General features: G+C 35.3%; 1 pseudogene; it reads left to right on the top strand.

Moving 5' to 3' along the window:
* Nucleotides 1-30,046: 30,046 nt before the first annotated feature.
* LOC144380385 (transcription factor BTF3 pseudogene) lies at nucleotides 30,047-30,346 on the top strand (annotated as a pseudogene).
* Nucleotides 30,347-72,089: the final 41,743 nt, after the last annotated feature.

Raw genomic sequence — 72,089 nt, 5'->3', positions numbered from 1 at the left:
TCTTTCTTTCTTTCTTTCTTTCTTTCTTTCTTCTTCCTTCTTTCTTTCTTCTTTCTTGCATTTAGTTGTATGAGTGCTTTATATATTTTGTGTATTAACCCCCTATCAGATAATATGATTTACAAATATTTTTTCCCATTTAGTAAGTTGCTTTTTTTATTTTGTTGATGGCTTCCTTTGCTGTGCAGAGCTTTCTGGTTAGATTCCTTTTTTTTTTTTTTTTTATTTCTGCTTTTTGTTGCTTTTATTTTTGGTGCAAGATTAAAAAAAATATCATAAAAAAACTATGTCAAGGAACTTAGTGCCTATGTTTCCTTCTACAGAAATTACTGCTTTTATTTCCTCTGTTTCAGGTCTTACATTCAAGTCTTTAATACATTTTGAATTGATTTTTGTGTATGGTGTAAGATAGTGGTCCAGTGTCTTTCTTTTGCATATATTGTCCAGTTTTCCCAGTGCTATTTAATTGAAGAAACTGTCCTTTCCTCATCGTATATTCTTGCTTCCTTTGTCATAAATTAATTGACCATATAATTGTGGGTTTATTTCTGGGCTCTGTATTCTGTTTCATTGATCTATGTGTCTGTTTTTATGCCAATATCATACTGTTTTAATTACTATAGCTTGGTAATAGAATTTGAAGTCAGGAAATGTTGATGCCTCCAACTTTGTTCTACTTTCTCAAGATTGCTTTGACTATTTGGGTTCTTTTCTGATTCCATTTCATACAAATTTTAGGATTGTTCTATTTCTGTGAAAAATGCAAGTAGATTGTTAATAGGGATTGTATTGAATCTGTAGATTGCTTTCAGTAATATAGATATTTTAATATTAATTCTTCCAATCCATGAGCACAGAGTATCTTTTCCTGTATTTGTGCTTTTAATTTATTTCCTTAATGTCTTATAGTTTTCATTATACAGGTCTTTCACTATTTTGATTAAATTTGTTCCTAGGTTTCTTTTTCTTTCTTTCTTTCTTTCTTTCTTTCTTTCTTTCTTTCTTTCTTTCTTTCTTTCTTTCTTTTCTTTCTTTCTTTCTTTCTTTTTGGTATTTTATTCTTTTTAATGCAATTGTAAGTGTGGTTGTTTTCTTAATTTCTCTTTCTCATTATTAGTGTATAAAAATGTGATAGATTTTGTGTATTGCTTTCATATCCTGCAACACTACTGAATTTGTTTATTAGTTAAAACAGTTTCTTTTTCTCTTTTTTGTGGAGTCTTTAGGGTTTTCTCTATATAATATTATGCCATCTGCAAATAGTGACAGTTTTACTTCTTCCTTTCTAGTTTGGATGCCTTTTATTTATTTTTCCTAATTACTCTGGCTAGGACTCACAATACTCTGTTGAATAAAAGTGTATTTCTTAATATACTAAACAATATGCATCTGAATGAAAATCTCAAAAGGGTTTTTGTTGTATTTAAAATTTTGATTTTAATATTTATCCTGAAGAAAAATGCACATTAATTGCTAAGATATTTAAAAAAGAATTGAGAGTGGAATTTGCACCAATAGATTTTAAACATGCCATAATGGTATAGTAATTAAAATAGTGTAGTATGACAATAGACCATAAGGATAGACAAATATATAATAAAAAGAAATAGTGAGTCCCAAAACAGACTTATTTATGAAGATTTAATACACCACAACTGTGGCATTTTGAGTCTCCACAGAAAAGATGGACTCTTCAACAAAAGATATTTGGGTGATTTTAGATAACTATGTGAGCAAAAATCAAAACAAAACAATTAGAGGCATCTCTCATACCACAAATAGAAATAATTTTAAGATGAAATAAGAAATTTAATATAAAAGAATATTTAAAAATATCTGAAGAAAATCATGGAGAGTAGTTTTTAAATGATATCTTGGAAATGGAAAGCATGTTCTTAAGCAAAATACAAAACTTGGAAGTTATATAACAAAAGTAAGGACAGATAATACTGCAAAAAAAAAATGTAAATGTGAACTCCAAAAGATATCATATTTAAAAGAAGCAATAGACTAGGTAAAAATGTTCATGTTCTATATCACAGACAAAGATTTGAAATCCGGAATAGAGAAAGTGCTATAAATATAAGGTGGGGAGGGGGAAATCAAACAATAAAATAGAAAATAATGACAGAAAATATCAAAAAATAGTTCACACAAAAGGACATGTAAATTGTCAATAAATATATGAAAAGACACTTCATGTCATGAAAATTTATAGAATTAAAATTAGAATTAAAAATTAGAATTAAAACAATGATTACCTTTTGCTGTTTCCATCAGAGATGCAAAAAAAAAAAAAAAGAGTAAGAAACAGAAAAAGCAAGGGAAGCAAAGTTCTAGCATTGGTAAGAGTGTGGGGAAACAAATACTATCATACACTATCATACCTACTATTTATACTAGGAGTTTAAGTTGGAACAGCCTTTTTCAAGAGAAATTTATGGTATCTATCAAAACTTTAAATGTGCATGCTCTTCCTTTTCTAGGACTGTATCCAAGATAAATATTTATTGACATATATTCACAAAAAGCCATTTACATTGAGGTTCACTCTAGCATTGTTTATAGAAGAGGAAATATGGAAACACTTAAAAGTCCATGATTATGGAAATGGTTAACTAGAGTAGTATACATTTTTATTACAAATACTTATGCAATAGTTAAGAACAAAGTGAAATAGATCTACAAGCACTGCATGAAATGGTCTTATATTTTATGGAACAAAGCTAGTTTGTAGAATAATACATCAAGCAAAATCATACAATCATGCATATTTGCATGCATATGCATACAAAAAGGGAAGTGATAGCAGTGCTTATTGTCAGGAGTGGAGGGGAGTGGTATGATAAGGAGGCTCAAGAAGGATACATCACAGTTTTTACTCAATGCTTTTCTATAATATTTGACACCTTTATTTGTTCCTTCATTTATTGTTGTGTCATCTAAAAAATTAACTTTTAATTTGCAGACTGTCTTGTAGTCAACATCTTTCCCTCATCTCTAAATTATTATAATTATAGGTAAAATTTCAATAAAATCATTGTTATTATTATAACTAACATTTTGAGCATTATACATTAAAGGAGATACTATGTTAAATGCCTCACTTGCGTTATGCATGTAAATCTTTCAAGGGCCACCTCAGTTTAGTACCATTATTGTATGCCAAGCACTTGCTAAGTTCTTTACTTATATTCTCTCATTTATCCTTCTAACAACTCTAGGATGTGGCTACTGTCATTACCCTCATTCTCAGGTCAGGATCGAAGGGCTTTGAGAGGTTAAATAACTTTCCCAAGGTGGTGCAATTCTTATGTGGTAGAGAAAGGATTTGAAACAACATCAACCCCATACATCACTAGCATTCTCTTTTGTCCTTTTACATTGTGCTAAACTTCTAGCTAAATACTATTTTATAAGATTAAAACACTTCTATTGATCATAGCTTATTTTCATCTACTATACCTTGTTTTACAATCAATTCTTACCAATACATCTTTCCTTATCACAAATTAAGTTTCTTTAATTTTTATTTATTTATTTATTTTTGCCTTAATAGATCAGTTTCTCACCATTTCATTCTATTTTCTAGGTAATGTTTTAATTCTAATACAGTGACATTTCTTGCTTCACTTGGTGAGTTTCCTCATCAATGTTGATCAATTCTCATGCAATAGGTTATTTTTGTATATGCCTTGCTTATACTGATTTGGCATCATAAGCTTTAAGCTTTGTGGTGTAGGTACATTTGTTGCCCTTTATTTCTCTTATGGGTCTTTTTTTTTCTTTCATTAACCTTATTGTCAGGTCTGATTTTCATATTTATCAATGTTTGTCATTTCAAAGGTAAATGTTTTTGTCCTTTCTACCACTGATGTTCACATTTGTCACAACATTGTCAGCCAAAATAATTTTTCTTAACAAATCATTAAATATTATGAACACAGATCAGATAAGCTCATAAATATTCACCAAACTAACACACATACCCAGGAAGACATGGCAGTGGAGATATCAGCAGTATGTTCAATCAGCAGCAAAATGAACTTGACTGAATAACACAAAAACAAAAGATTTTAGGCATAAAGACATATATGAGTACAGACTATCTTTCCACAAATGAAAATTTAGCGAATTATTAGCCACCCAATTAAACCGAGGGCCAACACTGAGAGATAAGTAAAAAATTCCTAAGAAATTATATCCATGAAATTGGGCTTGAAATCATTCATCTGAATTGTTACATAAGATATCAGCTATGCAAGATTGATGACACTGATTGTCTTTAACCTCAGTAAGGAGACACTATGATATATAAAGTCAGCTTCATTTTGACTCCAGATTGTATTTATGTGAATTGTATTTCCAGAGTAGATTTTTATGTAGTAGGAGTTAAGGGAAAGTCATGCATGTTCCACCAATCCTGCATAAAGCAAATATGAAATACATTTTTAAAACTATATGGCAATTTTGTGACTTGCCAAGATGGATGAGCTTCTGGCCAAAATGAGGTCTCCTACAATTAATGTATTATTATAAATATGACTCTTTATTTTGGTTAACAGTTGACTTATGTAGTTGGCTGCTCCCATGTTGGGGGCATAGATATTTACAATTGTTAGATCTTCTTGTTGGATAGACCCTTTAAAAATGATATAGTGTCCTTCTGTGTCTCTAACTACAGACTTTAGTTTAAAATCTAATTTGTCTCAGAATTGCTACCCCAGCTTTCTTTTGAGGTCCACTGGCATGGATGATGGATCTCCCTCCCTTCACTTTCAGTCTGGATGTATCTTTAGGTTCAAAATGAGTCTCTTGTAGACAGCATATTGACGGGTCCTATCTTTTTTATCCCATCTGCAACCCTGTGCCATTTTATGGGAGGATTTAGGCCGTTCATATTGAGAGTGATTATTGAAAGATATGAATTTATTTTCATCATGTTGCCTGTGAAGTCCTTGTTTCTATAGACTGTGTCTGTAAATTTCTGTTGTATATCACTCTTGGGGTCTTTCTCCTTTTATAGAACCCCACTTAATATTTCTTGCTGGGCCAGCTTGGTGGTCACATATTCTTTCAGTTTCTGCTGGTCTTGGGATCTCTGCATCTCTCCATCCATTCTAAATGACAGCCTTGCTGGATAAAGTATTCTTGGCTGCATGTTCTTCTCATTTAGTACCCTGGATATGTTTTGCCAGCCCTTTCTGGCTTGCCAGGTCTCTATGGATAGGTCTGGCATTATTCTGATGTTCCTCCCTCTGTATGTAAGGAATCTCTTCCCCCTAACTGCCCTTAAGATGGTTTCCTTGGTTCTAAGATTTGTGAATTCTACTATTACATGCTGGGGCATTGGTCTGTTTTCCCTGATCTTGGGAGGGGTCTTCTCTGCCTCTAGGACACGAATGTTTGTTTCATTCCCCAGATAGGGAAGTTCTCAGCTATGATTTGCTCAAATATATCTTCTAGTCCTCTCTCTCTCCCCACCCCCTCAGGGATCCCAATAATTCTGACACTGGAACGTTTCATGGTGTCACTTATTTCTCTAATTCTGTTTTCATAGATTTTAAGCTGTTTGTTTCAGGCCTTCTCTTGTTCCTTCTTTTCTATCAGTTTGTCTTCTGGATCACTAATTCCTTCTTCTGCTTCATTTACCTTAGCTGTTAGAGTATCTAGATTAGAGTGGATCTCATTGATAGCATTTTTAAGTTCTGCCAGTTCAGCTCTCATTTCTGCCCTTAGAGACTCTATGTTGCCATTAATCTATCTCTCCATTCTAGCTATCATCTTCATAACTGTTACCCTGAAGTCTATTTCTGACATCTTGCTTATATCTATATCCATTTGTAAATCTGTTGCAGAAGACACGGTCTCTGAGTCTTTCCTCTTTTGAGGGTTCCTCCTCTTAGTCATTCTGTTGAGGGGTGGTTGAAGGAATGTACAGAGTCCAAATTATTGGCCACAACCCAAACAAGATGCACCTGTTTTATAGGAACCTTAGGGTTGTTGGCCCCTTGTTCTCCCAGCCTGTCTTTTGGGAGAGGGGCCTTCCGTGCTGTTATTCTGGCAACCCTGTTTGGGCAGACTTGCCCTGCCCCCTGTGGGGGGGAGGGGATAGGCTCAGTAAAAACCGGCTTTGGGGGGCTTTTGTTCTCTAGTGGTTTTCCCTGGCAGCTTTCCACATCTCTTCCAAGAGTCAGAGCAGAAGGGACCATTTCCAACTCTCTGCCTCAGAACAGAGAGATTGCAGTCTGTTCCTCAGTGAGCTCTCCAAGCCACACTGTCTCCATTTCTCTCTGTGCTGCTAAAACCACAGCATCCTGGGTTGTGCATACCACAGCAGCACTCCAAGCCCTTGCGTCCAGGTCCAGATACATCTCTGCCCTTTGTGCTTCTAAAACCACCAGCCACCCTCAGTTCCCACGTGTGCCCCTGTAGCTCCAGGTTTCAGTCTGGGGGACTGCCCTAAAGTTCTTTCCCCACTGCTAATGGTCTGTGAGTTTCTGCCCAGTCCCCAACGTGGGAGGTTTTCATGCTCCAGCAGTGCAGGATCCCAGAGGCTCCCTCCCACTTCCATTTATCTTCTGATATCTGCCTGAGGAATCACAGCTCCCCGCTTCATACCTCAAAACCAACCACTGGAGATATTCTGTTTGTGGAGATCCAGATATATCTTCTTACACCTCAGGCTGATTTCATGGGTGTTCAGAGTGGTCTGGTAGATATCCAGCTCAATTCCAGGGTCCGGTTGAATAGGGTTCCCTACTCCTCTGCCATCTTTGCCCCTCCCATTTCTGGCCAAAATGTACACAACGTTATGAAAACTCTAGAGGCTATGTTCATGATTTGCTGCCACGAAAACTAAGGTTTGGGCCAAAAATGAAATAGTGAATTTTATAATATTGCTTTTCTCTACTAATTTAAAAACTTTAACTCAGGATGATTTGCTCCTCCCTTTGATTGGTCTAGCTGGTATCTCCTAAGCTTTAAAAAAGTCTCTCTAGGAAGTGGCATCCTTACAGGACTCAGGAATTTCAAGTTTTTAAATGTATAATAACATACCTGGCAATCAGCAATGCTTAGGAACTCAGGCTTTATTTATTCAAAATCTCAGAAAAGCAATTCAAAATGTCATATATAGGAGAACAAAAAAGTTTAGAAATATGTACACTTTACATTAGAATACTAAAGTTGATCAAATCACAATATTTTTTAATAATTATGAGACAGAAGCTCTTAAAATATTCATAAATTCATATATAGCAATCTAATGGCTTTAGAGAGGGTTTGCAGTTTTTTCATCCAGTTACAACATTCCAGCCATATGTGGTAGGCAGTCTCTAAGATGAATCTTGTTTCTAAACATTCTTGCTTTTGTGTCATCATTCTCCCCATGAGTGTGGGACAGAACTCATGATTCCCTTTTAAACAACAGAATACAGCAAAGTGATGAGATGTCGCTTATGAGAAAAGGTTATCAAGAGATTGCATTCTTGGGGTCCCTCTCTTGCTCTCTTGCTGTCTTCTTTTCCTACTCACTCTGAGGGAGGACATTTGCCTTGTTTTGAACCACCCTGTGGAGAGTTCCATATAGCAAGGGACTGATGTCTCCATCAAACATCCATTGAAGAACTGCAGCTTTTCAATAGTTATGTATGTTTGGAAATGGATTCTCCCCTGTCATCCCCTTGAGATGACTGCAGCTTCTTCCCGTAACTTAACTGAAGTCTTGTGAGAGACCTCGAGTCAGACACACCCAGATGAGGCACCCCTGGATTACTGACCCACAGAAAATGTGAAATAAGAAATGTTTGTTGTTTTAAGCCTCTGCATATTAGGGTTATTTGCTACGTTGCAACAGACAACTAATACAGCATAGTTGCATCATGTATGATTTTATGATTTTTTTGTTTATTATAACTAGGGATCTTCTTATTTATTAGTAATGTAGATGAATAAAACGTAATGTTTTAAGTTAAAAACTCTATTGTTGACTTAGGAAAATATTTTAGACACAAAAACTTTGAATATTCTAGCTCCCTTTTAAAAAGTTGCCTTTTACAGCCACTTCATAGCATTAATATGATCTGGGCATTCACGTAGGGCTTGTGTCACAGAGAGGTTCAAACTGCAGATATGATGATTACAATGATATGTAACAAGGTAAGTATGAAAGTAGAGAAGAAATGATACTACAGTCTTGCTTTACCAGGACATTAAGACAAAATGATCCTTCAGCTTCTCCATTGAAAAATATTTCTCAACATTAAGTATTACGGTATATATCTAACTGATCACAACAGAGCTTAACTCTATACCTTGACCTAAGTAAAAATTAGGGATACTGCCATGCTTTTGTGTTCTCACACAAAGTGAAATTGAAAGGAAAAGCATTAAGAAAAAGAATTCAGTTCAGAGATATGACAAAACAGGGAGGGGAAACATCTTTTTGCAAGTTCACTGTGAGAATGTTATTGTTTTTTCTTTTGTTTTGTTTTGTGAGATACACTACAAGACTGTTAGAAGGCACTTTCAGATATGCAACAGTACCTGAATTGATTTGCAGGAAAGTATCTTTTCTTTGGCAGTCAGTGTGAAAGCTGAGATAGTCTAATCTGCACAGCCTTAAATATTAATTGACATCAAAGAGTAGTGAGTTATCATTAACATCCACTGCTAGTCAATGTAGAATATTCTCAAGTGATAGACCAATGGAAAAGATGAAAATATTGCAAGCATAGACAAGGAGAATTAACTCAAATGAATTAATGAAATTGTTGAATTAAGGAGTTTTCTAAATATATTCATGTCCTAGGATTACTGTAACAAAGTATGACAAGTAGGGTGACTTAACAACAGGAATTTATTCTTTCATAGCTGAAGAGGCTAGAAGTCCAAAATCAAGATATTAGCAAGAGTGGTTCCTTTTTGAGTCTCTGAGAGAGAAACCATCCAATGCCTGTCTCCTAGCTTCTGGTGTTTGCTGATAAGTCTTGGCATTCCTTAACTTATAGATACATCATTCTAGTGTCTGCCTCTGTCTTCACATGATATTTCCCTTTGTGTCTCTGTGTCTTGTCTGCTTCTGATAAGGACACTAGTCATTGGATTTAGAGTCCACCCTAAATCCCAAATGATTCCATGTAGAGATCCTTAACTAATTACATCTGCAAAGACCCTATCCAAATAAGATCCAATGGTCCCCTAAGGATATTTAACAAGCATGTTAGGTATTCTGCAATAAAAATTACATGAACAATGCAAAGGCAGAAATCCTTAATCTTAATCTTTCTACATGCTGTACCATGTTGCTTTTCACTTTATTTCACATATTGACCTCGGTAATGTTTTTTTTATTGGAGTTTATATCACATGCCTATACCCTAATAAATTAATATTTAAAAGTTACTAAAACTATTTTGAAAGTATCATTCCAGCAATGAATGAAATGGATGCTCCCACTCATTGCTGGCAAGAATTTTACTCCATAGAGTCTTTCTAGTGACAAGTCTGGAAATATATGCCAGAAGTCTTAAGAATACCCATATTCTTGGGGCACCTGGGTAGCTCAGTTAAGTGTCTGCCTTTGGCTCAGGTCATGATCCTGGAGTCCTGGGATCAATCCCCGCATTGGAGTCCCTGCTCAGTGGGGAGTCAGCTTCTCCCTCTGCCCCTCACCCTACTCGTGCTTTCTCTCTCTCTTTCAAATAAATAAATAAAATCTTAAAAGAAGAATACTCACGTTCTGTATCTCAGAACATCCACTTATAGAAATTTAATTAAAAATAAACATATAAGTACACAAAAATGTGTGTATTAGAATAGTCATTGCAGTATTGATTATAACAGTGAAAAATTAGAAATACCCTAACTGTCCCAAATAAGAGTTTGGTTAGATATATTTGAAGACTTTAATAAAAGGAATACTATGCAATCATTAAAAGTGATTTAGTAGTAAAAAATATTTAATGACATGAATGATCTTTTTGACTTGTGAAGTGAAAAAAAAGTAAGATAAAGCAAAATGAAAAATGTGATCCCATTTGTGTAAAAAATAGAAAAAATAAACACCGAAAAGCAAAAATGAAAGAAACCATGAATATCTACAGATTAAAATGTTAATAGGTCATTTATTTTAAAGGATGTGATTATGAGTATTTATTAGCTTTTTCTTTTTGCTAATTTGTATTTTATAATGAAAAAAATAAACACATTTAAAAAAACATGTCAATAATGGTAACAAGAGTCTTAGTCTAAAATGTGAGTTTATTAGGGCATGTATTTTCTATTTTCTTCTTCTCCTACAGACATTATTTACCAATCCACATCCCAATTTTTAAAAAGTAAAGCAAAGGAAGATTTTTCAAAACTTTAGCTGAACTGAAATCAATTTGTTTTATTGAGAGTTTTCTTTATAGGTCTATTTTGTTTAGGTGATTATGTTTTCCTGAGAAAACTTAAAAACAAAGGTAACTATCAAAAATAATAAAGCTTTCCAAATGCTCTTACATTGTCATTTATCAAACAATCCTTGTGAAACAGCCAGTAAATCTTAAGTCAGACCACTGTGCATTATAAGATCCTTCTCTTCTTTACACCCCAACATTGGATCATTGACTTCTTTATTAGATTATTATTGCAATTAATATTACTATAAGATCCCTAGTACATATAATCATTTTCTATCTACTTCCCAGACCTTTTCTTCCAGCATAAAGAAGGCTATCCTGAATGTAAAGCATGGGACAACAATGCATCAATACTCTAGAAAGCTAACTTATATTTTGTATGATTTTATTTTTAAGACATTATTAGATGACAGGAAGAAATTTAAATGACTAAAAAAATAAGTCAGGCTACTGGAAAACAATTAGCTTACTTGAAAATAGTTACTAAGGAAAAAGAGTGGATTAGTCTCATATCCAACAAAATTCATATTTCAACAGAGATTTTACTGTAACAATTTTATGCATTAATTGAACCTTTTCCTAAATGCTGGAGCCATTCTTTTTGGAAAAATTGGAAACACATCTACATTAGAGATTAAGTGCCATACTTTCATTTTTCTCACCGGGAAGGTGTGTAATCAAGCAGTAAAAACATTCATGCAGAACAACAGCTCTAATACTTGAATCATAATTAATTTCACTGTTGTAACTTTTCCAAATACAATATTCATTTTTGAGACATTCCCCAAAAATAATTAAAATATTTAGATTAACACTTGACTAAATTGATGGTTCCATTCTAGGACCTAGTAGGTATGAGTTCAAATTCCTAACAACTTTCCAATACAATAAGAAGTAACTTAGTCCCTCATAGAAGAATGAATGACACTTTCTTGTGTTTAAAACAAAGAACCTGAACATCATCTTTTGTTTCAAATTTCTCAACCACCAAGTGGAAGGGTGTAAAGGCCTGTAATGGACAACCCAGGAAATATTCTCAAACAATAATGGGAAAGCAGAGGGTGATCATGACCAAGTTCTTAAGAATACTTCCTCGGGGCACCTGGGTGGCTCAGTGGGTTAAGCATCTGCCTTTGGCTCAGGTCATGATCCCAGGGTCCTGGGATTGAGCCCCACATTGGGTTCTCTGCTGAGTGGGGGGCCTACTTCTGCCTCTCCCTCTGTCTGCTGCTCCCCCTGCTTGTGCTCTCTTTCTCTCTCTCTGCCAAATAAATAAATAAAATTAAAAAAATAAGAATAATTCCTCATATAAAATGTATGTGAGGATACTTCATATGTAGGGTCTTTGTTAAAATTACATGAGATAATATATCCCTGTTTAGTCACAGGCTTAAATTTGGAATATTTTCAGCATGGAGACAGATAGAGACAACAAGTTTAGTCAATATTTATATCTATTTTGTAATTCTGACAGCTTAGAAGCAAGTTGCTCTATGAATCCTGTCAACCAGAAATCTGGCCACTGCTTTGATCTCCAATTCTTTTAACTCTCTACTGGATCACCTTCGACAAGGGAGTGGTATAATAACCTTTCTGTTTCATGGCTTCCTGTGCATAGAGCAAGCTTTCTGTTTCTGAACCTACTGCAAACACAAGAGATTTTATGATCATTAATCCAGGTCTACATAGTGACCACATTTAGATATTGTTTACAATAGAAAAAGAGACTATTTCTGGGGCTGAGCATATCAATGAGTCAAATTATGAATTATGATTATTTTTTCTGTCCTCCATGTTATAATTTTGTTGCTGCTTCTCAGGTTGTTTCCATCAAAGTGCTCTTGTAAAAAGTAGGAAAAGATCATACATACAGCAAGGAAAGGGTAAGAATGGGTGGGGTTAGTTAGGAGCTATTGTGGGATGAGGATTTCTTTTAAGTCATATGTTTTATCTAAGCAATCATATAAACTTTTCATTTCACTGCACAACATATCCAAATTCATTATAATATAAAAAATGTTTCATCACTGAGTAAAATCAAAATCTTCCAAAAGGTATTTTGGCTTTAGATGAAATATCTGAAGCTACAAGTACCTCTCTTCCTGTACACCACTGTATACATCAGTTTGAAAGGCAGTGTTAAAAAATACAATTTATCTGAGGGGCGCCTGGGTGGTTCAGTCAGTTGAGCATCTGCCTTCGGCTCAGGTCGTGATCCCGGGGTCCTGGGATCGAGCCCCACATTGGGCTCTCTGCTCAGCGGGGATCCTGCTTCTCTCTCTCCCTCTGCCACTCCCCCTGCTTGTGCTCTCCCTCTCTGTCAAATAAATAAATAAAATCTTTAAAAAGATTTAAAAAAATACAATTTATCTGAGTAATTTTTAAAGATCTTATTGGTTTTACTCAATGATTCATGAATGAGGTAGCATCCATCTAACAGATAGAAGGGAGCTCCAAAGAACTGTACAAAATGAAGACTTTTATAAGCAGAAGGGGATGACACAGGAAGTTACTAGCAAAACGTGTGTTGTTTCAGGCAAAGTCAACTACATTTGGGGGAGAATAGAGGTCTATCAGGTGGATTACTTCACTAGTGCTGACCAGGAAATTCCAGATAAACTGGTTAAGATTACATTTTTGGAAGAGGCTGAAACTGCAATTAAGTTGAGTATTGAGTCTTGATTTGGTGAGGTGGGCTCCATTTGGGGTCTTTTGTCTCTTTTTTTTAAACACAGACATTTAGTGTTCCTAAGAAGTTTACTAAATTACATTGGTAAGGATTACATAAAATTTGATGTGTTATCAAAAATGGTTACTCATTAGGAATAGGTCCATTGTTACCTAAATTTTAAGGAATTACTTCTTCATACATGTTCTAAAACAATTTTGGCAAAAATTCTGACTGTAAAGTAGTACCACATGTTTATTAGTGATTAAAATGAGGTGTTGGAGGATAACTCTGAATGTTGTATAGCAAGAAAATCTTAAGGAAAAAAGAACCTTTCCATTTTAGTGTGCCTAGGAAAATGTAAGTATAGCAAATGTGTTTAATTCTCTTTTTATCTTCAAATAGTTTCCATAAGTAGTCAAGATTATAAACCTTTATATCTTGATTCTTTTTTTTTAAAGATTTTATTTATTTATTTGTCAGAGAGAGGGGGGAAGAGACAGAGAGAGAGTACAAGCAGGGGGAGTGGCAGGCAGAGGGAGAAGCAGGCTCCCTGCTAAGCAGGGAGCTCAACGTAAGACTCGATCCCAGGACCCTGGGATCATGACCTGAGCCAAAGGCAACCAATTAACTGACTGAGCCACCCAGGTGCCCCTCCTATATCTTGATTCTTTATATCTCCTGAATCATACAACTCTTTGAAGATATCAATTAAATTTTCATAATATCTCTTGTGCTCTAAGAAATAGTGTCACCACATTTATTTTTGTGGCCACTGATTAAGGTGCTCTTAGAATTATGTGGTAGTTTATGAATCAGTAATGAATAGTCAGTAGGAACAGATGATGTTAGCTGGGATACAAGATTATGTTTAAAGGGATCTTCGTTTGAAAACACCAACTTTCCCACTGGGATAGAGTCTATACTTGAAAAGTCTTTCAAGTGGATTATTTTATAGTGTTCGATGCAAGGATTTAAAGCTGTTCTGATTAATACTCAACCCTTTTCAACCATCAGCTTCCCCCCCACACCCAAGTAGGTTACCTATACTTACAGAGAATAGCATTCTCAAGGGTCCAGGGCTGAAAGAGGCACTAGTTCAGTTTTAAATATAATTGTCACTTTAGAAATACAGATTTTTAACAACAGTGAAGTCACAGTAGCTGTAGCTTAACAGCTTCTAGTGGCCTTGGTTTAAACTGGCTCTTTAAAAATTACAATGCTATAAGAATTTACTGAAAGAACCTGCAGAAGGATTGACAATTTCTAAGTTTGTGAAGCAGTTTCATTTGACCCACTAAATTATGTGTCATCACACAGCGATCTGATTTATCAGGATTCATCAAATAGTATAAAAAAGAGAGTTTGGAGTTTTGTAGTCAAAGGTAAATATATTTGAATCATCTATTTTAGAAATAAAACAAAAATAAAAGAGCTGAACTTTGCTCAGGGATTGATTGCAATATCTTTCTATCCAAACTTTATCCTATATTGCCTTGCTTTTAAAGATTTTATGTAGATGCTATTTCTCATAGTAGATAACAAGTTCCTTAAAAGTGTTTGCCATCTTATCATTTTACATATCTCAGAGAAATTACCTCTTGCACGTGGTAACAAAGAGCTTCAGTAAATCATTTTTGAATGATGCAACATTTTTTCCTCATGGAGCTTCCAAATATGTGCACATATTCAAAGGCATTTTGGGAACATATGCTAATGACATAATTTTCTTATACACATACAAGTCATCTGCAACTGTTCAGACTGAATGAACTGAGTTTCAAAAATTACTGAGTAGTTATGGGACGCCTGGGTGGCTCAGTTGGTTAAGCGACTGCCTTCGGCTCAGGTCATGATCCTGGAGTCCCTGGATCGAGTCCCGCATCGGGCTCCCTGCTCGGCAGGGAGTCTGCTTCTCCCTCTGACCCTCCCCCCTCTCATGCTCTCTCTCTCATTCTCTCTCTCTCAAATAAATAAATAAAATCTTTAAAAAAAAAAAATTACTGAGTAGTTAGAGGGTAATCAAGTTACACTGTATCTCAACAAAACAATTACAATTTCATTTGCTTATAGTTGGAGACTTGATTTTAAAAAAAGGCATTTTTAGAAGTTAATGATACTACGTTTTACTCTACTTTAAAACGTGAGCTTAACAATGTATCTGGGTGTAAAACTAAAACCAGATTCAGTCTTTCAAAAACCTAAAGCAGGTCTAATTGAGGAAGTAGCATCAAAATGGATTTTTCCCAACTTGTTAGACCGTGCTTATCACACAAAGCACCAGAGGAAGCCTGCAATGCATTGATTCTGTCCCACTTTAACTATGGGAAAACAGTCTGAGTCAATGTTCAAACAAAATGTTTTAAGATAAACTGTAACACTTTAGGAAACATTTAATTAGGTGAGTTATACTAAATAACAACAACAACAACAAAATACTTTCACTGCAACTTAGCTGAAATGAATGGATTCCCTTTTAGGATGGAAAAAAAAAAAAAAAAAGATTCCAAGATTCCTAGCCTCAGTTGAGAAAATTAATTAGGAAATTAATGTGCTAACCGTCTTCTTATCAACAATGGCTTGCATATCATATTTATCTCAATGTTTTAGTTATAGCTGAGTTTAAAAATAGAGATTGGAGCTACCTAAAAACGACTGTGCTGTATATACAATTTAGCTCATTAGACTGACACTAGGATTTTCTTTAAGACAGAATTCTCTCTAAGCTGGCAATTTAGATGCCAAGTTTTAGCCAGAAACAATTTAGACAGTTGTGAAATAGCTCAGAGGGGGAAAAAAAAAGAAACACTGATAATGAAAATGTTGACAGTTTAACCACAGAAAGCTGCCCAATGCCACCCACTAAAATGTAGACCTCCAAGTATGGAAAGATTAATTTCATAATATAAATGATTGTAATGAGAGATTCACTTAATACTCAGAAAAACTACTGCCTGCACTATGAATGTTGTTAGCAAATTGTTAGTTTATTAAAGAAACCATTTCAAGATTAAAATATTTGAAAAGCCCTTGATCTAGTTTTTGGTGTGTTCTCTGGAATAACTTCCAGATTTTATTTTATAAATAATGTCTGATTTTCTGTATGATAGAGTTGACTGGTTGCAATGGGCCTGTTCAGTGTTTCTGTTGGATTGTAATTTGTTCTCCAATGAGATATGCTTAAGCATTAACTTCTATGGTAAAAGAGCATTACTGAAAATAGTTTTCAAAGCTAGTGTAATGCTTTCTACTCACATTATAGGTAGCGTCAATGATGAGAGCAATATTTAATTTCCAGGTTATAGTTATCTTGAAATCAAAGGGGTAGAATGAGATCAAATGTGTTCTGGGATATTAATGTGGTTAGTGCTGTCAACAGTCTTGTCAAATGAGAGAGAGAATCCACTCTGCTTTCTTCCAAGATAGAATATTGTTTTTGCTATTGTCAGATTTCATGTGTCAGTTCTTCCTACTTAGATTGCGTTCAAGCCATCCTAAATTCTTAGTATCAAAGTATAATATTTTATCCATTTATATAAAATTGTACATAGCAAGTGCAATATAAATTATAAGTGCCAAATAATGTAGTAGGAAGAGTACAGGCTTTCAAGCTATATACATCTGCATTGAAATTCCAGCTTATACTCTAATTATGTGCTTATGGAAAAATCATTTAGCCTCTCCGAGCCTAGTTTCTTCATCTGCAAAATGGGGCTAATAATACGTATGTAAGCTTATTGTGAGATTACAGAAAACATGTATAAAAAATGCCTAACATTGCCAGAACTATCTTAGAGCCCATAACATGTCTTTCTCTGCTCCATTTGTGTGCCTTTCCCTCAGGTTCTTTCTCCCATCTGTTTATCCAGGATCCCCAGCTTCAACAAAACTCTAGTCTCAACACAACGCCGGCTTCCTCTCCTGTCCCTCAAAGTTTTTGGAAGGGAAGTTGGATAAGCACAGTACCTGGAATATTATAGTTGTCTGATAAATAGTTCAGATTATTATTATATGTTCATTATATACGCTTTTGTATGTGTGTAAAGAACTATCAGTGTATACACATAATATGCATAGTGTATTGTTGAAGCAAGTATCTTTTCTTTTTGCCAGCCCAACATCATTAGTCACATACTTTTTTTTTTTTTAACATTACTCTCATTCTCTATGAGGAAACAATCACCCACCAGTTCTATTAATCCATGGGGTCTGAGTGGAGTTTTTGGTCTCAGAAGAAGGAGCATGATCCAGGCTTGATCAGCATCACAGATATTTTTTCACTCACATGAACATGACCAAGGCAATTAAGAGTGAACTCCAGGATTTTTGCTGGGTCACTTATTTATGTTAGGGTTGTTTGCTTGTAGAAAGAATCCTAGGGTTGTTGCCATGAACTAGGAAGAATCTGCCTGCATGAAGAAACGTTGTCACAGAGAAAAGCACCTAAAGCAAGTACATAATAAAAGCTGAGTTAGATGTAGGGAGATCAAGTCTTGATGAAAATGTTTAAGATTCTGGATTTATACCTGCTTGTAGCTAGATATTCTTTCATATTTTAGTTGTGTAAATCAAAATACTTTATTTTTTAAAAGATTTTATTTATTTATTTGAGAGAGAGAGAGAGCATGAGAGAGAGAGAGCACAAGCTCCTCAAGGGGGAGGAGTAGAGGGAGAAGCAGACTCCCCGGTGATCAGGACCCTGGAATCATGATCTGAGCTGAAGACAGAGGCTTAACTGACTGAGCCACCCAAGTGCCCTCAAAATACTTTAAAATGTATTAGTATCATCATCATTATCATCATCACCATCATCATCAATATCATCATCATCATTCATTATTCAAGCTAATTTCACATGGGTCTCTATCACTTGCAATCAAGAGTCTTATTACACTTGTTTTTTTTTTCCACAGAAATACCACCCTGCATATGGGCAGAAGCATAATTGCTAACTAGAATTCAGCAGAAGCATAATTGCTAGCTAGAATTCTTTTCAAATCCCCAACAAACACTGAATGGACACTTTCTAAAGTGTTATCAACAACAATAATAATATAACAGACATTGAATGGACATTTTCTGAAGTGTTATCAACAAAAACAATAATGGTGTAACAAACACATATTTAAAGCACACATACACACCACTAAAAATCAGCATGATTCACTATCATTTCTGAAAACCTCATTTTAAAAATTTCACTACTGAACATTTAAATGGAGAGAAAATAGCTCTATAATAGTTTTGACTGGATCATGTATTCATGGTCTGCTTTGAAATTGTGACACTAAGTATTTGAATTCATGACTTCTACCAACTATTCTGTCTGGCATATTTTTGTAATTTAAAATGAATTAAAAATAATTTTGTTTTGAGAATTATTCGACAGCCCCTGATGTTCTTGGAGACAACTTGAATTTTTACACAACCAAGATTAGGAATCATGGCCTTAGGTTCTCTTTACACAATGGAAATTCAACTGGCAAAAAAAAATCTGTAAATGTGTTTTGGGCTATAAAAAATTGTATCATTTCTTGGGATTTTTTTGCCACTGAATATACTGGATGTTTGAATGAATGGAATAACCTAACCTATGGTTTTAGAATCATATAGACATGCCTTAGTTAAATCCATCATAAAGAAGAGCATGTTTTTTTCTTATTCATTTACAAGGAACCAAGTTCATAGAAGCCAAGTTTAAAGGTTTTAATCATTCCCAGCTGGTTCCCCAGACTGGAAGATGCCACAGAGCATAGATTTACACTGTCCTGCTGAGATGAGGATTCTCTTCTAGTTCAAATATCTCATTGGTTTGCATGTGTGCAACTGCTACTTTCTGTTTTGTTTTGGTTTTATTTTTACAGAAACATTATTGGAATGTGTACTGGGAATGAGATTTGATGTTGTAAACACTAATTTGGTGGAATTAACTTCATATATTCAAAGTGAGATATTGTAATTCATATATTGAATCAAAAATTCTTAACAGCAGGGGTGCCTGGGTGGCTCAGTCAGTTAAGCATCCCACTCTTGATTTCAGCTTAGGTCATGACCTTGGGGTTGTGATATCAAGCCCTGTGTTGGACTCCATGCTTAGTGGGGAGTCTGCTTCTCTCCCTCTGATCCTCCCCCAACTCTCTGTCTTTCTCTCTCAAATAAATAAATAAATCTTTTAAGAAATTCTTAACAGCAAGTTGACAATAGGAGAAAAAAAATTGAATTTAGCTTCTATGATGAGAAAAGCATTGTGCTTACAATTTTTTTTTGCTGTTCACCACAATCTTGAGAGTATTTTCATACTGATTTTTTTTTATTCTGAAAAATTGCCCATAAAAGTTATATTTCAATATCTGGAAAAAGCACATACTTCTTCAATATCTGAAAGACAAAATAAAAATTTAATTCATAACTGATTTATGAAAAAATATCATACTTTTTGGAATACAGCTCTTTTACATCTTTGATTAGGTTTATTCCTGGCAATCTTATGGTTTTGGTGCAATTGTAAATGGGATTGATTCCTTGATTTCTCTTTCTGCTGCTTCATTATTGATGTATAAAAATGCAAAAAAATTCTGTATGTTGATTTTGTGCCCACACTTTACTGAATTTTTGTATGAGATCAAGCAAATTTTTGGTGGAATCTTTTATGCTTTTCTATGTAAGTATCATGTCATCTGCAAATAGTGAAAGTTTGATTTCTTCCTTGTCCATTTGGATGCCTTTTATTTCTTTTTGTTGTCTGATTGCTGAGTTTAGGTCTTCTAGTACTACATTAATGGACATTCTTGTCTTGTTCTGACCTTAGAAGAAAGCTCGCAGTTTTGCCCATTGAGGATGATATTAGTTGTGGGTCTTTTGTATATGGCCTTTATAATGTTGAGGTATGTTCCCTCTATCCCTACTTTGTTGAGGGTTTTTTATCAGGAATCATTGCTGTACTTTGTCAAATGCTTTTTTTTTTTTTTGCATCTACTGAGAGGATCATATGCTTCTTATCCTTTCTTTTATTAATGTGGTATATCACATTGACTGATTAGTGAACATTGAACCAACTCTTGCAGCCCAGGAATAAATCCAACTTGATTGTAGTGAATGATTCTTTCATTGGATTTTTGGATTCAATATATGCTAATCTTTTGTTGAGAATTTTTGCATCCATGTTCATCAGGGATATTGACCTATAATTCCCTTTTTTATGGGGCTTTGTCTTGTTTTGGAATCAAGATAATGCTGGCCTCAGAATGAGTTTGAAAGCTATCCATCCATTTCTATTTTTTGGAACAGTTTAAGAATAGGTATTAACTCTTCTTTAAATATTTGGTAGAATTCCCCTGGAAAGCCATCTGGCCTTGGGCTTTTGTTTGTTGGGAGATTTTCAATTACTGATTTAATTTCTTTGCTAGTTATGGGCCGATTCAAGTTTTTTATTTCTTCCTGTTTCAGTTTTTGTAGTTTATATGTTTCTACGAATTTATCCATTTCTTCCAGGTTGTCCAATTTGTTAACATATAATTTCTCATAATATTCTCTTATGATTGTATTTCTGTGGTGTTGGTTGTGATCTCTCCTTTCTTATTCATGATTTTATTTACTTGGGTTCTTTCACTTTTCTTTTTGATAACTCTGGCTAAGGGTTTATCAGTTTTATTAATTCTTGAAAAGAACCAGCTCCTGGTTTCATTGATATGTTGTACTGTTTTTTGTTTGTTTGTTTCTAATTCATTAATTTCTGTTCTATTCTTTATTATTTCCCTTCTTCATTTGTTTTTCTTTTTCTAGCTCCTTTAGGTATAAGGTTAGGTTCCATATTTGAGATATTTGAGATTTTTCTTGCTTCTTGAGGTGGGCCCATATTGCTATATACTTCCCTCTCATGACCACTTTTGCTGCATTGCAAAGGTTTTGGACAGTCATGTTTTCATTATCATTTCTCTCTCTCTCTCTCTCTCTCTCTCTCTCTCTCTCTCTATATATATATATATATGTATAATATATATATAATTTCTTCTTTAATTTCCTGGTTGACCCATTTATTCTTTAGTAGGATGTTCTTTAACCTCCATGTATTTTGGTCTTTCCAAGTGTGTGTGTGTATGTGTGTGTGTGTGTGTGTGTGTGTGTGGTTAATTTCAAGTTTCATAGCATTGTGGTCAGACAATATGCATGGTATGATCTCAGCCTTTTTGTACTTGTTGAAGCCTGATTTGTGACCTGGTAAGTTATCTATTCTGGAGAATGTTCCATGTACACATAAAAAGAATCTGTATTCTGCTGCTTTAGGATGAAATGTTCTTAATATATCTGTTAAGTCCATCTGGTCCAGTGTGTCACTCAAAGCCTTTGTTTCCTTGTTTATTTTCTGCTTAGATGACCTGTCCATTTATGTAAGTGGGGTATTAAAGCCACCTACTCTTATTGTATTATTATCAATGAGTTCCTTTCTATATGTTAATAATTGATTTATATACTTGGGTGCTCCCAAGTTGGGGGTATAAATATTTATATTTGTTAGATCTTCTTGTTGGCTAGACCCCTTTAGTATGATATACTGCCCTACTTTATCTCTTGTTACAGTCTTTGTTTTTTTTTTTTTTTTAAGATTTTATTTATTTATTTGAGAGAGAGAGAATGAGAGAGAGAGCATGAGAGGGGGGAGGGTCAGAGGGAGAAGCAGACACCCTGCCGAGCAGGGAGCCCGATGCGGGACTCGATCCAGGGACTCCAGGATCATGACCTGAGCCGAAGGCAGTCGCTTAACCAACTGAGCCACCCAGGCGCCCCAGTCTTTGTCTTAAGATCTAGTTTGTCTGATATAAGTATTGCTATTCTGGCTTTCCTTTGATGTCCATTTGCACGGTAAATATTTCTCCATCCCCTGAATTTCAATCTGCAGGTGTCCTTAAGTCTAAAATGAGTCTCTTGTTGGCAGGATATAGATGGGTCTTGTTCTTTTCATCCAAGACACCTTATGTCTTTTCATTGGAGCATTTACATTCAGAATAATTATTAATAGATATGAATTTAGTGCTATTTTGTTACTTGTTTATCATTGTTTCTGGAGATTTTCTTGAGTGGGTTTAGTGGTCATGCACTCCTTCATTTTTGTTTGTCTGGGAAACTCTGATTCACCTTCTATTCTGAATGACAGCCATGCTGGCTAGAGTATTCTTGGCTGGAGATTTTTTCCGTTCAACACATTGAATATATCATGACATTCTCTCTGGCCTGCCAAGTTTCTGTGGAGAGATCTGCTGCTAAACTTATTTGTCTTCCCTTGTAATTTAAGGACTTCTTTTGTCTTGCTGTTTTTAGGATTTATTCTTTATCTCTATATTTTGCAAATTTAGCTACAATATGTATTGGTGTTGGCCTGTTTTTGGTGATTTTGATGGGAGTTCTTTGTTCCTTGTGGATTTGGATGTCTGTTTCCTTCCCCAGATTAAGGTAGTATTCAGGTATAATTTCTTCCAATAAACCTTCTGCCCCTTTTTCCATCTCTTCTTCTGGGACTTCTATGATATGAATGTTACTGCACTGTATGGAGTCACTGAGTTCCCCAAGTCTACATTCCTGATCCAATATTTTTCTTTCCCTCCTTTCTTCAGCTTCATTATTTTCCATAATTTTATCTTCTATATCACTATTCATTCTCCTGTTCCATCCTTGTGGTCATTTTATCCCATCAGTTTTGTATCTCGGCTCTTGCATTTTTCATTTTGGCCTTACTAGTTTTTAGGTCTTTTATCTCAGTGGTAAGGGACTCCCTGGTGTCTATGCTTTTCTCAAGCCCAGCTAGTATCTTTATGATTGTTGCCTTAAATTCTGGATCTGGCATATCACCTATATCTGTTCAATTAGATCCCTGGTCAAGACCTATCCTTTTTCTTTCTTTTGGGATGAATTCTTCTGTCTTGGCATTTTTTATAGGTGTCTGTCTTCTTCTGTGTGTTATGAAAGCCTATTATGTTTCCTGTTCCTGAGTGTGATTGCTTTATAAAGAAGATATCATATATTGTCCAAAGCCTAGTGTTTCAGGAAGTGTCTCTGGTGTATGCTGTGCACACTCTGTTGCTCTATTTTGGCTGCTCTTTCCCTTTGGTCAGTTCTCCTCAGAGTTTTTCATCTCCTCTAGTGTGGAGTGTTTTGATCTTGGCCAGAGTGCAGCTAGTTTTAACTAGGTGTGCTCTGGTCTGCTTGTTAAAGGAAACCTGATGCTGTTTCCACTAGAACTGAAAGTTTGCAGGACTCTATGGTCAGTAGATGGGTGTGTGCTGGGGGGGGAGGTTGTGCTGGTCTTCTGGGGAGAGGCCTGCTGCACTAGTTTTGAGGCACACTTGCCCCAGAAAATCAGCACCTGCAGAACACAGTGGAGCAGGGTTTGGTGTAAGCAGTTTAAGCTGCCAGTGTTTTGCTGTGCTGTTTACTGATATTAGTTAATGCTGAAGAGTAGAGGAGAGAAATGGCTCCAGCCAGGTCCCTTGTCCTTAGAGGGGAATTCGTGCCCAACATTGTCTGGAAATCCCTCCCAAGAGAACAAACAATTTCTTCTCCTGTATCCCAGGCATCCCTCAGATCCCTGCCTTCACCCTGCGTCTGGGCTGTCTGCCTGCTCAGCAGCACTGTGCGACTCTCTTCCCTCCCAGGCAGTCCAGCTGAGCTTTAAAACTCCAAACTTAAAATAAAAAACAAAACAAAACAAACAAAACAAAAACAAAAAATCCACCCCCCCCCCAAAAAAAAAAACACACCAAAAACTCCAAACTTTAGGGACCTGGTATTGTGCAGACCCATGCTCCTCCTTTGGGGGTGGGTCTCACCATGCTGGGACTGATACAGGTTTGTCCCAGAAGGGCAGTTGCACCAAAGCACAGGGATGTGGAGTTTGGAGTAAAAAGCAGCAAAGAGCTGGCTTCCAGGTTAGCTGCCCTCAGTAGGTGTCTCTGTACCTATGCTGAAGAGGGGAAAGGGTAATGGCATGTGCCAGCTCTTTTGTCTCCAGAGAGGCAATGCCACCTGTCCCAGATGTGGTCCAAGAAGGCAGAACCATCCCTCCCAGTGTGCCTCAGGGGATTCTCAGATTGTGCCATCTGCTCCCAGGCTATCTGTCCTCCTTCTCCACAGTAACACTGTAGTGCCCTCAGGGCTCCACACTGGCCACACCATAAACCTCTAAAACTTCAGTCTTTGAGCCCCAGTGGTTGTAAAAACTCACTAAAATCAGCCCCTCTTGTTCTCCCAGTCAATGGCTTTGGAGAAGTGTTTCCTTGTGTGCTCCTCTCTCTCTCTCTTTTTCTCTCCTCTTTTTGTGACAAGGACTTCCTCCCCTCCACAGCACCAGCAATCCATTTCTCCCCCAAATCACATCTCTCTACCTCCTACCTTCCATGATATGGCCTCTTATCTCCCTCTAGTTGTGCAGTTTGTTATGTCAGTCCTCAGATAGATTTGGGTATTCAGAATGATTTGATATTTAACTAGCTGTGTTCAAGGGATGAAACAAGCCTAGGGTCCTCCTACTACTCCACCTTCTTAGCTCCTTCACCAACACTTCTATTTTAATGCTCTATTTTTTAAGTTTTTGAGGAAACTCTATACTGTTTTCCACAGTACCTGCAGCAGTTTACATTCCTATCTACTAGGAATGCACAAGGTTCCATTTTTTTCCACATCCTTGCCAATACCTGTTGTTTCTTGTGTTGTTAATTTTAGCCATTCTGACAGATGTGAAGTGGTATCTCATTGTAGTTTAGATTTGAATTTCCCTGATGATGAATGATGGTGAGTATCTTTTCATGTGTCTGTTGGTCATTTGGATGTCTTCTTTGGAAAAATGTCTATTCATGTCTTGTACTCATTTTGTAATTGGATTATTTGTTTTTTGAGTGTTGAGTTGTATGGATTCTTTATATATTTTGGATATTAACTCTTTATTGGATATGTCATTTGCAAATATCTTCTCCCATTCTGTAGGTTGCCTTTAAGTTTTGTTGATTGTTTATTTTGCTGTGTAGAAGCTTTTTATTTTAATGTAGTCCCAATAGTTTATTTTTGCTTTTATTTCCCTTGATTCAAAAACCATATCTAGAAAAATGTTCCTATGGCCAATGTCAGAGAAATTTTCTTCCTGTGTTCTCTTCTGAATTTTTTGTGGTTTCAGGTCTTACATTTAGGGTTTTCATCCACTTTGAGTTTATTTTTGTGTATGGTGTAAGAAAGTGGTCCAGTTTCATTCTTCTGAAAGTTGCTGTCCAGTTTTCCCAATACCATTTGTTGAAGGGACTGTCTTTTTCCCATTACATATTCTTTCCTACTTTGTTGAACATTGATTGACCATATAATTGTAGGTTTATTTCTTGTTTTTCTATTCTGTTCCATTGATCTATGTGTCTATTTTTGTGACACTACCATACTGTGTTGATTACTTCAGCTTTGTAACATAATTTGAAGTTTAGAATTGTAATTCCTCCAGTTTTGTTTTTCTTTTTCAAGGCTGCTTTGGCTATTTGAAGTCTTTTGTGGTTCCATACACATTTTAGAATTGTTTGTTCTAGCTCTGTGAAAATTGCTATTAACATTAAGATAGGGATTTCATTAAATGTTTGGGTTCTATAGAAATTTAACAATATTTGTTCTTCCAACTCATGAGCATTAAATGCCCACTTTTTTGCATTGTCTTGAGTATCTTTCATTAATGTTTTATAGTTTTCAGATTTTTTTCTCCTACTTGGTTAAGTATATTCCTAGATATTTTATTATATTTGGTGCAAGTATAAATGAAATTGTTTTCTTAATTTCACTTTCTGTTGGTTCATTATTAGTGTATAGCAATGCAACAGATTTCTATACATTGATTTTGTATTCTGCAACTTTACTGAATGCAGTTATAAATTCTAGTAGTTTTTTGGTGAAGTCTTTAAAGTTTTCCATAGATAGTACCAAGTCATCTGCAAATAGTGAAAATTTTACTTCTTCCTTACTAATTTGGATGGATTTTATTTCTTTTTGTTGTTGAATACCTGTGGCTAGGACTTCTAGTACTATGTTGAATAAAAGTGGTGAGAGTGGACATCTTTTTCTTATTCCTGACCTTATGGTAAAAGCACTTAGTTTTCCCCCATTGAGTATGATGTTCGTTGTGGGTTTTTCATAGATGGCCTTCATTATGTTGAGGTATGTTCCCTCTAGACCTACTTTGTTGAGGGTTTTTATCATGAATGGATATTGTACTTCATCAAATGCTTTTTCTTTGTTTATTGAAATGGTCATATGATTTTTATCCTTTCTCTTATTGATAGGATGTATCACCTTGATTGATTTTCAGATATTGAACCACACTTGCAATCTGGGAATAAATCACATTTGATCATGGTAAATTTTTTTTTTTTTTTAGATTTTATTTATTTATTTAACAGAGAGAGACACAGCGAGAGAGGGAATACAAGTGGGAGAGGGAGAATCAGGCGTCCTGCTGAGCAGGGAGCCCGATGCGGGGCTCGATTCCAGGACTCTGGGACCATGACCTGAGCAGACGCTTAACGACTGAGCCACCCTGGCACCCGTTTTGTGTGTGTGTGTGTGTGTGTGTGTGTGTGTGTGTTTAATGTATTGTTGGATTTGGTTTGGCAGTATTTTGTTGAGGATTTTTGCATCTATGTTCATCAGAGATATTGCCTGTAGTTATCTCACTCTATCTATCTCTATCTCTATCTTTTTTTTGTGTGTGTGTGTATGTGTTTTTATATGGTTTTGGTATCCGGGTAATACTGGTCTCATAGAATGAATTTGGAAATTTCCTTCCTCTACTGTTTTTTGGAATAGTTTAAGAGGAATAAGTATTAACTTTTCTTTAAATGTTTGATAGAATTTGCTTGTGATTCTGTCTCGTCCTAGGTTTTTGTTTGTTGGGAACTTTTTGATTACTGAGTGAATTTCATTGCTGGTAATTGGTCTGTTCAAATTTTGTATTTCTTTCCTGCTTTGGTTTTGGTAGTTTATATGTTTCTAGGAATTTATCCATTTCTTCTAGGTTGTCCAATTTGTTGGCATATAATTTTAATAACACTCTCTTACAATTATTTGTATTTCTTTTGTGCTGGTTGTTGTCTCTCCTCTTTCATTCAAGATTTTGTTTATTTTGGTCCTCTCTCTATCTCTCTCTTTTTGATGAGTCTGGGTAAAGTTTTATCCATTTTGTTCATCTTTTCAAAGGACCAGCTCCTGGTTTCATTGATCTGTTCTACTATTACTATTTTTTTTTCTTTTAGTTTCTGTATTATTTATTTATGTTTTAATCTTTATCATTCCCTTCTTCCTGCTGGTTTGGAGTTTTGTTTGTTGTTCTTTTTCTAGCTCCTTTAGGTGTAAGGTTAAGTTGTTTATTTGAGATTTTTCTTGCTTCTTGAGTTAGACCTGTATTGCTGTAAACTTCCCTCTTAGAACCACTTTTCCTGCATCCCAAAAGTTTTGGACCATTGTGTTATTAATTTCCATTTGTTTCCATGCAATTTTTAAATTTCTTCTTTGATTCCTTGGTTGACTTATTTGTTGTTTAACAAGCATGTTATTTGTGGTCTTTCCAGATTTTTTCTTGTGTTGTGTCCAGAAAATATGCATGGTATGACTGATCATTTTCAATTTGCTGAGACTTGTTTTGTGGCCTAACATGTGATCTGTTCTGGAGAATGTTCCATGTGTACTTGAAATGAATGTGTATTCTGCCATTTTAAGATGGGATATTCTGAATATAACTGTCAAATCCATGTAGTCCAGTTTATCATTCAAATTCACATTTTCCTTGTTGATTTTTTGTTTGGATGATCTGTACATTGATGTAAGTGTGGTGTTAGAGTCCCCTGGTATTATTGTATTACTATTGATTATTGTATTACTTGAAGTTTTTTATTAACAGTTTTATGTATTTGGGTGCTCCCTTTTTGAGTGCATAATTATTTACAATTGTTAGATATTCTTGTTGGATAGTCCCTTATATTATGATATAGCGACCTTCTTCATCCTACTTTGGAGAATATATTTACAAATAACATATCTGATAAAGGGTTAGTATCCAAAATCTATAAAGAACTTATCAAACTCAACACCTCAAAAACAAATAATCCAGTTAATAAATGGACAGATGTGAATAGCCATTTTTCCAAAGAAGACATACAGATGACTATGTGTTCACAGACACATGAAAAGATGCTCAACATCACTCATTATCAGGTAAATACAAATCAAAACCATGATGAGATAGAACTGCACACCTGTCAGAATGACTAAATTAACAACACAGGAAACAACAGATATTGGTGAGGATTGGAGAAAAGGGAATCCTCTTACACTCTTTGTGGGAATGCAAACTGGTGCAGCCACTCTGGAAAACAGTATGGAGTTTCCTCAGAAAGTTACGAGTAGAACTACCCTACCATCCAACAATTTCACTACCAGGTATTTACCCAAAAGATGTAAAAATGCTAATTCAAAGGGACACATGTACCTTGATGTTTACAGCAGCACTATCAACAATAGCTAAATGATGTAAAGAGCCCAAATGTGTGTGTGTGTGTGTGTGTGTATCTGCCATAAAAAAAGAATGAAATATTGCCATTTGCAAGGACATGAATGGATATAGAGTGTATTATGCTAAGCAAAGTAAGTCAGCCAGAGAAAGACAAATACCGTTTTCACTTATATGTGGAATTTAAGAAACAAAACAGATGAGTATAGTGGAAAGGAAAAAAAAAAAAAAAAGAGGGGGAAGCAAACCATAAGAGACTCTCAACTATAGGGAATAATCTGAGGGTTGATGGAAGAGAGATGGGCAGAGGATGGGCTAAGTAGGTGATGGGTATTACAGAAGGCACTTGTGTTGAGCATTGGGTGTTATATGTAAGTGATGAATCACTAAATTCTACTCCTGAAACCAATATTACACTATATGTTAACTAACTAGAATTTAAAGAAAAATCTGAAAAAAATGCAATGAGTCTCTTGTAAGCTAACATAGAGATGGGTCTTGGTTTTTGTTTTTTTTTTTTCCTACTCTGTCTCCCTATGTTTTATGATTAGATCACTTAGCCTATTTACTTTCCAAGTAATTATTGTTAAATAAGTATTTATTGCCATTTTATTTGTTTTGTGGTTGGTTTTGTAGTATTTCTCTGATCATTTCTTCTCTTGCTCTCTTTCATGGTTTGTTGGCTTTCTTTAGTGATATACCTGTATGCTTTTTTCTTTATTCTTTCCCTATCAATTCCCGATTTTTTAAAAGATTTTTTATTTATTCATTTGAGAGAGAGAGAGTGAGAGCAAGAGCAGGGGGGAGGGTCAGAGGGAGAAAGAGAGAAGCAGACTCCATGTTGAGCAGGGAGCCCAACACGGGGCTCAATCCCAGGACCCTGGAATCATGACCTGAGCCCAAGGCAGACACTTAACTGACTGAGCCACCCAGGTGTTCCTCTATTACTGTTTTTTGTTTGTTTGTTTTTAATTTGTGGTTACCATTAGGTTTGTGTGTAACATCTTCTGCATATAGCAGTCTATTTTAAGTTGGTTTTCACTTAAGTTGAAATCACTCTTTACTTCTCTCCCCCCAACCAGTTCTAGGTATATGATATCATATTTTGCATCCTTTTATTTTGTAAATCTCTTGACTGATATTAACAAATGCATTTATTTTTACAACTTTTTTTGTTTTTTTACTTTTCATACTCTTACTTATGGTCCTTCTCTTCCACTCAAAGAGTCTTCTTTTACATTTTTGTAAGGCCGGTTTAGTGGTTATAAAACAAAAGCAGAGGTACATATTGGTGGGAAAGGAACTGCTCACCGAAGAAGGTGGTTTATAGAACAGCTACAGCAAATGATAAAACAACAACAACAACAACAAACAAAACAAAACAAAACAAAACTTCAGTTCTCCTTAAAGAAGTTAGGGGGAAACATCATCTCTGATATTGAAGAAGTAAATATGTTCACAAACCAAGGAACAGTGATCCACTTTAACAACCCTAAAGTTCAGGCATTCCTGGCAGTGAACACTTTTACCATTACAGGCCATACCAAGACAAATCACCTGACAGAAATGTTACCCAATATCTTAAACAAACTTGGTGCAGACAGTCTGACTAATTTAAGAAGACTAGCTGAAGCTCTGCCCAAACAATATGTGGATGGAAAAGCACTACTAGTTATCAGAGAAGATGACAATGATGAAGTTCCAAATCTTATGGAGAATTTTGATGAAGCTTCCAAGAATAAAGCAAACTGAATCATGTCAACTTCTGAAGAAGATAATACTTGAAGAAGTTACTGGGAGCTGCTATTTTAGATTATGACTGCTTTTTAAACTTTTGTTCATGGATCTAATAGAATCTACATTTCTAATATTTTTAAGCCAAGCTCCTTGGATACTACAGCTGTTTTCAGTTTTTGCTTATACACAATTCATTTTTGCAGCTAATTAAACTGAAGAAATCTGGGAATAAAATTTGAAACAAGGTTAATAAATTTCTTTGCTTAATATACAGTTTTATTTTTTATTTCATTGAAACTATTGTCACACAGAAAGGAAGTTGTTTATAGAAAGCTAATCATGGCATGTAATATGACTGGTAATCTTTGATGACAGTTGATTAAATATTTTAAATGACAGTATAATTTAAAAAAAGAAAAAAAATAAAAAAAAACACGGAGACCTGATGGGGAGAAAGACTAATGCCTCAGATATGCTGGGCTTGAAGTTGTTTGTGTTATGGCTTTGGGTGGTCTGAACTTAAGGTGAGGGTAGGTGCATTTGGCTATATGTGGGGCAGTGGATCATATAAAATGAAAATTTTATAATCAAAGTAACAATAGAGTGTACGTGTGCATGTACATACACATGCCCACTTTGGAGTGAAGGTGTGGCTATAATGATATTGTTTGCACCTTCAAAGCACCACCTCTTCCTGCTTATCTATTAACAAATCTTACCCTCTCTGACCATGGGGAGGCATTGACCTTGGCAGGGCCAATTATATTTTCCCTCCAGCCAGCCAGTGATTGATTGCTCCAGGGAAGGGCTCATGGCCCACTCTTTGGATTTTTTTTTTTTTTTTTTTTTTTTGAGCGGGAAAGAGGAAGGAGGTGCAGAGAGAGATGGAGAGAAAGAATCTTAAGCAGGCTCCATACCCACTGTGGAGTCCAATGTGGGGCTTGATCTTACAAACCCGAGATCATGACTTAAGTTGAAATCAAGAGTCGGACACTTAATTGACTGAGCCATGCAGGCACCCCTCTTTGGATTCTTATAGAACAAAGTTAAGAGAAAGAAATGTTTCCCCTGGGTTATGACATTGGCAGTCTGTAAGCCCACTCTTACCAATAAACACAATCCCTGGCACCAAAGTCAGTCTGTTTGGAAGAATGAAGCTAAGGCAGAGACAAGCAGAGATGAGAATCAGAGAGAATGAGAACACAAATTACTCATTTGAAACTCCAGTCACTTTTGCAGTTTGGTGACAAGACACAATACATTTTCTTCTTTAGCTTAAGCTGGTTCAAGATGGGTTTTTGTCCCTTTTCACCAGAGGAGCACTGATTAATATGTCAATATGCAAGCTAAGTTCCCTGAATCCACCCAGCTATGAGATATAGACCAAAACCATGCCAAGGCTTATCTATTCCAAAGCTGCCTCTTCCCATGTACTTTAGCAAGTCTTTGCTTGGGAGGAGGACATTTCCATCCCAGCGAGAGAGATCACCCAGGGGAGGATGGGAAAGAGAGGGTCCCTTGGAAGAGAGCTGGGATTTGACCTTAAGTCTATCAGTCCCAAAACCTGAGCTTTTAAATGTTGTGTGACCTCCTCTGTGACCTTCCCACTAGGCCATTCATCAGGCTGAGGTATCTCACAAAACAGGTGTTCAAAGGCTTCTTAGATGAACAGATGATCCGCTGTGTTCTCATCTGTCAACAGGAAGAGGATGAAGATACATAGTCCCTCATTAATGTCCTGGAGAAACTCAGGCATGTTACACTCTCAGACTCGATGAATGGGCTGAGCTCTGTGGGTCAGGAAATGGGCACTAAATGGGTTTCCTCCTTGTCCTGGGCAAGTGTTTGTGCCTCTTTCCCCCACTGACCCTTCAGTGCAGGCTGTGGGAACAACTTCTAGGGTTGGGCACGTTTTGTGGCCCAAAGAAGCTCACCTTGACTTCAGAAAGCTTCCTTTCTCTTGGCTTCAGACAAGCACTGGATTTGGCCTCCTACTCTGGTTTTGGCCATCACCTTCACAGAGGGAATAAGGCAGCAGACCCCCATCTTTGGGAAATCTGATATAAGTATTTCTACTCCAACTTTCATTTTACACCCATATGCACTGAAGGGTCACAGTGTGTAACACATCCATGTTTCTCCAGGGCATTAATGAGTGACTGTATATCTTTTTCCCCCTCCTGTTGACAGTTGAGGAAATGGAGGATCATCTGTTCATCTAACAAGCCTTCTCAGACAAACAAAAACCAAGCTTGGTCGCCAGCTGAGGAAGGGGTCAAAAAACTGCCCTCAGTGAAATAATCCAGCCCCGATAGACCTGATGAACCAAGAAAAAGCAAGAAGTGAGCTGCAGTGCTGGTGACAGGTAGAGTCCTCCTGAGATTGCTATTGTCACTTTCAATCTGCTGGTGTCTTTAGGTCTAAAATGAGTCTCTTATAGAAAGACAGTTATCATATGATCTCACTGATATGAGGAATTTGAGAAACAAGATGGAGGATCATAGGGGAAGGGAGGGAAAAATGAAACAAGATGAAACCAGAGAGGGAGACAAACAATAAGAGACTCTTAATCTCAGGAAACAAACTGAGGGTTGCTGGAGTGGAAGGGGTTGGGAAAGATAGGGTGGCTGAGCGATGGACATTGGGGAGGGTATGTGCTATGGTTAGCACTGTGAATTGTGTAAGACTGATGAATCACAGACCTATACTCCTGAAACAAATAATACATTATACGTTAATAAAAAAAGAGAAAATAAAATAAAATAAAATGAGTCTCTTATAGGCCATACATAGATGGGTCTTGTTTTTTTTGTTTTTTTTTTTTTATCCTTTCTGTCACCCTGTATCTTTTGATTGAAGCATTTAGTCCATTTACATTCAAAGATATTTGATAGATATGTGTTTATTGCCATTTTATTACTTGTTTTGTGATTGTTTCTGGAGATTTTCTCTGATACTTTCTTGTCTTTGTCACTTTTTGTATCTCCTTTCCCCTTAAAGAGTTCCATTTAATATATCTTGTCCAGCTGGATTAGCGAGCATGAACTCCTTTAGTTTTTGTTTGTCTGGGAAACTATCTCTCTTTCTATTCTGAACACAAGCCTTACTGAATGGAATATTCTTGGTTACAGGTTGTTTCCTCTCAACTCTTTGAATATATCATGCCACTCTCTTCTGCCCTGCAATGTTTCCACTGAAAAATCCACTGATAGCCATATGAGGTTTCCCTTATATGTAACAGTCTTCTTTTCTGTTGCTGCTTTTAATTTTTTTTCTTTATCACTACTTTTTGCCATTTTAATTGCTATGTGTCTTGGTGTGGCCCTCCTTGGGTCGATTTTTTTGGTGGGGGGATCTCTGTGCCTACTGCATCTGAATATTTGTTTCTCTCCCCAAATTAGAGAAGTTTTCAGCTATTATTTCTTCAAATACATTTTTTGCTCCCTTTGCTCTCTCTTCTTCTGGGGTCCTTATCATGAATGTTATTATGCTCATTGGTGCCACTGAGTTCTCTAAGATTATTCTCAGTTTGCATATTTTTCCCTCTCATTTTCCCAGCTTGATTACTTTCCATTACTCTGTCTTCCAAGTCATTAATGTGCTCCTCTGCTTCCTCTAGCTTGCTATTTATTCCATCAAGTGTATATTTAATTTTATTTATTGCATTTTTCATCTTGGATTGGTTCTTTTATGTCTCTTTGTTAAGGGTTTCACTGATGTCCTCCATTGTTTTCTCAAGTCCAGTGAGTATCTTTATGATCATTACTTTAAATTTAAATTCTCTATCAGGAATATTATTTATCTTTGTTTCACTAAGGTCTCTGGCCATGAGTTTGTCCTGTTCTTTCATTTGGGACATACTTCTCTGTCTTCTCAATTTGTCTAACTTTCTGTCTGTTTCTCTGTGTTAAGAAAGTCAAGTATATTTCTTGCTTTTAAAGGTAATGGCCTGATAAAGAAGAGGTACTGTAGTGCCCTGCAATGCCATGTCCCCTGTTCTCTAGGTCCTGGCATTTCAGGGAGTGTCCCCTATGTATGTTGCCTATGCCCTGCTGTTGAGTTCCAACCTCTTTTTCTTTCAGTGCAGTTGTATTCAGAGGCTCTCTTTGCCTGTTGTGGACAGGGTTTTGTCCCCAGCTGGGTGGGGCACTTTTAAGAAATTGTGTACTGGTTTTCTTGGAAATGAAACCTGGCACTGCCACAGCCACCAGAACTGAGGTCCTGTAAAATGTGCAGGTCAGGAGATGAGGTGTTGGTGGGGTTTGTGCAGGTCTTCTATGGCAAGGGGCCTGCAGCACAGGGACTGAGGCAAGTGTGACTGGGAAAGATGGAGCCTCCAAAGTGTGGGGCTTGGTGTAAGAAGTTAAGTAGTGAGTGTTGACACTGTACTGGTTCTGGTGGGTGGCCTTTTGTTTATGGTGAGGGGTAAGGGAAGAAAATGACACCTGCCTCTTTAAGGGTGGGGACTCCACTTCCTAATGCCCCAGGTGCTCCCCCGGAGCCAAGCCAATTTTTAAAATTCCAGGCTTTAATTCCTGCTGGTTGTAAGAACTCATGAAATTCAGCCTATCTCCTTTTCAAAGCAAATGTTATGGGGATTCCTCTAACTTTTGTGGGCTCCCTGGTGTTACAGTCTGTTTTTCACCCTTCTCTGCACTACTGTCTCCCTCCCCACGGTTTTGTCTACTTAGCTCCCAAGTTATGCCTCCTCCCTTCCTACCTTCTTCAATGTGGACCTCCTCTCTGCCTTTGGTTGTGGAGTTTGTCCTGCAAGTCTTCAGATCATTTTCTGGGTTATTTACACTGATCTGTGTGTTACCTGGTAGTATCCATGGGATGAGATGAGCTTAAGGTCTTCCTACTCCACCATATTCTCAGACTGCAATATTGCTACTTTCTAATGGAAGTAAATTGGCTTAAGAACCTAAGCCTTATTTCTCCAAGAAATAATTGCAGTTCTCTATCTATCTCTATTGCATGGATCTACCTTTGGGGATTATAAAATTTAGTAATCTATTTCTTCCTTTTTTGAGGGAGAGAGAGAGAACAAGTGCAAGTGGGGTAGGGGGGGCAGAGGGAGAAGGAAAGAGAGAATCCCAAGCAGGCTCCACACACAGCATGGAGTCCATTGTGGGGCTTGATCCCACAACACTGAGATCGTGACCCAAGCTGAAATCAAGAGCTGGACACCCAACCCACTGAGTCATCCAGACACCCTTACTAGTAATCTAATTCTAACAGTGATTCTAATATTTATGAACCCATGTAATTTTTACTTTGCAAATGGCTGTGACAAAAGGAGAAAATATTTACCACATTGACAACCAGTTCATCATTAAACTGTTACTGAGAGCCATTATTCGAAAAGCTAACACTACAGGAGGTTTGATATCTTCCAAAGGCAATTCCCAAGCAACCTTAGATGGATCAGGAACTTTAACCTGTAAGAAACAAACTTCTCAGAAAATGAAAGTATTTTGACCAATAACCATGTAAATTTTAAACCATTTTCTTAGATTTTATTTTTGCATTTATCTTGACTATAGGAAGTCTCTAATAGAAATGTGTTTCTTCACAGTTGAAACTAATACTAAAAAAGATACACCTCTCACATATCAATTTTAAAAAATCTTATTATGGTTTGTTCTGCATGTATCTCAAAGTGACAGCACCTGTGGTCCTAATCACAGGTGCCTGGAACAAAGGATAACATGGCCTGGTGCTACTGCAGGATGGCAGCCAAAATGCTACCCTGTAGCCTGAGGCAGCTATCAACAGGAAGGGGAAGGAAAAAAAGAACCTTAAGCCTGAGAAAGGTGATGAGAGCTGGAGAAAAGCCAAATGTGGGAAGTCAGGACCAAGAAATATTAGGTAAGGTGGTAGAACCAACTGTGGAATTACTTTAGCAAATAGTAATAGCAAAAGTCAATTTTTAGTATGTAAAAAATTCAGTGAACAGAAGGGGTAGTGATAAAGACAGGAGGAGGAGGGAGGAGAAAGAGAGAATAGGAAACGAGCCCAAAGAGGATTAGAAGTTGTCAATGAAGTGCATTTTAGGAAATATAGCAGAGGATGCCTAAGCTACTGCAGAATGTCTCATCAACTCATGCTAAAGTTTCTTGTGACATCTATATTTATTTATTTAACTAATTATTAATTCTATGCTTTAGGTAATTCATATTTTTCTACAGATCTCATGGAATCATCATATTGCTTTTGAAGTTTTTATCTCTTTAAATCACACATGATTTACAAATATTACCTTCTTTACTCTTCTGTTTCACAACTTGGAGAATGTGGGGTTTTATGGGATTTTTTGGCTGTTTTCTAAGAGCAGCCTTAAAATCTTGGTATACTCTCAGCTCCTGATGTTTTATACTCTTCAATATATACTGCTATTGTGGTGATTCTTCCAGATTTATAATACACTGTTTAAAAAAAATGAAAGTAGATAGTTTTGGGCTTTGATTCACAACAGGAATATTTTTTCTTTTTTTTTTTTTTAAGATTTTATTTATTTATTTTGACAGAGAGAGAGACACAGCGAGAGAGGGAACACAAGCAGGGGGAGTGGGAGAGGGAGAAGCAGGTTTCCCACGGAGCAGGGAGCCCAATGCGGGGCTCGATCCCAGGACCCTGGGATCCTGACCTGAGCCGAAGGCAGATGCTTAACGACTGAGCCACCCAGGTGCCCCAAGAATATTTTTTCTTAATCTTTCATAATTTACAAGTCAATGAACACTTTTGAATGACTGATGGGGGGGGTAAGAGAGAAGAAAAGACTGAGAAAGAAAGCTTTTGGGTTATAATAGAAAAGAAGTATAGCAGTCAGAAAGATCAGCATGGTACTACCTTGATTCTACCTTCCATTAGCGTATGAAATGGCCCCTAGCATCATCAAGGGGAAAAATGCCAGCTTTTCTAACAAGGTCCTTTAGAAGGAAAATGCCAGTGGACTGAATAATAGGGAAAACACTTATATAAACATAATGTATTGTCTGTTAATATTGTTCCCAAGTTCAGATGCTTATATTCTGTAAACCTGTTGATACAAGGCCTAGTAGAAAGCGTTTGAGGAAGGGAGGCAAGCTCCTCTGGAAGACAAGAACATGTGCAGCAGTTCAAAACATGTAACTGCCTTTGAAACATTGGCAAAAGCACACTTACAGGGGCTTCAATTGACGTGATTTGGATGGAAAAGGTATACAAGAACAACAAAAATAAGAATGCTATCAACAAGTGAAAAAAAATCACTTTGCTCATGAACAGAAACATGCATTTTAATTTATTTCTGATATTTCAGCAATCCCTGAGATAGAACATGTTGGTTGACAATGGCCTTTATATACAAAAGGACTCTCTTTGATATACTTCCTCCTCACCAAATCATAACCAAAGAGTCCATTGCCAACCAAGTCATAGCAGATAACTCTCTTAGTTCAGAATGTATAATGCCTGGATTATATTTTAAAAAGTAGAATGAGGATTTGTTGGCTGTGGCAGGCCTTGTTTGCTAATGAGGTCAGAAAGAGAGATTTGCAGTTAATTTTCATAAAAATATTTTTTTACAAAAATATATGATTTTTGGAAAAAAAGAAATATAAACAGTTAAAAGTATGTTCTTTCCCCTCATTCACACTCTAAAGAAATTAACATCAATATTTTACTGTGCATTCTTTAGCATTTTTATACATACAAGTACATCTACATTTATGTAAACATATGCATCATATATATCAAATGTTTTATATATTTACATATCAAAATGTTTTGATATTTATATATTTTATATATTATATGTGATATATTACATATGTTTTATGTATTTATATATATTTAAGGTGTTTCTTCTCACAAAAATTGAATCATATTCTAAACCTCCTGTGCAAATTGCTTTTTTCAGTCAGTATACCAAAGATTAACTTCTATATAAGGACATAAAAATATCCCACGTTCTTTGTGATGGATGCAAAGCATTATAATTTATGTATACCATAATTTATTTACTCTCCTGATATGAACATTTTGGTCATTTCCAGTCTGTTGCCATTAAAATTAATGCTGCAATGAATGTCCTTTGGCATATGTCTTTGCATAGTTATGCAATAATTTGGGATAATCAATGCTTTGTATTAATTTCTATGTAGATCAGGTATCATTTGATATGATTAAAATAGCTAACATATATGTAAGATATGAAGCACAGTAACAAAATGAATAACCATGAATCCACCACTCCACTCAAGAAATAAGGTGTTATGATTCCTTTGTATCTCCCTGTGTGCTCCTTTTCTATCATTCTATTCTCCTGACTCCACTGTCTGCTATCCACTTAGAGTTTTTGAATTTTTGTGTTTTGTTTTTTGAGTAGGTTTTCTTTTATTCCTGAATGCATAAATGAAGTACTTGGTTTGCATATTTTTGGTATTTATAAACATTTTATTTTATTATGTGCAGTCTGTCACTTGTTTTTTTCATAAATATTATATTAAGAGTTTATCTACAATTGCTGTGTGTAGCTATGGTTCATTCATTTTCATTTTCAAACATTCCAAATTGTAACTGTCTTACAATTTATTAATCCATTCTCTTGTATTGCAGGATCATATAATATGTGTATGTTCAAATTTCCAAGAGGGTGCAAAATTGTTTTCCAAAATGATTGTAAAATTTCAAGTTTTCATAAGTAGAGTATTAGAATATGAATCTTATGGTTGTTCCACATCTTGGTATCATCACACTTTTTAATTTTAACAGATTTCTGAATTTCTGCCATTTTTTTAGTGTATCTCATTTTGCTAGTAATTTGAATCTCTGATACCTAAGGAAATTTTTAAAAATATTTTCATGGTCCTTTTGTTTTTCCTATGTGAAATGGTTATTCATGCTTCTGCCCAATTTTCTGTTGAGCTGTTTGTCTTGTCCTTATTGATTTATGAGAATTCTTTAAATATTCTAGATACTAAAATTTTGTCCATTTTGTGTGTTTCAAATATCTTTTCCCTGTTTTTAATTTGTTTTCCCACTTTCTTTATTGTGTATTTTCCTAAGCAGACATCTTTAGTTTGATGTAATTAAATTAATCTCATATTTTATGGCAAACACTTTAGTGTTTTGTGTGTCTTTAAAAAAATCCTTCTTTGAGGCCATAATGCTATTCTTCTGTTAAGTTTCTAGGTTTTGTCATTCACTTTTATTCCTTAATCAATCAGAAATTGATTTTGGTGTTGGTGATATAAGGACACAATCTTTTTCTCTTTTAAATATAATTAGTTGTCTTAGCACAACTTATGGAATAGTCTGTCTTTTCCTCACTGATCTGTTATGGCACCTTAGTCATATATTATTTCCATATATGCCACAGCGTGGTGAAGTCTCTATTTTAAAGATGGCTACCTGAATATAGCCCACTTAACCTATTCTTCTTACAATGTGACACGGACACTTAGAGTGCTGAAGTCTATTTTTTTCTCCCTTTACATCTATCCATGTCAATGACTACAATGGAAGTTAACATTGGTTGAATTCTGAGGCTAGAACATAAAAGATAATGCAGCATCCTTCTGCCTGGCTTTCTCAGAATGTGTGCCTTTTGAGCCTTAAGATGCCATGGAATAAAGCTTAACCAAGGAGGTGAAAGATCTGTATTCTGAAAACTATAAAACTTTGATGAAAGAAATTGAAGATAACAGAGCATCTGGGTGGCTCAGTTGGTTAAGTGTCTGCCTTCAGGCTAGGTCATGATCCTGGGGTACAGGGATCGAGCCCCACATCAGGTTCCCTGCTCAGTGGGGAGTCTGCTCCTCCCTCTCCCTCTGCCCCTCCTCTGGCTTGTACTCTCTCTCAAATAAATAAATAAATAAAATCTTTAAAAAATAAATTGAAGATAACACACAAAATATGGAAATATATTCCATGCTTATGGATCAAAAAACCAAATATTATTTTTATTTTATTTTTTTTATTTTTTTTTTTAAATATTTTATTTTTATTTATTTATTTGAGACAGAGAGAATGAGAGAGACAGAGCACATGAGAGGGGGGAGGGTCAGAGGGAGAAGCAGGCTCCCCGCCGAGCAGGGAGCCCGATGCGGGACTCGATCCAGGGACTCCAGGATCATGACCTGAGCCGAAGGCAGTCGCCCAACCAACTGAGCCACCCAGGCGCCCCAAAAAACCAAATATTATTAAAATATCCATACTATCCAAAGCAATCTACAGATTTAATACAATCTCTATCAAAATACCAACAGCATTTTTCACAGAACTAGAACAAACAATCCTAAAATTTGTATGGAACCATAAAAGACCCTGAATAGCCAAAGCAGTCTTGGAAAAAAAAAAAGAAAAAGCTGGAAATATCACAATCCCAGATTTTAAGACATACTACAAAGCTGTAGTAATCAAAACAGCATGGTACCACCACAAAAAGAGACACATAGATCAATAGGACAGAATAGAGTCCAGAAATAAACTCACACATTTATGGTCAATTAATCTATGACAAAGGAGACAAGAATATACAATGGGGAAAAGACAGTCTATTCAACAAACGGTATTGGGAAAACTGGGCAGCTACATGAAAAAGAATGAAATGGGACCACTTTCTTACACCATATGCAAAAATAAACTCAAAATGGATTAAAGACCTAAATGTGAGACCTGAAACCATAAAAATCCTAGGAGATACACATGCAGTAATTTCTCTGACATAGGCCATAGCAACATTTTTATAGCTATGTCTCCTGGAATCAAGAGAAATAAAAGCAAAAATAAACTGTTGGGACTACATCAAAATAAAAGGTTTCTGCCCAGCAAAGGAATGGAAGAAGATATTTGCAAATGATATATCAATAAAGGGTTAATATTCAAAATATATAAAGAACTTATAGAAAGAACTTATACAACTTAACACCAAATAATCATCATCATCATCATCATCATCATCATCCAATTAAAAAGGGGCAGAAGAGCTGAATAGACATTTTTCCAAAGAGGGCCTACAAATGGCCAACAGACACATGAAAAGATGCTCAACATCATTAATCATCAGGGAAATGCAAATTTAAACCACAATGAGATATCGCTTTACACCTGTCAGAATGTCTAAAATCAAAAACAGAAGGAATAACAAGTGGTGAGGATATGGAGAAAAGGGGACCCATTCACTTAGTGGCAATGTAAACTGGTGCAGCCACTGTGGAAAATATTGAGTTTCCTCAAAAAATTAAAAATAGAATTTTCATATGACCCAGTAATTACATGACTATTTACCCAAAGAAAATGAAAACACTAATTTGAAAAGATATATGCACCCTTTTGTTTACTGCAGCATTATTTACTAGCCAAATTATGAAAGCAAACCAGGTGTGCATCAATAGATGAATGGATAAAGAAGTGATATAGATATAGATATAAATGATCATAAAATATTACTCAGCCATAAAAAATAATGAAATCTTGCCATTTGCAACAACATGGATGAACCTAGAAGGTATAATGCTAAGTGAATGAATTAGAGAAAGACAAATATATATGATTTCACTCATATGTGAAATTTAAGAAACAAAATAAACAACGAAAAAAAAAGAGACAAGAAAACCCAGACAAATATATAGAACAAACTGATGGCTGCCAGAGGGGAAGTGGGTGGGGGATGGGTAAAATAGGTGAAGGGGATTAAGAGTATATTTATTGAGAAATGTAGAGAATTGTTGAATCATTATATTGTACACATGAAGTTAATAGAATATTGTATGTTAATTATACTTGAACAAGAAAAAAAAAACACTGTGGCATAATTATGGCTATGTTGAAGCCACCATGAAGAAGAAAAATTAAAAAAAAAAAAAAAAAAACACATGTGAAAATAGAAATATCCAAAGTGCCCAAAGTATTTCAGGTCCCAGCTGTTTGAGTATTCCCAATCCAGGCACCAAAGCCTTTAAGATGTCCCCTGCTCTCACTACTATCTGACTGCAACCTAATGAGACCTGGAGCTAGAACCTCCCAGCCAAGCTCCCCAAATTCCTGACTCACAGAGACTGTGACAGATAATAAATGAGTGTTATTGATTCAAGCCACTAAGCTTTGGGATGATTTGTTACACAGCATTATAGAGACAGAACACCAAGTTTTTTTTTTTTTTTTTTGGAATCTCTATTTGTTTATTGGTCAGTCTGTTTATTAACTAAACTCTTTGTGATTGTTTTTTTTTTCTTTTTTAATTTGTAAAATGGAGAAAAAGAATACTATCCTCATAAGGTTGTTGTGAAGATTAAAAGGGTTAATTTTTATCAGTGCCCAGTGCATAGTAAGTGCTGTATATGTATTAACTATTACTATTGGTACTGCTACTTATAACAATGATTAAAATGATCATTATTTCTGAGCCCATAGCTTATTGTCATAATTTCCATATCATTATGATAATTCATGACATCCAGTAACGTAATTTCCCCCATCTTTTTCTTCTCAGATTTCTCTTGACTATTCCTGGGTTTGTGCTCTTTCACATAAATTTTGGAATTGCCTGTAAATTTCCTCAAAATAATACCTTAGAATTTTAATTGCATTTGCATTGACTCTCTTATTCAATTTGGAAATGATTAATATCTTTAAGATTTCGAGTCTTCTTAGAATTGTAAATTGAGCAAAATAATATTTCAAGAACAGGGGTCAGGAAACATTTCCTTACTGTAAAAGCCCAGATAGATAGTTAATATTTTAAACTCTGAGGGCTATGCAATCTCACATAGCAGTATTGCAACTACTCAACTGTGCCTTCCTAGAGCAAAAGCAACCAGATACAGTATATAAATGAATGTACATGGTTGGCCACATTTGGCCCACAGGCCATAGTTTGCTGACCTCTGTTCAAGAAGAGACTTGAAATAGTCTTCCTAGGTACCTTGATTGGATAGTAAACTCCTATTTACAGAATAGATTTCTTTCTGAGCTACCTTTTTATTCCATTTGTCTATTTGCGAGTTTACTGCTTAATAATTTAATTTTATTATTTATTTAAACAAGACAATTTTCATTTTATTGTTTTAATTTTTTTTTTCAAGTCTACCCACTCACATTTTGTAATTTCTTATTGATTACTCATGTTATACTCCCATCTTTTATTCATTGTGGTTTTTCATTTCATGGTAGTTTTCATATATTTTGTATTTGATAATTGTAGATTCTAGAACCTCTCTGGGTCTAAATCTGTTGGATTTTTGTTGTTGTTTATCTCTGCTGATTCTAACTCATGAGAGTTCATTTTGTTGTGTGCTTTGTGATCTTCATTTATGAGCTTAAAGTTGTTTGTTTCCTTCATCTTTGTGTATTTTGAATGCATTCTTCCAAAGAGGAATTATGTTTGCTTTTTGTGAGAGCCATAGGGTACTATTGACCTGGAACATTTTTATTTTCATCATCCATCCAGGCACCTCCCCTTCATCCAAGATTCTCAGGTTCCAGTATGCCCCTTTCTATCTGCAGTGTGTTTTTTAGCATTTATCATTAGGGTAACCATGTCTTTTCATGTATTTTCTGCTCATCTGTTTCTTTTCAGCCCATTTTTTTTCAATCTTTTGAAGAGTTCCCTTAGTTTACATGTCCCAAGCAATGCAAAAAAATATTACACTATATGCAGGATTTAGTTTTTTCTCCATTAAGAACATGTCCTTAAAAAATTCAATTTGCCATATTGCCAGAAGTGAGTGTCTGATAGATTCTTTAAAATAAAAGTTATAGGGGTGCCTGGGTGGCTCAGTCATCAAGCGTCTGCCTTTGGCTTGGGTCATGGTCCCAGGGTCCTGGGATCGAGCCCTGCATCGGGCTCCCTGCTCAGCAGGGAGCCTGCTTCTCCCTCTCCCACTCCCCCTGCTTGTGTTCACTCTCTCGCTGTGTCTCTCTCAAAAAAATAAAATCTTTAAAAAATAATAATAATATAATAAAATAAAATAAAAGTTATAAAGAAAATAAAAGTCATGGTTTTTTTTGTTCCATATTTCCAATTGCCCTCTCTAAAATGTTTAATCAATTTATGCTCTCAGCAACAGTGAATGAGAGTAAGCGCTATCTCCTACCATTGTCAATAGTGGATATTTTTAGTATTTTTATTTTCCCTTTCAGATATAGATATGTGTGGATTTTACCATAAAGAAGAGAGAAATTAAGATACATAGAAACAGGATACATACATAGTTTCACTCCTTATCTGAAGGTCACTAAACTAAAACTCAGTAATCCTCCATTGTGAAGTGACCAGGTTTCTAGGTCTGCTCATGTTCTGCTGTGAATAAATGAAGACACTCAAGGTTTTCTTATCATTTTGAGATAAAATGGTAGTTATTATTTTGCCTGGACAAACAACTGCATAACAAAGTAAAAACCATGCCCACTCCCTAAGTATAGCTGCATTCTCCCTCTGGCACTGTGACCTTGAAGAAATCGTATCTGTTAAATCTTAATTCCCATGTTTAAGGGACAATGTGGAAAAATATATTCTGTTTCACACTCTGAATCAATAAATGTACTCTAAGGTCTTTAGAAAGTGTTACATAAAAGAGGTGTATCATTAGAAAGAAATTTTAATGTATGTTCAGAGATTTTAAGGATAAAATCTTATTAAAATAAATCTTCTATTGCCAGAATATTTTCAATTCTATCAATTTAAGCAATTGACCCAATAAAATAATTTCCACTAACAGACACAGAACTAACCAGGTGTAATGGGAAAAATTAGAAAAAAACTTATGAATAAAATCTGTTTGCTATATTCTTCTAAGGGCCCTAGGCCTCAGGTTCCATTATAGAGAGAGTCTAAGTGCACAGATATTCTGACAAGAGGTTTGTAAATTAAATGAAACTTAATAAGAAGGCCGATAGATATCCCAGCATATACCTGAAATTCCTTTCAACAAGTAGACCCTCCAAACACTTTCATGCTGAGGCATTACATCAAGAGGGAAAAAAAAAAATCCTTCCCAACAACCAATCAAGAGTCATTTAGTATTTGAAAGGCAACATGAACTGACATTCCTATTAGCATAAGAGTGTTTTAGAATGTCAGGGAGACCACAATGTGATCATTAATACTGCATTAAGTCCAATTATAATTCTTAGCTTGAAACGTCATTTTCTAAAATAATAGTATTCAGAGTCTTCCTTAAAGTTGTGCAATTCAAAGAAGTAAGCATTGCTTTTAATTTGATTGACCAAAATTTAAACTTATACACATTTCCAGAGTCCATGCATTACTTTTTATTGAAGTATAATAGCAAATGACACATTTGTATCCTATTTTAATCTCTGTGCTTACTCAACTTTAAAATCAATTAAGACAATTAAAAATGACCTTTGTCTTCTCAGTTGAAAAATACTATCTGAGCAAAATTTAAAAGTATATTTTTGTAATTTGTTGATATTTTAAAAATATGATCTCTTAGAGGATAAGACTTAACACATACATTAATGTTAGTCCAAATGTATATAAGCTTAAGAATAGAACACAGCCATTTATCCATCACTTTTTTTGGCAATAATCAAGGCTCACTCACTCTACCCCATAACCTGGGACTATATAATTTGGTCTTCCTTGGTCATCTTGAAACAGAATATAAAGGCAATGATTTTCAATCTTAGATAAGGTATAAAAATGGCAATCCTCTGACATAGATAAGACAGTTTGAAGCTTCCTAAATACTGGAACTTCATGTTATTTTGCAGCATTAGAGATGGCTGCTAAATCAGAAGTAAAGGAGCCAGAGCCAGAGCCAGGGCAGCAGGTAGTAAATAAGGGAGCTATGATGAGGTGGCCTGCCTGTACCTGCTAAAGCTCAGTAGAAGGCTGACCCCATGCCAAACAGAGGTAGTGAAATTTCTTTCTATAGAGGAAAACAAAAGTGCTTTTCTCCTTACTTCTGAACAAAACAAACAAACAAATAAATAAGGTGAATTGCACATCAAAAAGAGAGCTGCTGTAGCAATATACAAGGTGGCTTTGAAGGAAGCACAGATCAAATTAATACATGGGCATCACATCTTTGGAGAACAAGGTTTAATTCCCACAGTTGTCACAAATGAAATGAGTTTGAGGGTCTGTAGTGAACAATAATGCATGACACACCAAACTGCTACACTCCTTGGCAGAAAAAATCAAGAATTTTCTATCCAGAACAAAGTTAATACTATTTGATAAAAAATAACTCAGTGAAATTCCTTTAAGTATCTGGGGAGGAAAATATTTACAGATAGTGAGCACTGTTGATTGCAAGGCATAGGAAACAATCATCCTCCATCTGATTGCTCTGTTTGGTTGGTTGATCAGAAAGGAGTTTCAAGCACCAGAAATATTAATCTTTCATATTTTTATTAGCAAAAATAATATTAGTGTATCATTAACCCATATGTCCTCTCCAAAATAGATAACTGTTCACTAGGAGAAAATTGTCTCAAGGGTGTATTTGTCACTAATGTATCACCATGTGACTCACCTGAGCTTGAGACGCCCAAATTATTGATTTTAAGGCTCATGTAGGAAATCTCAAATGTAATGTAGTATATTTTTGAAGTATGTTTCTGGTTACCAACTTCATAGTTACAATTTCAACCAATTTCTCTGTGCTATCACTTCACAGCTACATATCCTCTGAAAATAATATAATAATGTTTCTCATAATTGCCTTTCTTATATGTAGACTGAATAATTTACTGGATAAAGCATTGTTCAACATGTACAACAATTACAGTTCCAATCTCCCTTTCTAGACTACTCCAATAAGCTACGTGATTTTTAAAGGGTCACTGTGTTCTTGTATCAGTTTCATCATTTGACTCTACACACTAAATCACAGTGATGAAATCCTACAAAGGTTTAGGGATTAACCACATTTTTCATCAGGGATATTGGTCTGTAATTCTCTTTTTCAGTGGGGTCTTTGGTTTTTCAGATCAAGGTAATGTAGGCTTCACAGAAAGAGTTTGGGAGTTTTCCTTCCATTTCTATTTTTTTGAAACACCTTCAGAAGAATAGGTATTAGTTCTTCTTTAAATGTTTGGTAGAGGGCGCTTGGGTGGCTCAGTCGTTGAGTGTCTGCCTTCGGCTCAGGTCATGATCCCAGGGTCCTGGGATCGAGTCCCACATCGAGCTCCCTGCTTGGCAGGAGGCCTGCTTCTCCCTCTCCCACTCCCCCTGCTTGTGTTCCTGCTCTCACTGTCTCTCTCTCTGTCAAATAAATAAACAAAATCTTAAAAAAAAAAAAAAAAATGTTTGGTAGAATTCCAGGGGAGGCCATCTGGCCCTGGACTCTTGTTTGTTGGGAGATTTTTGATTACTGCTTCAATTTCCTTGCTGGTTATAGGTCTGTTCAGGTTTTCTATTTCTTTCTGTTTCAGTTTTGGTAGTTTATACATCTTTAGGAATGCATCCATTTCTTTCAGATTATCTAATTTGCTGGCATATAGTTGCTCATAATATGTTCTTATAATTGTATTTCTTTGGTGTTGGTTACGATCTCTCCTCTTTCATTCATGATTTTATTTATTTGGGTCCTTTCTTTTTTCTTTTTGACAAGTCTAGCCAGTTTATTGATCTTATCAATTCTTTCAAGGAAATAGCTCCTAGTTTTGTTGATCTGTTCTAGTGTTCTTTTGGTTTCTATTTCATTGATTTCTGCTATAATCTTTATTATTTCTCTTCTCCTGTTGGGTTTAGGCTTTATTTGCTCTTCTTTATCCAACTCTTTTAGGTGTAAAGTTAGGTTGTGTATTTGAAATCTTGTTTCTTGAGAAAGCTTGTGTTGCTACATACTTCCCTCTTAGGACCATCTTTCCTGCATCCCAAAAGTTTTGAACAGTTTTGTTGTCATTTTCATTTGTTTCCATGATTTAAAAAAAATTTTTTTTTAATTTCCTGGTTGACCCATTCATTCTATAGAAATATGCTCTTTAACCTCCATGTATTTGAGTTCTTTCCAAATTTCCTCTTGTGATTGAGTTCATGTTTCAAAACATTTTGTTCCAAAAATATGCAGGGAATTATCCCAATCTTTTGGTACCAGTTGAGACCTAATTTGTGACCCAGGATGTGATCTATTCTGGAGAATGTTCCATGTGCACTCGAGAAGAATGTGTATTCTGTTGCTTTAGGATGGAATGCTCTGTATGTATCTGTGAAATCCATCTGATCCAGTGTGTCATTCAAAGCCCTTGTTTCCTTGTTGATCTTTTGCTCATTGCAATGAGAGGGGTGTTAAAGTCCCCCTACAATACTATTATTGTATTATTTTCAATGTGTTTCTTTGATTTTGTTATTGATTGGCTTATATATATTTGTCTGATCCCATGTTAGGGGCATAAATATTTACAATTGTTAGGTCTTTTTGTTGGATAGACCCTTTAATTATGATATAGTGTCCTCCTCATTTCTTATTACAGTCTTTGGTTTAAAATCTAATTTGTCTGATATAAGGATTGCCACCCCAGCTTTCTTTTGATGCCCATCAGCTTGATAAATGGTTCTCCCCCCAGTTTAAATCTGGAGGTGTCTTTGGGTCTAAAATGAGTCTTTTGCAGACAGCATATCAATTGGTCTTGCTTTTTTTTATCCAATCTGATACCCTGTGTCTTTTGATTGGTGTGTTTAGCCCATTTACATTCAATTTTAGTATATGTGCTGCCGAAGCAAGCACTAGCCCATTTACATTCAGAGTAACTGTTGAAAGATATGAATTTAGTGCCATTGTATTACCTGTAAAGTGGCTGTTACTTTATGTTGTCTCTGTTCCTTTCTGGTCTATGTTACTTTTGGGATCTATCTTCACTTAAAGGATCCCTTTTAATATTTCTTACAGGACTGGTTGGGTGATCACAAATTCTTTAAGTTTCTGTTCATCCTGGAAGCTTTTTATCAACTCCTTCTATTTTGAATGCCATCCGAGCTGAATAAAGTATTCTTGGCTGCATATTTTTCTCATTTAGCACCCTGAATTTATCATGCCAGTCCTTCCTGACCTGCCAGGTCTCTGTGGTTAGGTCGGCTGCCAATCTAATATTTTTACCCTTCTAGGTTACCAACCTCTTATCCTGAGCTGCTTTCAAGGCTTTCTCTTTGTCTCTGAGATTTGTCAGCTTTCACTATTATATATTGGGGTGTTGACCTGTTTGTATTGATTTTGAGAGGGGTTCTCTGTGCCTCCTGGACTTTGATGCTTATTCCCTTCTCCAGATTAAGGAAGTTCTATGCTATAATTTGCTCCAATATAGCTTTTGCCCCTCTCTCTCTCTTCTCTCTTCTTCTGTGATCTTAATTATTCTAATATTGTTTCACTTTATGGTTTCACTTATCTCTCAAATCCTCCCCTCATGATCCAGTAGTTGTTTATCTCTCTTTTTCTCAGCCTCTTTATTCTCCATCATTTTGTTTTCTATATCACTAATTCTCTCTTCTGCCTCATTCATCCTAGCAGTTAGAGCCTCTATTTTTTATTTCATTTCATTAATAGTCTTTTTTTTATTTTGACTTGATTAGATTTTTGTTCTTATATTTCTCCAGAAAGGGATTCTTTAGTGTCTTCTATACTTTTTTCAAGCCTCAGCTAGTATCTTTTAATTATTATTCTGAACTCTAGTTCTGACATCTTACTTATATCCATACTGATTAGGTCCCTGACAGTCAGTACTGCCTCTTGTTCTCTTTTTTGAAGTGAGTTTTTCCTTCTTTCATTCTGTCCAGAGAAGGATAGATGAATAAGAGAACAAAATACTAAAATGGCAACAAAGACCCCAGAAAAATATATGCTGAACACATCAGGTGTGATCTAAAACCAAAAAATAAAAAAATAAAAAAAAATAATAGAGAGAATATATTCAGACAGGTGAACAGAACAGAGCAATACACCAGATCCTGTGTGTATTTTGATGTTTGTTAGAAAACTAGATCCCAAAATTGTTAAGAAAGATAAACTTACATATGTTCAAAAATAAAATTAAATACAGTGAAAGGATAGAATGTAACTGTAAAAATGAAAATTTAAAAAAAAGACAACAAAAGTTGATAAAATAAGAAATTGGTTGAAAAGGAAAGAGAAAAAAATTAAAATTGAAAGACTAAAGAATCGTGAGAAAAAGAAAAAAAAAAAACCATGAATTCTATATACTATTTTCTCCTAGTGCTGAAGTTTTGCAGGTCTGTGTGATTGGTAAACTTGGTCTTAGCTGGATGTTGTTGCTGATCTTCTGGGGGAAGGGCCTGTTGTACAGATTCTCAGGTGTCTTTGCCCCAAGTGGAATTGCACCGCTCTTGCCAGGGTCCCAAGCTAAGTAAGAGGCTCTGATTGTTCTATGTGGCTTTTGTTCCCTGAAGGTTTTCTTTGCCACTTTAGAGGATGAGAATGAAAATGGTGGCCTCTCAATCTCCAGCCCTGGAGCTGAAAGCTTGCCTCCTTACTCCTCAGTGTGCCTTCAGGGAAAAGCAGTCCATCACTCCTCTCTCCCCGGTCTCCATGTACACTCTGTGCTCACCCAGCCTGTGACCAAGCTTTTCTATCTCAGGCACACGGCACCACTTTGAGTCTCCAAACCCTGAAGACTCCAGCATCACACCCATGCCAATAGTCCTGGGGGAGAAAAGGGGGCCTCCCTGCAGTTCTGCCGCTTGCTGGGCTCCTGCTTGGAGAACAGTTGTCTAACCATGCCATGGTTCAAGGTTTATGGGAATACCGAGCTGAAACTCTACTCCTGGGCTCACTGATTGCAGTCGGCTTCCTCGCTCTGATGCCTGGGAGCTCTGCTGCACTCAGGCACCCCTGTTCTTTCTGTGACCCTGGGGATCCTGAGACCACACTGTCCCACCTAGGTTTCTGCCCCACCTCACCACCTGAGGGCCTGTCAGGCAGGGATGTCCCTCACTGGAGCAGACTTCTAAAAGTTCTGATTTTGTGCTCCACTGCTATGTCACTTTCTGGTAGCTAGCTTATGAAGATTCCCTCTCCGCAGGGTTTATCTTCTGATATATCACCTCGGATTCACTTCTCCATACCTCCTACCTTGCAGAAAGTGGTTGCTTTTTTATTTGTAGAATTGTAGCAATTATTTTCTTAGATTTCCAGTTGAGTTTGCAGGTGTTCAGAATGATTTGATAGCTATCTATCTGAATTCCTGGGATCAGACAAATCCAAGGTCTGCTACTCCTCTACCATCTTAGATTCTCTGGGTTAATTAAATTTTGTAAACAGGTGGGATTGATGTCACTTGGAAACAATTGAATGAAAAAATTCAGTTCAATAATACAGTAGTAAACAATCTCTAATGAGTGTGATAAAAAGGCTATGAAAGAACCCTTATTAAGTACCACACTGTATTTCAAGCCCATGCAAGATGATATACATCCATTGTCTTACCAGATTCTCACAACCACACCATGAGTAGATATTGGCACTACTATTTTGTAGATGAGGAAATAAAGTCATATGGTTTAAATAAATTGTCAATGTCATATATAATATAGAGCTAGAATTTCTAGGTCTGACTGACCTGCAAAGCCATTATTTTCTCTACACTGCAGCATGTTACACTAGTGCAATATTTAGGGTCTAGTTTAAACTGCTATAACAAAGAAACCCCAAAATACAGTGGCTTAAGTAAGATATTTAAGATATCTATTTATTAACTTGTTTACTAATTTATTTTTTAAATTAGTTTGCTTTTTCTCCCATATAATGGTCTTGTAGGTCTCTGCAGATATCATTAATTCTGGGAATTGAGTATATGGTCTTCACTGTGCAATGCTTTCTATTTTTATATGTTTGAAAATTTACATCATAAAAATTTTAAAACATATTATTAAGGGAAAAAAAAAGAACCAAGAAGAAAAGGGTCAACTATGCTTAAGTGAATACAGACTGATAAGTGGAAACAAATGGAAGTGAAAGTCAAACCACTTTGTTTCCTAATTATTATTATTATTATTATTTTTGTGTGTGTGTGTGTAGGAGTTTCAGATAGTATACATTCACAGTAATGATCTGGCATTTAGGCCATATATAGTAACTTTAATTTCAATGTCATTGTCCTTATAGTGTCTTTCAGGTGGAATGCTTTCTTGTGTGTCTGCATTTTTCTTCATAAAACTTTCCCTAATACTCTAACTTAAATTGATTTCTCTGTCTAAAATTTTTCAGTGATGACAGACCAGAGCACTCATCTTAGCACTCCATCAGATATTGCCAGTTATTATTATTCAGTGTCTTGTAGTCTTAGAAGCTTTATGTCAAAATATTCCCTATCATAAAATTTTCAGTAGGGTTTTTATTTTATTTTATTTTATTATGTTATGTTAATCATCATACATTACATCATTAGTTTTTGATGTAGTGTTCCATGATTCACTGCTTGCATACAACACCCAGTGCTCCATTCAGTACATGCCCTCTTTAATACCCATCACCGGGCTAACCCATCCCCCACCCCCCCTCCCCTCTAGAACCCTCAGTTTGTTTCTCAGAGTCCATAATCTCTCATGGTTCGTCTCCCCCTCCGATTTCCCCCCCTTCATTTTTCCCTTCCTACTATCTTCTTTTTTTTTTAACATATAATATATTATTTGTTTCAGAGGTACAGGTCTGTGCTAGAGTGGTGGAGGGTGGGAAGGATGGGGTGGCTGGGTGTAAGACTGATGAATTTCAGTAGGATTTTAAAGACAACTTTTTATTAGACAAAATTTACATTTACTCTGGGTTTCTGTTCTCACTATATTATACTTTTGAAAGACCTCAATTTGTCACCCATTCTTACTTAAATGACCTTAGGTAAGTAACTCAACCTCTTCATGCTTCGGTTTCTTCATTTGTAAAATGGAGGGAATGGTGCTTACTATGTAGGATGTTGTGAGTATAAAATGGGATACCTTAAGTTAAAGCACTTAGCAGATGATTGGCATGTTAGATGTTTAATAAATTTCAGTTCTCTGTTCTCCTTTTTCTAAACATGACATAAGGAATATGTGTTAATTCCAAAAACTGACTTTAAATGTTTTTTTAAAAAACTTTATTGAGGTACTTTTTAATATCATAAAATTCACCCACTTCAGGTATACAATTTAATGGTTTTTAGTAACTTTATCGAGTGGCACAATCATCACCATAAATTAGTTTTAGAACATTTTCATCCTGCCCAATAAGATCCCTCCTGCCAATATGCTTTATACTACTTAAACTTTGTTTCATTGGATATCGCCTAGAGTAAGACTTGTGTACTTCTAGTACAAATTTCTAATGTCTTCCCAAACTTCATCAAGCCTCACAGTACCACTATCTTACCTGATCCCCAGGCTATTGTTTTGCCTCCTTTGTCACTATAATGCCCAATAAAGTTGAATCGGAGCAACTTGGGCAAAAGAGTCTCTAATAGTGATGATGCTCAACTACTAATTATCTAGGAAGAGTTCTTCAAGCCATAGAAATACTGAATATGACCCTTTCTTTGAGCCTCTCTCTTATGCTGAAGTTTATAATGTGTAGTTACTATTAAGTCTCTTTTTAACCTTCCAAGTTAGTGAGAATCTGACATAAGGCACTGATGTTGACTGCTTGTATTCACATTTGTTTTAGCGAGAGTGCTCTGCGAAGTTTATGCTAATTAAACTTTCTATTATTATTATTACTATTATTATTATTTATTGAGTGCTTATTATATGCTAGGAATCATGTTAAATACTTATGCATCGGGGTGCCTGGGTGGCTCAGTCGTTAAGCGTCTGCCTTCGGCTCAGGTCATGATCTCCAGGATCGAGCCCCGCATCAGGCTCCCTGCTCAGTGGGGAGTCTGCTTCTCCCTCTCCCTCCACCTTTCCCCACTGCTCCTACTCTCTCTCTCTCTCTGTATCTCTCTGTCTCAAATGAATAAAAAAAAAAAAATACTTATGCATCATCTCGTTTGATCTTCCTGATAACCTTACTAAAAAGCTATTAACATCTTTATTTTGAAGATGAGGAAATGTGTTTCTCATTTTACAAATAAGGAAACTGAGGTCTAGAGATATAAAATACTTTCCCAGCATCATTTAATAAGTAAGTAACGAAGTCTGACTTTTCCAAGAGTAAAGATCATGAACCACATGCTCAATAAATATCAACATTATTATTATTTACAATTATTAACCCATAAATATCTGTGTGGTAGGCATTACTAACCCCATTTAATTGAAGAGGAAACTCAGGGTTGGAGAGTTTAAATGACTTGCTTATAGGAACACAAATACTAAGTGGCAAATGTGGGACTTAAACCTCTTAAACTCTCTTGAACCTCTCTGCGTCTGAGTTCAAATACTTGTTCTGTTACCTACAAGCTTTTTGACCATGGGTGAATTATTCAATCTTTCTGTGCCTTAGTTTCCTTATCTATATAATATGAGGTTAAGATTGTAGCAACTTAATAGATTACTGTGAAGATAAAGTTAGTTGAGATATAAAAAGCACTTAGAACCAGGATCTGGTACATAATAAGTGCTATATAAAAGCTAGCTAGCTAGTAGTAGTAGAAGTAATATTTTTATTATTATGCTAGACTGCCTCTGGGACATGTATTATTTGTCATTTTAAGGGCACTGTTTTCCAGCCTCATTTTCTGCATAGTCCTCTCTGTTTCCTTACAATTACTTTCTAAAGATGTTTCAAATCTATTTTTTCAATAGTACACAAAACCAATCAAAACTATTTTTAAAGATGTAAGACTGGGTTTCTTCACAATGTACATTTATAATTAATATGCTTTCCAATGTGAGAATAGTGTAAGAAAACAGAAATTCACTCGTGTGTGTGTGTGTGTATGTGTGTGTGTGTGTGGTAAGGGCAGAGTTTCCTACTGTTCTCAAAAATCTCTATAGTCTTGTTTCTCACATGCAGTGGGGAAATAATGCCCTTATCAAAGTTAATGAAATGAGAGGTCCATATCAGTATTATCAGCAGTGAGCCCAAAGGAAAAAGGTCCAACCCTCCTGGCCAGGGCAAATATCAGCTGGAGCCCTGGGGAGGCTTTTTACAAATTTCAAACACTACTTAGGGGGTTAGAGTCATTTCTAAAATGCAAAAGGTGCCTTTCTGATAAGTAGACTTGCCAGCTGATATTTCTTGAAAGTGAAAAGACTAACTAGAAATCAAATATCAACCTAAAATATAGTCATATTTCTCACAACCAGAGATTTACATGTGAATCTACCTGGATGGTTACATACAAAAACTGCTTTAAAAAAAGGCATTGATTTTATGAATCATTTATTATGTGTGTCAAATATATGATTGTGATTAAAACTTATGTGTAGTTCGCCCATTCATTAATTTATAAGATGCTTCTCAAAAACCTGCTACAAACCATGTACTCTATGTTTGTTCTTTGATATTGAAAATGTGTAATAACATTAAGTCCAGAAAATGCCCTTATTTTGACTTAGCTCTGGATACAAATGACCAAGTCAATAGAATTCTGGAATATATTTATCCCAGGATATCTTAGATCTTGCCATCATGGTACAATGTTTGAAATTAATTTACTTTGTTTAAGAGAAAATCAACATCTTGTCTGTGATCAATTTAATAGAGGCTAAATGACTAGTAAACATGTTAGTCATTTTTTTTAATATTTACCTTAAAATATATTTAGTCTGGCAAAACTTACATTCCAAAAATTGTTATAAAAATTAGATTAACTGGTTCCAAGAACACATACACAAAAGGGGAAATTAATTCAATCTCTACTGTATTGTGATTCTATTTCTTTAATTATCTAAATCTAAATATTTCAGTAATGATCAAAGTAATTTTTTAAAATGTTCTATAGGTTTAAATATCCTCTTAAGCAATGGTAAAAAGCATTCATATAAGGTGTTTTTTTATTCTCCAAATACAAAACTGATGAGAATGAAATCTAAGTTCTAAGTCCACACCACCCATTTAATGACAATTTTGTCCAGTCTCTCTTTATAGATATAGATATAAATGATATAAAGATATAGATATTTATCTTGTCCTAACAATACTGAAAAGGTATTTATGATGTATACTACTTGCATCATAAGAGTTGATTCAAGATGGGAACAATGAACCATAACTGTTGTCCTTTTTTTTTTAAGTGACTTTAAAAAGACCTTTATAGGGCGCCTGGGTGGCTCAGTCGTTAAGCGTCTGCCTTCAGCTCAGGTCATGATCCCAGGGTCCTGGGATCGAGCCCCGCATCGGGCTCCCTGTTCTGCGGGAGGCCTGCTTCTCCCTCTCCCACTCCCCCTGCTTGTGTTCCCTCTCTCTGTGTGTCTCTCTCTGTCAAATAAATAAAATCTTTAAAAAAAAAAAAAAAAGACCTTTATAACTTGTAATTAATTGGCCAGCTAGGGAAATCTACTGCAGAAATAAATGCAGTTCAAATAGTATTCCAAAGTAGATGGCATTTGTTCAAAAACCTTTTTTCTAAAGACTATTAAAACATGCATGAGAAACCATCAATTACTTAGCCCAGAAAGAGTTCCTTACAGAAAAAGCTGGGGGAATTATCATACAATAATAATAAAAACACTGAATGTGTTACCTCAGGCATGAGATCATATACTCTTGGTGACTTTAGGCACCAGGGGTTTTTTAATTGTTATGTTAATCACCATACATTACGTCATTAGTTTTTGATGTAGTGTTCCATGATTCATTGTTTAGGCACCAGGTTTTATATATAGTTAGGTCGATCAATGTATTTCAGCATCAGTTTAAAGAGTTGACCCCTTATTGAAAAATTGAAATTTATTTGCATAAAATGTGCAGAGAAATGCAAGTCTTAATGTGACATTGGATGTTTTTCTCACAAGAATACTTTTCATTGCTATGTAACATTTTTGATATTCATCTTAAAGTACAACAGAAAATGAGAAGATATTAGTTCTTACATTTCCCTAAGCACTATAACAACCTCAATTTATTGCAGAAGAAAATGCCTGGAACACATGATGCAAATGTAGGTTTTTAAAAATTGCTCTCTTCTTTTGAACTGAAGTCTACAGTTGAACTTCACTCACTGGAGTCTTGCTTAACCCAAACTAGTCACTTTAATGAGATTATTTTGCAAGACACAAATATTTACATGAAATGCTTTTAATTTTTCCTCTCATCTGTCAGTTTGTTCAAATTAATTCCATTTAGATAACTAAAATTTGACTGTATGAGTCAGATAATTGTCAATACTAAAATGTGTGTCAAGATATCATTTCACCTTGCTTTTCTTTAACCAGTTTCTGACTTAAAGTGGAACATTCCTAGTAATATTTGATCTAGAGCCTCATTTTAGGTCTTTAGTTGCCAGTTATCTAGTACATAATAACACAGGAATTTTTTAAAAAGTTTGAAGAAGCCCTGAAGATTATTTAGCCTTTGTCTTTCTTAAAGTAGAATGATTAGTAACCAAGAACGATTAGAGATTTAATAGTCATAGGTGTTTTGGTGATGATTCATAGCTCAGAAAGTACAATTTTTTATTGAAGTTCAATGTGTTTTGAATTGTATACTAAGGATTATGATCATGGTTACTGACTTCCAAGTGGGTGTGGAGTTGTGCCCACTCAATATCCTTAGATGGTTTTGATGTCGGTTTATTCAATACAGATGTTGATAAATCTCTCTCAGACAAAAGAGCAAGAACAATAAAACTCAGGCTGGAAAAACAAAATGAATACACTTTCATTACACAGATATTTTTCCTGTTTGTTGCCTGAACAAGCAATGAGTCAACAAATCATTTTGCACTGGAGAGCAAATTCTAGTCAGATTTGGAATGCAGTAATTTGACAAGATAGTAAGAATAATTGAGGATATTACCACTAAGCATGTTAATGTGAAAAATAAATTTCTCCTTCATCATTCATTAAAGTTGTTCTATTTGATCTTAAGATGATATTGAAACACATTCAGTAGAGTATTATTTTTAAGATGCAGTTTTTTGAACTTCTCATTCATGTTTGAAAGGGATCTATAAACCAGGTTTATTTAAATACTCTAAACAATGGCAGCTGAAATTGAATAGCTCTTGTAAAAGGTCATTTCTATATAGATAAGCTACATTTACATAAAATTAAGAATTTTCAATTTTTATTTGTAGGGTTGTGACAAATATCTTCTTTATTAAAGAATAATACTGATGCAGGTAATAGTTCCAAGCTAATATGAGAGATTTATTTTTAGAAGAATTACTGACCACACTAAAAACTGGTCAACATAACAACTAGTAATTACTGATAGATTTCACACTGAGAAATTTGTGTACACCACTTTGGTGTCTGAAAATAATAGAAAAAAATTTAAAAATATTTTTGAGAGTCATTACAACAGAATCATTAGTAAGTATGGAAGAATCATTATGTAAGAACCAAAAATATGAAAAGTAATGTTAGGAAACTGAGAAAGATGAAATAGAGCAAAACCCTACCAGTTAAAAACAACACTAATAACAACTATTCCCTTAAGTATGCCCCAAGACAACTAACTTTTAGAATTTTGATTGATAACTATGTTTTCTAAATTTACAGTCATATTTTTAATCCCACAAGACAACTGCTACATTTGCTGTTAAAGTCATATGAGTTTCCATCTGCACAACTTAGTGACCTCCGTTTTGGGTATTGAATGTTACATCTGTGTGAGTCTCACAGATTTCAAGTGAGAAATGAAATCATTGAGTTGAATTGGCAACTACAAAATGGACACAATTAGATTAGTTGTGAAATTCCAAAGATGAAACTTTGCTAGATGGGGCTGAAGTTCTTTGCAGTGCCAAAGCAGCTAGTTTTGATACCAACTTATATTTGGAGCAATTTCTTATAAAGAGCTTTCCCAACTAAAATTATATCAACTCTAGAAACTGAAGTATTCTTTCTCTGAATCTTGAGGAATTTTTTTTAACATAGCCAATTAATATTTGCCACCTTTAGACATATCTTTTTACTTTCCCTGAACCCACTGACCTGGAGGAGGTCATATATTTTGCTCAACTCTCATTCAAGAAGATGATTCAAAAAGAAATTGGATGGTATTAGTAGCACTTTAATTTTGCAATCTAACATTATGGAGTGCAAAAGCACAGCCATTGGCAACGCTGAATTGGATATTACATATACATTAAAGGAAGAAAACAACACTTTAAAATCCACATAGAAAAAGCAGTGAGAGATTAGAAATAATTCCTGAAAATGTAAAATTTTTTATAAAAAATTTTTAAAAAATGATTACAGCAAACAAAGAGTTTTACTTAGTTGACACTATTATCCAAACAGAAATAATACATTGTTATTTGACAGTAAAATTACTTTTCTCATTTTCATTCTTGATTTATAACTTCAATTTTACATTCAGTTGTTAAAAATCTTACAGTCAGTGCAAATCTAGATATACCGAAAAATAAATGACACTACAAGGTCTAGTCAAAATTAACACTAGACCATTAAGATGTCAAGTTACAATGGTTAGTTTCACCAGGTATACCATTTTGTAGTACAGTATTGGGCAACTACAGGGAGAATAAATTATTCAGACTCTCTACTCCTTTTAGGATTCTACTGAACAACTTATGCAAGCAGCTTCTGTCTCCTGCTCTGCCAGAGTATGGGAAATAATTCAGGCTTTATTGTTGTAAACTCTGAATGGGTGTTTGTGATGATTTTAATGTCTCTTTTTAAAAATTTCAGTATATTTTAATGACTTCATGAATGATGAGTGTTGTTGAAAGGTTTCATTACTCATTGTATGAAGTTGAAATGCTCCATTACTCGTTATATCAGGTTCAAATAAGATCTAACTACTTTGTAACTTAATGCTTATTTATTAAATTGTATTTATCTTGTCTGGTGTATTAATACATGTTTTTTATAAGAGATGTAAATTTGGTTAAAAATTTCCCATAAAATTAGAAGAGTTATCTGAAATCTTTGAGACAATTTAGCAGAATATTAATCTTCCAAAATTGCTATGCTAATAATACTCTTCTAAGTAAATACAGTGAAGCTTCATTATAGCATTCCTGAAATGATCTATAATTCACTACCTCTAGTCACTAAAAATTGTGCATTCCTTAACATCAATGTTACCTTGGCATTTATAACTCACCCATCTTTATCTGCTGAAAGTTAATTTCAGATTTTCTTTTGAATCAGTTCTAAATAAAGGGACATGTTCTATCACAGAAGTACAGTCTATTGGTTGTCTGCCTTAATTACTCTAATTTATGAAACTAGGATGAGAATAATTAATAGTTTATCAACAGCAATTTTTATCTTCACTGTAAACAAACAAAAAAGTAAAATGGTGTCTTGTTTCCTCAAAGACCTGGAGGGAAAAAAAGAGTGGCAAAGTAAAAATTAGCCCAATTATTATGGAGTAGATAAAATCAAATAGTATTGAGAAGAGCCTGGAAATCTAAATTGATAGGGATATGTATTTTGTACCAGTCAAATAGTAAACAGTAAGAAAAGTATATTTTTCAAATATATAAAGAAGATGAGAAAACTGCCAATTTCCTCTTTAAAGGGCCTGGTTGATAATTGTCTTTTGATGTAAGATTGAGAAGTCAAACAGAAATAGAAAGAATGGTTAATGATTCTTTTGAAAGGCTGGTGATACACATTCTTAAGTACTTATGTCACTGGGAGATATTACTTTAATTACCAATTCATTTTTAAGGCTTAGTTGAGAAAAAGTGGAAAGGCTAAAGAAATAGGTGAAAGATGAAGGAAAGGAATACTTAGTGAATGCTAATAAAGCTACGAGCTAAGAATTATTATGTCAATTTTATAGATGAACAAACTGAAGCTCATAAAGTAAAAGTAATTTATTCAATGTCACACTGGTAGTAAGTGGCACCATGAAGATTCTAACATGTGTATCTGGCTCTTTGCTCTACACAAAACATGCTGCCTAGATAAATGGAGGGAAGTTATGAAAACTGCAAAAGGAATGTAATCTTTTCACCAAGAAAAGAATATATAAATATTGAAAATCATCTGTTTACATGGCATCAGACATGTAATTTCTATTGTTCTCTTCCCATTTTTAATCAATTGCCCAGCGTCACATATACACAATCATGTTTGCTTTGAGAATATTTTAATTTACTACAAGGACACTGACATTTTGTCAGAAAGGCAGATGAGGAAAATGTAGTCTCAAAAGGCACCAAGACAGTGTTTAGGTATAAAGAAGAAATTATTTACTGGGGTGCCTGGATGGCTCAGTCCGTCAAGCATCTGCCTTCGGCTCAGATCATGATCCCAGGTTTCTGGAATCGAGTACCGCATCAGATTCCCTGCTCGGCGGGGAGCCTGCTTCTCCCTCTGCCTCCTGCTCCCCCTGCTTGTACTCTCTCTCCCTCTCCCTCTCTGTCAAATAAATAAAATCTTTTAAAAAATTATTTACCTTAAAATATATTAAGCAGTATATAAAAGTGGATCATAGGTTCCCTCTATGTGGAAGTAGCAATAGATGGCAAAGTTCTCTGTGTATAAAAGATTTCATTTACCAACAGCTGTTTGCTACCTTTGACTGAGGTCACGAGAAGCCTTTGTTACCTTGGATCTCTTTAAAAACAAACAGAAAAATAAAACAACCCAGAAAGTAGATATACCACTTTCTTTCTGAACATTATCTTGACTGGATATAAAGGCTCGAACTGTTGTAGCCATTTCAATATTAACCTGAGAATGTAGCCAATATCACCCAGATGAGAGCAGAGATAAGGGAATCACAGAAAAGTGGAGCTAAAACTTCTGAATTAAATCAACCCTGAAAACTGCTGTCTTGGACTTCTAGTTGTTTGAAGCAATTTATTTCCTTTATTATTTCAGAAAAATATACCCACAAAAAGGAAATCTATACTTATTGAGCAAAGTATTTCATCATGTAGCATTTTATAGATGATAACTAGCTACTTAAATTAACCCTGAGCAGCAGGTGAAATGTAGACAATCTGCTAAAAAAAAATAATAATAATAACCAATCACCATTTTACTAGAAAGTCTGTTCTAAATTTCATATTTCTTCCAAAATCAAATGAATAAAAATAAAACATTATTCTAGTGCCAAATTTTGAGTAGATGATAGTAATAGAATGTACAAATGACAGCAAAATTATTTCCTTAAATCTTTGTTGAGATAAGCCCCTTTAAGATGGTAAAATTCTATAGTTTCATAGCTGATGGAATGATAGCAAAACAATATCCATCTACCTTACTGGAATCATAAACAGATAGTGCTGAGCTTTTCTGGAAATATTAACATAAGTAAAATGAGCATTTGTACCATTTCACTGCATAAGAGCTCTTAATTTGTTCAAGAACAAAGAGTAATTTTTAATTATATTTTGGAAATTGCAAAAGTACATAAACTTTGCCAAAAATATTCAGACTATTTCTATCCTGAATATATTCCTGGTATAATCAATCTCATCCACATGTATAAATTCAAAGAACTGTTAAAGGGATCCACACTACCCAAAATGGAAACATAAGCACAATTTGTATTTTGGTGCCTTATTTTTATTGACAAATTATTACTCCTTCTTCATTCTACATTTTAAAGCAAAAATATTATTACCAACGTTTTAGTTAAAAATATTGTTGAACAGAAGGGTCAAGTCATTTGTGTAAAGGCACAGGGCTACTGACAGAGCTGGGACACTAGCTCAGTTTTGTCTGATCCCAAACCACTATACCACATTGCTATCCAAAATAAAAAGAATCCATTTTATTTCTGATAGGAAAAGAAAGAAGGAACAAAAGAAAAGAGAATGAAAGAAGGAGGAAGAAATGAAAGAAAAGGAGTGGTTCTCATGTGGCAATATAGTGGAGATAATAGTATTTGGGCAGGTCTATATGCAGGGTTGTAGTTACTGATAATATCTGCTACACAGTAGGTAAAACTAAATGAGAAGTAAGATAAAGTTCAAGTGACAAAAGGAGGCTTGAGAAAGTTTTGGTGCTCTTTTATGATTTCCATCATAAATATACACAGACTAAGTAGAATAGTATACATGGTATGCAAATGCAGCTTGCTAGGGTACAGCCCCTCCCCTATTCCCATCCTTCTGAATGCCACCTTAATTCCTTCTTATATAGAAATTCTGAGACTGTGATGACTGACACATAGTCCTTTCTCTCAAAGGTCTTATAGCCCAGTAGGGAAAAATAAGAGAAGGCACAAATGATGCATTGTGCAAGCTAGAGAAAAATGTTCCATAACAGATCTAAGGCCCAAATGTAATTGGAGTTCAAAGGTAAGAGCGTAGGCAGGAATTCAGAGATACCCATCCCAGAGATAGCTACTTGGTTTAACGTTTCTCTAATAAAAGCTCTAGGATTAATTGTGCCCCAGACTAGAGTCACAAGAGCAAAAGGTTGTCTTGTATCTACCATGAATGTAAAAAAAAAAAAAAAAAAAAAAAAGGACAGGTAGAATGCCTACCAGCTATTGGCCATACCCGATGAAGCCCAACCTGTTTGCTCTTATCCTTTGAATGATTATTCATATAGAGTATTTTTCTATGTAACACTTAAAGATTACTTCTTGAGTTTCAGTACAATCTACACCAACTTCATAGTGTTGACCTACATTTCCTCCATGCTGCCTTTTTAAAATGACATTTTTTTACATTGAAATGTCCTTAATAAGTAGGTACAAAAGACTTCAGGAAAGAAGTGAATTTGAGATGGATCTTGGAGGATGACTAGTATTTCTACATGGGGAGAGGAGGAGAAACGCAGGTCAGAGAGAATGTACAACATGACTAAAACAGACGGTAGGGTAGCATAGGTCATTTTCAAAAAGTCAGCAGCCTAGTTTCATTGAAACATATGTTGAATGTAAAGGAATCATAGGAGATGAAATTGATCACCACATCATAGACAAACCGAAATGCCAGAATCAGTGAGTAATACTTTGTGGGCTGGTGTAGGGGCCCAGGGCAGGTTGCCCCAAAATATGCCACTTTTGCATAAAGATTACTTTGAGATAAAAGTAATAAAAACCCAGCAGATGCAAGAAAGGCATTCTGCCTTCCCATAACTGCCTAAATTTACATTGAAAAGTAAAGCCTACAACAGGAAAAGTATTAAAAGAGGACCCTTTTACTGAAGGAACTCATCTGCATAATAGAACAATCTTGTTTTTTTCTAAACATCTCCTTTCACCTTCTTGATAATGAGTTTTCTCCCTTACCCCTTTCCTTAGCTCATATAAGCTTCATGTTGCTTCATTATCTTTGGGATTTCATGTCTATGTGGATTCCCTGTACATATGTCTGTTAACTTTGATTTTCTCCTGTTAATCTGTCTCATGTCAATTTGATTCTAAGTCTAGCTAGAAGAACCATAGGGCAAAGGGAAGTCCTCCTCCTTGACACTGGCAATGACAAGGTATTGAAAGTTTTTTAGCATGGTGGTTGGTAACTTGATCAGAGTTGGCTTAAGGAAGACTTCTTTAACAGTGTGTATAGCATGCAATGGAGTGAAGTGGAATAAGTGGTAAGAGACCAATTAGGAGGCTATCTGAGTAGTTCAAGATGTAAAGCAATGAGAGCATTAACCAAGGTGTTGGCAGTGAAAACAGAGAAGAGGGGACAGATGCAAGAGATATTGAGGGATTAAAATCAAGAACACTTGGAAATTAATTGCATGTGAAGGGTGAGGGGGAGAAAGGAGTCTGGCGTGACTGAAGTTCTCAAGCCTGAGTGACTGGGAAAGAGCCTGTACTACTGATAGAAAAAGGAAAGTCAGGAATTATAGTTTAATAAGGATGTATGTTGAAAGAACAAAGGGGATACCCAGTTAGAGATATGAATCCTGCACTTGGAAACATGGATCTGGAGTTGAGACTATAGTTGAGGGTCATGAATTTAAGGGTTGACTGAAAAGAAGTAACAGCAGAAGTTCCTGGATTAGGCAAAATAAATGGCAATCTATTATATACAGTGAGAGGGAAGATAGTCTTCCAGACTTTGTGTAAATGGAGGTGAGAGTGGGAAAGATGAACTAAGGCAGCTCAATAAATAGTGCTGTGGAAAAAAAAAAATTAGAGCCTGAAAGAGAGACTCTTGTTGCTACTAGACAGAGAAATAATGTAAACCTCTGTTAAAGTATCCCCAGAGGTGAACATAAGAAAGTGAAGATCTCCCCAAGAGAAGAATAATAAGACATTGTTAACGTTATACCCACAACACACAAAAGTAGGCTTAGCAACCTAGAATGTCTTTGAAGGTATATAGATATCTTTATTATAAATAGGCAGTTCTGTTATATATTAGGCTATTGATTCATGTAAAAGTACAGCAGGTTAGCCTTAAACTGAACTTGAATAATCAATGAATAAAGATTTTGACATATGTTCCTTTTACTTTAATTCAAAGCATCAAAGCATCATTAAATTAAATATAGGATGTATTTTTACTGTCCTTTGATCTATGACTTCTGGGGATTTAAAAATAACATTTCTAGCCAGTCAAGGCTGCATTTAAATTGTATATTAAGGGTCTGACTTAACTTCATAAAAACAAGTACATTCAGAGTTAATGCTGAAAACATTGGCCTTAACTTACCCCATCAAAACCCTTGAGAAAAGTTTTTTTTTTTCCTTTTTGTGTGTTTTTCATACTTTTAGATAAAATGCAAATGTAAAGAAATCAAAGTATGAACTTGACAACCCAAAAAGAAAGGGCTAATGGAAGAGAATAAATGAACTATGAATTGAAAATAGGGAATTGCTGCAACTCCTATACATATTACCCTAAGACTCTCTTTGCATCTTTTTTTTTAAGTTTTTTTTTTTTTTTAAGATTTTATTTATTTATTTGACAGAGAGAGAATGAGAGAGAGCGAGTACATGAGAGGGGGGAGGGTCAGAGGGAGAAGAAGACTCCCCGCTGAGCAGGGAGCCCGATGCGGGACTCGATCCAGGGACTCCAGGATCATGACCTGAGCCGAAGGCAGTCGCCCAACCAACTGAGCCACCCAGGCGCCCTTAAGTTTTTATTTAAATTCCCGTTAGCTAACATTCAGTGTAATATTAGTTTCAGGTATACAACTTAGTGATTCAACACTTACATATAACACGCAGTGCTCATCACAAGTGCACCCCTTAATCCCCTCACCTATTTAACCCATCCCCCAAACCTTCTCCCCTCTGGCAACCTTCAGTTTGTTCTCCATAGTTAAGAGTCTGTTTCTTGGTTTGCCTCTCTCTCTTTTTTCCCTCTGCTCATTTGTTTTGTTTCTTAAATTCCACATATGAGTGAAATCATATAGTATTTGTCTTTCTCTGACTGACTTATTTTGCTTAGCATAATATGCTCTACTCCATCTTCATCATTGCAAAATGACAAGATTCCATCCTTTTTTTTTTTTTGCTGAGTAATATTCTCTTAGATAGATAGATGATAAATAGATGATAGATAGATAGATATAGATATATCACATCTTCTTTATCCATTCATTAGTCCGTGGACATTTGGGCTCTTTCCATCATTTTGCTCTTGTAGATAATGTTGCTATAAACATTGGGGTGTATGTATACTTTTGAATTAGTATTTTTGCATTCTTTGGGTAAATACCTAATAGTGTGATTGCTGGATTGTAGGGTAGTTCTATTTTTAACTTTTTGAGGGACCTCCATACTGGTTCCCAGAATGGCTGCGCCAGTTTGCATTCCCACCAACAGTGCAAGAAGTTTCTCCTTTCACCACATCCTTGCCAATACCTGTTGCTTCTTGTGTTGTTGATTTTACTCATTCTGACTGATGTGAGGTGATATCTCATTGTAGTTTTTATTTGTATGTCCCTGATGATAAGTGATGTTGAGCATCTTTTCATGTGTCTGTTGGCCATCTGTATGTCTTGTATGTCTTCTTTGGAAAAATGTCTATTCATGTCTTCTGCATCTTTAAATTAGCATCGAGATTTTTTTCTTACTAGAGGAAAATAATTATACATTTAGCTCCTACTCCTCTCTTTTTGAATCAGGAGTCTAGACAACATTGTCAAGCTGACCATCATTGTTTGAATTCTCTTTCTCTGATTGGTGTCTTCCATCTTATTCCTTTGTCACTACACCCTTCTCCTGAGACTGCATTTTATGTCTCCCAGTTTACATTCTAATCAATCTCCTCAAAACTTAGCTGTCTTGTTCTCTTTTGTTTGTCCTCCTTTCTGTCCTTTAGGAATATTTTTTTTCTCCTTTAACACAAAAACTAGTTAATCAGATAAACTTGTGGGAGCTACTGTATTATTGATTTTTGTTGTGTTCTTGAGAGTGGCTAGAACTATCTATAGCATATGTTATCTTTCCTCACAGGTAACACGTCCATTTGGTGGAATTTGGGCAATTCAGTTTTGGTCTCTGGGATTTAGTTCTTCCATTTGTGAAATGAAGAAATTGATGAACTATTAGCTCAGTATTCCTGTGGTTTCTAAATCTTTCCTTTTCCTTTAAAAAGTTGACTTTAAAGATATTTCTCTTATACTCTTAGTTAAAGATATTCTAAAAGTGTCAATTTCAGGTCAGACAGGAAAACAAGTTGAGAAGCCCCTAGAGGAAGAGGATATTTTTCCACCTTTTATATCATACTCTCTAGATATTTGCAGATTCTGCTTACCTGTAAGGCTGTCCCTGGAAGGAAACTATGTATTTACTTTTGCAGAAATTTGAAACTAAAAGTCAATTGTCTTTAAAAATGTGGCTTTTTGTTGAGTGAAATATTTTAAAGTGAAAAATGGTTGGAGGGCACCTGGGTGGCTCAGTCAGTTAAGCATCTGCTTTTGCCTCAGGTCATGATCCCAGGGTCCTGGGATTGAGCCCTGCATTGGGCTTTCCAATTCGTGGGGAGTCTGCTTCTCCTTCTCACTCTCCCTCTGTGCTCTCTCTCTCTCTCAAATAAATAGATAAAATCTTTAAAAAAAAATGATTGGGATTGAAATGGCTCTTTAGTAGGTACAGTTGACCCTTGAACAATGCAGAGGTTCCTCCTGCACAGTAAAAAAGCTGGCAATAACTATTGACTACCTTAAAACTTAATTACTAACAGCCCACTGTTACTATGACCAGAACCCTTATCAATAACAAAGAGATGATTAGCACATATTTTGTGTGTTGTATGTATTATAAACTATATTCTCATAAAAAGTAGCCAGAAAAAAGAAAATGTTAATGAAGTCATAAGGAAGAGAAAATACATTTGCAGTACTGCACTGTATTTATTGAAAAAAAAAAAAAATCCATGTGTAAGTGGACCCATGCAGTTCAAACCCATGTTTAAGTGTCAACTGCATTTCCTTTCCCTCCTGTATTTGCCTCATCCTGTCTCTACTATCTTATCCTGATCAATCCCAGTGCCAGTGGGAACTGAATTTGGTTGTGGAGCATGAGAAAGTTACACATTTATGACTGGTCAGCAAATTGAAGAATAATACAATCTGTGGGTTTCTAATAAAGGCCAAAATGGAAACTAAAGGATCTGGCAGTATTTTATTTATTATTTCCACATGTATCATTTTCTTGTCACAATGATTTTTTTTTCAATTTCAGCATAGAGTGTGGCTGCTTTTCAGACTGAGTTCTTTCAGAATCCCACAATTGTTCTAGCTACAGATTGACCTATTCAAAAACATATTCACTTAGCAAATGTTTTTACTTCTGCTCCTAATAAAGTTTTGCAGTGGTTTGCTTTGCATAGCTGTTATCCTTCTCTGAGTTGTTGCTAACAACCATAGTCTACACAGGTCCTCCACTGGTTTTTTTCTACATTAAATAAAGGTTCTTATCAGATAAGAGTTATTTTGTACCTTTATGTTATCAGTCATTCAGCCATTATGATTGGAAGGTAAATAGAGTTGCCTTGCTATTTATAAAAAATAAGTAACAAATAACACTCTTAACTTAGATTACAGGTCAGATTTCTTACCCTATCTGAGCTTTACCCATAAACACATTCTGAAATGATTCTTTCTGGTAGAAAGAATCCTTTCTGATGCTCACCTAAAGAAACAACAGATTTTTTCCAGACCCATAGTGGCAGTCAGTGGAAGCTTGCAAACATATGAGATATAATCCAGTACCCCAAACCCCTGCAATAGTCATAGCTTTCTTGAGAATGCTGGCATAACTTCATGAAACCTCCATTTTCTAGCTTGCAAAATCTTAAGAACTTTTATTAGGTTAATTCTAAATGAACAGCAGGGAATTAACAAATGCAACATCTCAACTCAGCTCAAAAGTTTAAGTTTTCATAAATTTTATATGGACATTTCATTACAAATGTATCTCTCTATTCAGTTCTCACTCATCATCATCCCTTAATAAGTAGACATGGTTATATCATGAAAGGTAAGAGAAATGGCTTTACATAGTAAGCTTAACCCATAATTTAGAGCAGTTGGTTCTCACAATTCCTATCTGATAAACTTATTTCCTCTTTTGGATCCTTGATGTTCTATGATAAGCATTCCACTCAATGAGAATTTCAATGTTTCCATCTGGATCAACCTGCTCCCTCTGGTTTTTGATGCTGAGAGTACTTAGATGAACTCTGCACGTCCTTCTCTATGTCTAGCATTATCAGATTACACTTGATCTTATCCAAAACACTAAGAATTGATAGCATTATTGGATTACATAAGAAGCAGACTACAAAAATATCTGGAGAAACCAATAGAGATAAGGTACAAATATCCTAATAAACAAGTAGAATATAAAACATTATAAGGTAAAAAAGAATGCATATTGTCACCATGTAATACTTTAACCTTAATTGAAGAAGTGGAGGTACTATAGAACAGAAATACAGAAATTTAAAATGTTGTAGTGGGTATTTACTACAAGATACCTACTCCCTTGGTTTAGTATCTAGCACATGTCATCCAATTTTCTTCTGAGTGTCCCTAATATTAGTCCTGTCCCATGTATATTCTCAATATAAAATAAGTTTTTATCAGTCAATAAAAATAGTGTTAGTATCAATAAGTCAGAGGATGAATGGCATGAATGAGTATATTACAAAAGAAAATTATAGAAAAAAATGGTTGAACTTTACTATTTACACTGACAAAGGAAGTAAAACATGGTAATCTTCAAGGTTTATAAGGGTACAGAAACAGCAAGTCCCATATAATTAAAGGAGAGGTGTTAATTATTACAACTTTTCTATAAGGTAATTTGTCAAAGTTTACTAGTTACTTTAAAGCAATAATTCTAGACCTAAGAATTTATCCTAAGGAAAAAAAGATCAGAAAGGCAGTCCAAGACTAATCCATAAGTATGGTCATCACAAATAATTGCCATAATAGTTCTAAAAAATGGCAACAGTTTAGAGGCTCAATAATGGGGGATTGATTAAATAAATGGTTGTATATTTATGTAATGGGATAATATGAGGCCAAGAAAATTATTTATTTATTTATTTTTTAATTTTATTATGTTATGTTAGTCACCATACATCATTAGTTTTTGATGTGGTGATCCACGATCCATTGTTTTCATATAACACCCAGTGCTCCATGCAGTACATGCCCTCCTTAATACCCATCACCAGGCTAACCCATCCCCCCTTCCCTCCCTAAAACCCTGTTTGTTTCTCAGAGTCCATAGTCTCTCATGGTTCATCTCTCCTTCCGATTTCCCCCCTTCATTTTTCCCTTCCTTCTCCTAATGTCCTCCATGCTATTCCTTATGTTCCACAAATAAGTGAAACCATATGATAATTGACTTTCTCTGCTTGACTTATTTCACTTAGAATAATCTCCTCCAGTCCCATCCATGTCGATGGAAAAGTTGGGTATTCATCCTTTCTGATGGCTGAGTAATATTCCATTGTATATATGGACCACATCTTCTTTATCCATTCATCTGTTGAATGGTATCTTGGCTCTTTCCACAGTTTGGCTATGAGGTAAAGGATCTATACTCTAGGAACTACAGAACCCTCATGAAAGAAATTGAAGAAGACACAAAAAGATGGAAAAATATTCCATGCTCATGGATTGGAAGAATAAACATTGTTAAAATGGCTATGCTACCCAGAGCAATCTGTACCTTCAATGCCATCCCAATCAAAATTCCAATGACATTTTTCAAAGAAAATTATTTTTTTAAGATTTTATTTATTTATTTGACACAGAGAGACAGCGAGAGAGGGGACACAAGCAAGAGGAGTGGAAGAGGGAGAAGCAGGCATCCTTCCAAGCAGGGAGCTCGATGCGGGGCTCAATCCCAAGACCCTGGGATCATGACCTGAGCTGAAGGCAGACGCTTAATGACTGAGCCACCCAGGCACCCCCAAAATTATTTTTAATGCACTTAAAGAAGGGTTTGTGATATACTGTTAAGTAGAAAAACAAGTTATAAATATACATGTACCAAAGAAAAATAAAGACATTATGTACCTATAAATTTATATTTCTGTATTAAAAAGTGTATATGCTAAAATATTAACAATGGTAATCCCTGGTTCCTGGGACAGATGTTTTTCATTTTCTTCTTTATGTATTTCTGTAATTAATATCTGCAAATCCATTCTATGCTATTACACCTTTAAAATAAACTTTAGAGATTTTGTTTCAATTTAATTCATTTCATCTTTTATGTATTTTTTTTCTTTCACTTCAGTATGTGGTATGTTGCATTTTCCAGTTTGTTCAATGCTTTAAAGCTCAAGGATGCCTCTGCTTTCAATTGTACATGGGCCTGAAATATCCTAGCTTTTGGCACAG

The sequence above is a fragment of the Halichoerus grypus genome, chromosome X (genome assembly GCF_964656455.1).
Source record: "Halichoerus grypus chromosome X, mHalGry1.hap1.1, whole genome shotgun sequence".
Lineage (NCBI taxonomy): Eukaryota > Metazoa > Chordata > Mammalia > Carnivora > Phocidae > Halichoerus > Halichoerus grypus.
This window is presented reverse-complemented; position numbering and strand designations above follow the sequence as displayed.